At 29.7% G+C, this 72,089-nt stretch overlaps 3 protein-coding genes and 1 long non-coding RNA gene across 4 annotated transcripts; all 4 read right to left on the bottom strand.

Annotated features, from left to right (window-relative positions):
* Positions 1-29,068: 29,068 nt before the first annotated feature.
* LOC123263975 lies at positions 29,069-30,772 on the bottom strand. Its single transcript, XM_044727020.1, has one exon. The coding sequence runs from the start codon at positions 30,770-30,772 to the stop codon at positions 29,069-29,071; it is 1,704 nt and encodes a 567-aa protein (XP_044582955.1).
* A 1,833-nt stretch (positions 30,773-32,605) lies between these two features.
* On the bottom strand, positions 32,606-36,397 carry LOC123263974. Its single transcript, XM_044727019.1, has one exon. The coding sequence runs from the start codon at positions 36,395-36,397 to the stop codon at positions 32,606-32,608; it is 3,792 nt and encodes a 1,263-aa protein (XP_044582954.1).
* A 24,932-nt stretch (positions 36,398-61,329) lies between these two features.
* On the bottom strand, positions 61,330-62,310 carry LOC123263773. Its single transcript, XR_006509224.1, has 3 exons — positions 62,054-62,310; positions 61,666-61,985; positions 61,330-61,596 (listed from the first exon to the last, which is right to left on the bottom strand). It is a non-coding gene; the product is annotated as an uncharacterized LOC123263773 (long non-coding RNA).
* A 39-nt stretch (positions 62,311-62,349) lies between these two features.
* LOC123263973 (myosin heavy chain kinase C-like) lies at positions 62,350-62,892 on the bottom strand. The gene is made up of 2 exons (XM_044727018.1): positions 62,580-62,892; positions 62,350-62,504 (listed from the first exon to the last, which is right to left on the bottom strand). Exons 1-2 carry the CDS (start codon positions 62,890-62,892, stop codon positions 62,350-62,352), a joined length of 468 nt encoding a protein of 155 aa, XP_044582953.1.
* Between the last annotated feature and the right edge of the window lie 9,197 nt (positions 62,893-72,089).

The raw sequence follows: 72,089 nt of genomic DNA, 5'->3' as shown, positions 1-72,089 counted from the left end.
ATTCATAAAAATAGAATTGATGAATATTAAAAAAAATATACATGCATTGATTGAAAATTGTTTCTATATTTTTTAAGAGATTAAAAATAAAATGGATATTTATTAGTTATTCATTTATTTATTTAATAATATTGATATTGGCTGACGTCTAACAATTTTTTTTTCAATTATTTAAAATGATTAAAAAGTGATTTCTAAAAATTACAATTGTAGATTTTTTAATTTTTTTCATGTGAAATGTGCTTGTCTCTATAATTTTCAAAAGACCGCGCTAAAAGTCTAAACGTAAAGTTGACGCATGCGCAGTGCGAATATTTAGAGTACAAATGTTCAACTAATTGAAAATGTTAATTAAAGAACAAATAAACAATGTGAAGTAGGAACAAATCTTTTATATACATGAACAATCAAAAACAGAGGTTTAATGACCCATATTGCTACCAAAATATTAAAAAATGCGATAGGGGGGCTAACTTAAAGGTACATTATTAATAAATTTTCTTTAATATAAATAAATGGAGAACTAACAAATATTGATAGTGAACAATAAAGAACAAACGACGAGCTAACGACGTGATAAAAAAAAAAAATCAAAAATTAAAAAGACCATTCGGCAGCCGAAATGGAAGTAGATTTCATGATGAATAAAAAAAAATTTCTAATCAAGGTTGCATTGAGTATGAAAACAAAAATCAAAGAAAAAAAAAAGAATGAATCAACTAGCTGTTTTAATGTATTGTTAAACTGTATATAAATGCTGACACATGAAATCATTTCCGAAACGAATGCAAAAGTAAAATTTCATTTTTGGGAGGGTCATTCTTAACGCAAAAAATCAATAGATATATAAATCAAAGCTTATTTAATAAGCTTTCAGATGCATTAAACATAAATTTATTAGGATATTGTGTTCAATAGTATTTACATGGAAAAACAGTAAAAAAATGGGAATTTTTGACATTTTTCAAAAATTTCAAATTGCTCTCATTTCTAAAATAACCGGCCGATTTAGCTCATCTTAGAACTTAACCTTAGAAACCGGTCAAAAAATAAGTATGTTAAATTTTATTGAGATCCGATTAGAATTGCGGAAGTTAGAGTAGAGACATAGCCCGTTATATCATATATATATATATATATATATATATATATATATATATATATATATATATATATATATATATATATATACATATATATACATACATATATAAACTTTTGAACCATATGTATTTTCTGAATCAGTTCGACGAGCTGAGTGAGTAAATAGCAAAATTTTCCAAAAGTTGCGTCATGAGAACCAATACAATATTTAGATTTCTATGAAATCTACTAAAAAAAAAACTCTGGGGTGCTAACTTTAGTGAGCTATCCCTGATTAAACAACTGAATTCGATCGAATTAAACAGAATTAAATTTTTAATTCTTTTGAATTCAGTTAAATTCTGTTAATTCGGTACCTAACTTTAAAATGAATTCTGTTTAATTCGGCAGGTGAGCCAGAATTTAGCCGAATTAAAACAAATTCAAAATTATTAATTTGGTTCAATTCTGTTGAATTCGGAAATAATCCTCGAATTTCTGGCTCTGACTCCGAATTAGACCGAATTAAAAAAAAATTCAAAATTATTAATTCAGTTAAATTCTGTTAAATTCGAAAATAATCCTCGAATTTCTCGCTCTGACTCCGAATTAGATCGAATTAAAAAAAAATTCAAAATTATTAATTCGGTTCAATTCTGTCAAATTCGGAAATAATCCTCGAATTTCTCGCTCGGACTCCGAATTAAACCGAATTAAAACAAATTCAAAATTTTCAATTCAGTTCAATTCAGTTAAATTTGGAAATAATCCTTGAATTTCTGGCTCTGACTCTGAATTAGACCGAATTCAATCAAATTCAAAATTTTCAATTCGGTTCAATTCTGTTAAATTAGGAGATAATCCTCAAATTTCTCGCTCTGACTCCGAATTAGACTGAATTAAAACAAATTCAAAATCTTTAAGTCAGTCCTATTCTGTAGAATTCTGCAATAATTCTGGAATCTCTGGTTTTGACTCCGAGTTAGACTAAATTAAAACAAATTTAAAATTCTCAATTTGATTCAATTCTTTCGAATTCGGAAATGATCCGCGAATTTCTGACTCCGACTCCGACTGTGACTGAATTAAAAAAAATTTTAAATGTTCAATTTCGTTGAATTCTATTTAATTCGGAAATAATCCTCGGATTTTCGGCTCTGACTCGGAATTTAACTAAATTAAAACAAATTAAAAATTTTGTTGAAATTTGAATATTTTTGTATTAATTAAGGAAGTTCAAGCGTAACTAATGAGTCAAAATAATGTTAAAATTTTTTTTTAATTTTAGTCTTCCCAATATTCGTCAAAATTCGTTATTTTAATTTAAAATAATTTAAACAATTTAATAATTGATGATTTTTACTTATTAAATGAAGTAAAGTAATAAAATGACTTTCGTATTTATTACTTGCCGGAATAAATAAACAAATTTGGCAATAGCGCGCTTGATTATACTCATAACAGAGACGTGGATGAGTGTGTGAGTTAAACATCTCTGTAACTATACTTCTATCCTTTTCTTTTTTTTCAGCTGTTGACGCGATGTTGTCAAATCTTTATTCGAATAAATAGCTGACGGTAAACGAATTACAAACATAAAATTTGACTTTAAATATTTCAGAAATTATATCGGTAATGTATTATTATTAAATTGTTTTTATATTTTGCAATAATCCAAGTTTCTTGTGTATAGTTTTTTATCCGTTAAAATTGGGAGGTTAATATTGAAAAAAATAATTAAAGTCTCGACAAAAGTTTGTCCGCCATAAAAGCTCGTGTATAAGGAGATAAAATATGTGATTTTTAAAATTTAATATCTAAGTCACTAAGCGGTGAATCATTTTAAACTTTTGGGATTAGATGAATGACGTATTTATTTATACGTATACTTAATTTCAAAGCTCAAAGTTGGAAATTATTTTTTATGTTAGATTCGCTTGAACTTCCTTAACAGCCGAGACCAGTGATTGCAGTTTCAATCGGCTTAGCGAAGCAAATGGAAATTTTGAAAAAACGTTTTTAGAGATAATAGATAATTTAATAAACTATTTTACCACAAAGCGTTTTTTTCAAAAATTTTATTCGTTTCGTGAAACCAATCGAAACTGCAATTGCTCTGCTGTTGGGAGTGCAACAGAGATAGTTCCGTTGAACTCCGTGAGAGCAAACCGAGAAAAAGATGGTCTCGCCTGTTAAGTAAATAGTACTCTGAAATAAATAAAACTGTTTACTTAAATTATAAAATAAAATTTTCTACAGTAAGTAATTATAATTTCGTACGAAGAATAAATATTCATTAACGAAAGAATTTTTTTTCTCAATTCAAAATTTTCATATCCGAGAAATTTTTCTACTTGGCTCTAGAATAATTTGAACTCCCTTCCCGGCCATAATAGTATATTACACACTTAGAGAAGTAAAGTAAGAAATGTCTTACATCACATTTAAAATTGTTGGCCGAGGCGAAGCCGAGGTTAACAAACATGTAATCTAAGGCTTTCTTATTTACTTCTCGAGGGGAATATCCTATTTTTTTTGCTCGACAGCAAGATATTTATAATCACTAGAATTTATTCATTAAAACAAGACTTTGGTAAGAAAAAATCAAAAATTGATAACAATATTTCTCATTTGGATGAAAAATCCTTTCATAGATATTATTTTAATCATAGTTTTAGGATTTAATAACAATAAAATTGCGACAGTAAAAGATTTAAGACGATTCAAAATATAAAAAATTAAATTTCAAAGAACTCAGTAGTATTTAATTTACATTATGTTACAATTTTCAGATTTATTTTCCATACTTGAACAGAATTGAAAATTTCAATGTTTTCTTTAATTTTCACTCTGCCAAATTCCGTAGAATTGAACAGAATTAAAATTTTTAATTGTTTTGAATTCTGTCTTACCGAATTTAACAACATATAACAGAATTAAAATTTTTAATTCGGTCGAATTCAGTTGTTTAATCAGGGATCCCGTTTGATCTACAGTTTATGTAGAAATAATTCCAGCACACTCTGGTGGCCGTAGAAGCAAGCTGTGAATTAACTATTTTTAGTGTAGTTGCGTTTCTATAGGAGGATCACTACACATTCTTATTTTATCTAGTCTGTGGCGGTAACTTTTCTCCATGAAAAAAAAAGTCAGAATCGAAAATTCTGGGCTTACTATAGTTTGTGCTGATAAAATTTAATAATTTTAAGTGAATTAAGTGTTATCATTGATTATAATTAATTAATATCGGTAAAATAAAGTATGAATTACTTTTATAATACAGTAAACACAGTCGGTAGTCTGGCTTGATTGAACAGAACTTGGCGCCAGATTCTACCGAATCTGTGGATAAATTTTTATGTTTAATTGAATTAACTAAAGTAATTTCAATAAAAAACTTCATTATCAGGGTTAGTTACAGGCACTGGGTAGCTATGAAGGAATTTTTATTTTCATGAAGAACGATTACAGTAATTTTTAATTCGAAAATCAGTAGTAATAGTAAGTTAGGAGCGCTAAGCAGTCATGAATGAATTTTTATTTTCATTTAAATGAATTAAAATAATTTTAAAATAACAAGAAAGCAACAATGGAAAGTCAGGGGCTCTAGGCGGCTGTGACTGAGTTTTCGATTTTAATTTAGAATAATTGAGACAATTTTGAACTAACAATTCAGTAGTGAGGATCAGTTAGAGGGACTGAGCGGCAATGGATAAATTGTTATTTTCATTTAAAACAATTGAAGTTATTTTTAATTCAAAAATCAGTAGTTATAATAAGTTAGAGGCACTAAGCCTCTAATGGTAGAGTAGCCGACATGTCTTCGGAAGGTTCTAGGTTCGAATCCCAGTCCGAGCTATCTAATAATTTTTTCTCGCATATTCTATAAACTCATATTAAGATTATCCTCTCCACATTCCTTTCTCAATCCTTTCCTACCAATATCCTGTTACGTGAATGTGGAACGCTTCACGTAATAATTACCGTAACTCCTATTCTTTCCCGCTTCACAGCATTATTTATATTTGTAAAAATGCTTGCCGTAAGATGGACGGTGTGGCTTAATGTATATAGAATAAGCGAATGGAAATTTAGTATAGACCGGATAGCTCAAATGGTAGAGTAGCCGACATGTCTTCGGAAGGTTCTAGGTTCGAATCCCAGTCCGAGCTATCTAATAATTTTTTCTCGCATATTCTATAAACTCATATTAAGATTATCCTCTCCACATTCCTTTCTCAATCCTTACCTACCAATATCCTGTTACGTGAATGTGGAACGCTTCACGTAATAATTACCGTAACTCCTATTCTTTCCCGCTTCACAGCATTATTTATAAGCACCCATAAGTGAAATTTTAATTTTATTTAAATGAATTAAAATAATTTTTAAATAAAAAATAAGGATTGACGGTCAGTCAGGGGCACCAGGCGGCTATGACCGAGTTTTTGATTTTTATTTTGAATAATTGAGGCAATTTCAAATCAAAAAATTGTTAGCGAGGATTAGTTAGAAGTACTGGGTGGCCATAAATAAATTTTCAGTTTTATTTAAATTGATCGAAGTGATTATTGACAAAAAAAAATATGTTGCGATGGTTAGGTAGAATAACTGGGCGGCTACGAATGAAATTTTTTTCATTCAGACTAATTAAATTAGATCCAATTGAAAAATTAGTGATCAGGGTCGGTTACAGGTACTGGGCGGTTATAAATAGATTTTTTTTTTTATTCAAAATAATTGAAGTAATTTAAAAATAAAAAATAAGTAGCAACGATAAGTCAAAAGCACTGGATAGCTATAAATAAATTTTTATTTTCATTTAGAACAATTAAATTAATTTTAATCACATAAATCAGTGATCAAAGTCATTTACAGGCACTTCAAAGCTGTAAATGAATTTTTATTTTCATTTAGAATAATTAAAGTAATTTGTCAATTCATAATACAATAGTAGTTGTAAGGTAGAGGCAATAAGCAACCATGAGTGAAATTTTATTTCTATTTAAATGAATTAAAATAATTTGAAAATAAAAAATAAGCAACGACGGGAAGTCAGCGGCTCTAGACGGCTGTAACTGAGTTTTCGATTTTAATTTGGAATAATTGAGACAATTTTTAACTAACAATTCAGTAGTGAGAATCAGTTAGAGAGACTGGGCGGCAATGAATAAATTTTTATTTTTATTTAGATTAATGAAAGTGATTTCAATAAACAACTTCGTTAACAGGGTCAGTTACAGGCACTGGGTAGCTATGAATAGATTATTATTTTCATTTAGAAGAATTACAGTTATTTTTAAATCAAAAATCAGTAGTCATCATATGTTAGAGGCACTGAGCAGCCATGAGTGAAATTTTAATTTTATTTAAATGAATTAAAATAATTTTTGAATATAAAATTAGAATTGAAGGTCAGTCAGGGGCACCAGGTGGCTATGACTGAGTTTTTGATTTTTATTTTAAATAATTGAGGCAATTATGAATTAAAAAATAGCTAGCGGAGATAAGTTAGAAGTACTGGGGTGGCCATAAATAAATTTTCAGTTTTATTTAAAATAATTGAAGTGATTATTGACAAAAAAAAAAAAATATGTTGCGAGGGTTATGTAGAATAACTGGGCGGCTACGAATGGAATTATTTTCATTTAGAATAATTAAATTAGATCCAATTGAAAAATTTATGATCAGAGTCGGTTACAGGTACTGGGCGGCTATAAATAGATTTTTATTTTCATTCAAAATAATTGAAGTAATTTAAAAATAAAAAATAAGTAGCAACGGTAAGTGAAAGGCACTGGGTAGCTATGAATAAATTTGTATTTTCATTCAGAACAATTAAATTAATTTTAATAAAAAAAATCAGTGATCAAGGTCATTTACAGGCACTACGAAGCTGTGAATAAATTATTATTTTCATTTAGAACAATTAAAGTAATTTTTTAATCAAAAATACAATAGTAGTTGTAAGGTAGAGGCAATAAAAAACCATGAGTGGAATTTTATTTCTATTTAAATGAATTAAAATAATTTTAAAATAAAAAATAAGCAACTACGGGAAGTCAGCAGCTCTAGATGGCTGTGACTGAGTTTTCGTTTTTTATTTCGAATAATTGAGACAATTTTAAACTAACAATTCAGTAGCGAGGATCAGTTAGAGGGACTGGGCAGCCATAAATGGATTTTAATTTTTAGTTAGATAAATTGAAGTAATTTCGAAAAAAAACCTTTGTTATCAGGGTCAGTATCAGGAACTGGGTAGCTATCAATAAATTTTTATTATCATTTAGAACAATTAAAGGAATTTTAAGTCAAAAAATCATTAGTCATAATAAGTTAGAGGCACTCAGTAAATATGAATGAATTTTTATTTTTATTTGGATAAATTAAAGTAATTTCAATAAAAAACTTTCTTATCAGGGTCAGTTACAGGCACTGGGTAGCTATGAAGAAATTTATATTTTCATGAAGAACGATTGAAGTAATTTTTAATTCAAAAATCAGTAGTGATAGTAAGTTCGAAGCGCTAAGCACTCATGAATGAGTTTGTATTTTCATTTAAATGAATTAAAATAATTTGAAAATAAAAAATAAGCAACAATGGGAAGTCAGGGGCTCTAGGCGGCTGTGACTGAGTTTTCGATTTTAATTTCGGATGATTGAGACAATTTTGAACTAACAATTCAAAAGTGAGGATCAGTTAGAGGGACTGGGAGGCAATGGATAAATTCTTATTTTTATTTAGATTAATTAAAGTGATTTCAATAAAAAACTTTGTTATCAGGGTCAGTTACAGGCCTTGGTAGCTATAAATGAATTTTTATTTTCATTTAGAAGAATTGAAGTTATTTTTAAATAAAAAATCAGTAGTCATAATATGTTAGAGGCACTAAGCAGCCATGAGTGAAATTTTAATTTTATTTAAATAATTTAAAATAATTTTTAAATAAAAAATTAGGATTGACAGTCAGTCAGGGGCAACAGGCGGCTATTACTGAGTTTTTGATTTTCATTTTTAATAATTGAGGCAATTTTGAATTAAAAAATTGCAAGCGAGGATTAGTTAGAAGTACTGGGTGGCCATAAATAAATTTTCAGTTTTATTTAAAATAATTGAAGTGATTATTGACAAAAAAAACATACGTGGCGAGGTTTAGGTAGAATAACTGGGCGGCTACGAATGAAATTTTTTTTATTCAGACTAATCACATTAGATCCAATTGAAAAATTAGTGATCAGGGTCGGTTACAGATACTGAGCGGTTATAAATAGATTTTTTTTTTTCATTCAAAATAATTGAAAAAATTTGAAAATAAAAAATAAGTAGCAACGGTAAGTCAAAAGCACTAAATAGCTATGAATAAATTTTTATTTTCATTTAGAACAATTAAATTAATTTTAATGTGAAAAATCAGTGATCAAGGATATTTACAGGCTGTACATAGCTGTGAATAAATTTTTATTTTTATTTAGAACAATTAAAGTAATTTTTTAATCAAAAAAAAAAAATAGTAGTTGTAAGGTAAAGGCAATAAGTAACCATGAGTAAAATTTTATTTCTATTTAAATGAATTAGAATAATTTTAAAATAAAGAATAAGACACTACGGAAAGTCAGCGGCTCTAGACGGCTGTGACTGAGTTTTCGATTTTTATTTGGAATAATTAAGACAATTTTCAACTAACAATTCAGTAGTGAGAATCAGTTAGAGGGACTGCGCGGCAATGGATAAATTATTATTTTCATTTAGAGCAATTAAATTAATTTTTAAATTAAAAATACAATAGTAGTTGTAAGGTAAAGGCAATAAGTAACCATGAGTAAAATTTTATTTCTATTTAAATGAATTAGAATAATTTTAAAATAAAGAATAAGACACTACGGAAAGTCAGCGGCTCTAGACGGCTGTGACTGAGTTTTCGATTTTTATTTGGAATAATTAAGACAATTTCAAACTAACAATACAGTAGCGAGGATCATTTAGAGGGACTGGGCAGCAGTAAATGAATTTTTATATTTAGTTAGATTAATTGAAGTAATTTCAATAAAAACCTTTGTTATCAGGGTCAGTAACAGGTACTGGGTAGCTATAAATATATTTTTATTTTCATTTAAACAATTAAAGTAATTTTTAGTCAAAAAATCATGAGTCATAATAAGTTAGAGGCACTAAGTAAACATGAATGGATTTTCATTTTTATTTAGATTAATCAAAGTAATTTCAATAAAAAACTTCGTTGTCAGGGTCAGTTACAGGCACTGGGTAGCTATAAAGAAATTTTTATTTTCATGAAGAACGATTGCAGTAATTTTTAATTCCAAAATCGGTAGTGATAGTAAGTTAGAAGCGCTAAGCAGTCATGAATGAGTTATTATTTTCATTTAAATAAATTGAAATTATTTGAAAATAAAAAATAAGCAACAATGGAAAGTTAGGGGCTCTAGGCGGCTGTGATTGAGTTTTCGATTTTAATTTGGAATAGTTGAGAAAATTTTGAACTAACAATTCAGTAGTGAGGATTAGTTAGAGGGACTGGGCGGCAGTGGATAAATTTGTATTTTCATTGAGAACAATTGAAGTTATTATTAATTTAAAAATCAGTCGTTATAATAAGTTAGAGGCACTAGGCACCCATGAGTGAAATTTTAATTTTATTTAAATGAATTGATATAATTTAAAAAAAAAAAATAAGGATTGACGGTCAGTCAGGGGCACCAGGCGGCTATGACTGAGTTTTTTATTTTTATTTTGAATAATTGAGGCAATTTTAAATTAAAAAATTGCTAGCGAAGATTAGTTAGAAGTACTAGATGGCCATAAATAAATTTTCAGTTTTATTTAAAATGATTGAAGTGATTATTGACAAAAAAAAATATGTTGCGATGGTTAGGTAAAATAACTGGGCGGCTACGAATAAAATTTTTTTTATTCAGACTAATTAAATTAGATACAATTGAAAAATTAGTGATCAGGTTCGGTTACAGGTATTGGGCGGTTATGAATAGATTTATTTTAATTCAAAATAATTGAAGTAATTTGAATATAAAAAATAAGTAGCAACGATATGTCAAAGGCACTGGATAGCTATGAGTAATTTTTTATTTTCATTTAGAACAATTCAATTAATTTTAATCACATAAATCAGTGATCAAAGTCATTTACAGGCACTTCAAAGCTGTAAATAAATTTTTATTTCCATTTAGAACAATTAGAGAAATTTTTTAACTAATAATACAATAGTAGTTGTAAGGTAGAAGCAATAAGCAACCATGTGTGAAATTTTATTTCTATTTAAATGAATTAAAATAATTTGAAAATAAAAAATAAGCAATTACGGGAAGTCAGCGGCTCTAGACGGCTGTAACTGAGTTTCCGATTTTAATTGGGAATAATTGAGACAATTTTTAACTAACAATTCAGTAGTGAGAATCAGTTAGAGGGACTGGGCGGCAATGGATAAATTTTTATTTTTATTTAGATTAATGAAAGTGATTTCAATCAAAAACTTTGTTATCAGTGTCAGTTACAGGCACTTGGTACCTATGAATGGATAATTATTTTCATTTAGAAGAATTGAAGTTATTTTTAAATCAAAAATCAGTAGTCATAATATGTTAGAGGCACTAAGCAGCCATGAGTGAAATTTTAATTTTATTTAAATGAATTAAAATAATTTTTAAATATAAAATTAGGATTGAAGGTCAGTCAGGGGCACCAGGTCGCTATGACTGAGTTTTTGATTTTTATTCTGAATAATTGAGGCAATTTTGAATTAAAAAATTGCTAGCGACGATTAGTTAGCGAAGGTAAAGTAGAATAACTAGGCGGCTATGAATGAAATTTTTTTCATTCAGAATAATTAAATTAGATCCAATCGAAAAATTTATGATCAGGGTCGGTTACCGGTACTGGGCGGCTATAAATAGATTTTTATTTTCATTCAAAATAATTGAAGAAATTTGAAAATAAAAAATAAGTATCAACGGTAAGTCAAAGGCACTGGGTAGGTATAAATAAAATTTTATTTTTATTTAGAACAATTAAATTAATTTTAATTTAAAAAAATCTGTGATCAAAGTCATTTACAGGAACTACAAAGCTGTGAATAAATTTTTATTTTCATTTAGAACAATTAAAGTAATTTTTGAATTAAAAATGTTTTATAATGTTAATCTATTTTCGTCATTTTCATTTTTTATAACAATTTTTGTATTAGTATAAATTTTCAGTCTCCAATGTTGTGAGATTTATGATACCCTCATATCTAGCATACTTTTTGTTTAGTTTATCTTTTTTAGCTTGCTGTAACTTATGTATTTTGCTTTATTACCTTCTAAACTTAGTTTTGTACAATTGTAAATTTAAGCGGTAATGAGATTCGGCTTCGTTTCATTTACAACTTTATCCTCTGCTCTAAGGTCTTCTAATCCTTCTATTGTGAAATATTTTTTCCCAAAACACATCTGTTTTTAAGTGTTTTACTACTTTGGTTTTTACCTCGGTTTGGAGTATTAGTTATTTGTACATCGGTGCGTCATATTGGCATTTAGTTGTCTAAGTCCTTTCTCTCTCTAGTTATGAGATCTCTCTCTAACTTACTCTCGATGTTTTCCTTTTTGCTCGAGTACTTACCTGTACACCCACTTTTCCTAAATTACCAATCAAGGGTCTCGTAGCTCTTTTACTCCACCCATTACCCTTAGAAGATCTTAGCAGTACGAAAAATTTGGAACTTGTCACCAAGTTCAACTTCTGATTAGAAAATCAGTTCCTCTTAGCAGAGCACCGTAATAGCATCTAGCATTTTCTTGTTCAAGACGTACCGTCTTATTACCGTTTGAATTACTTTATAATTTTGTTAATTTGTCTCTCATTTAATATTTTTATAAGTAAATTCCTACTACATTCTTGTATAAATTCATACAAAATAAATTATTAGTAGAACGTTAATTTGGTCTACTAACTTTATCAAATAATGTAACCTGGAGCTTACAACTCCGAATTCCCAATTTTAGTTATACATTTTTGATAAAATTACAAAAAATACAATAGTAGTTGTAAGGTAGAGGCAATAAGCAACCATGAGTGAAATTTTATTTCTATTTAAATGAATTTTAAAATAAAAAATGAGCTACTGGGTAGCTATCAATGAATTTTTATCATCATTTAGAACAATTAAAGTAATTTTTAGTCAAAAAATCATTAGTCATAATAAGTTAGAGGCACTAAGTAAACATGAATGAATTTTTATTTTTATTTGTATTAATAAAAGTAATTTTAATAAAAAACTTTCTTATCAGGGTCAGTTCCCATACAAAGTTGCCGATGGTCAACTATTCTCCGATGATCGGCCAAAGTACGGCTACTTACGCTCGGCCAAGCATTGGCATTTTTCAACGGCCTATGACTGGCTTATCATCGTCCGCCGTATTATACACACTATAAATAATTTGCGATCCTCAGCCGATCCTTGGCCGATGCTATGACGTTTTTTTTGACTGCGCATGCGTATTGAAAATTACATCAGCTGTTCGGTAATAAGCAGTTATTGAGGAACTAGAAACTATATGTGGATATACTGATGTGGATATTTCTAATGTTAAAATATTTTTTTGATAAATAAATAAAAATTTTTTTCAACATGTCTGATCGCGTCAAAAAATTTCGTGCTATAAAAAAAATAATTAACAATAAAAAATTAAAAAGTAGAATTTTATCTCATATGAGAATTGTAAATAACATGAGTCATGGTGACAGTAATAATAGTGTAAATAATAAAAAAACAGTTGATACTTTTCTGAACAGTGAAAATAATTATTGTATAGTTCATAATGATGTTACTGATGAAAATAGTTCATCAAGTGATATTTTTGTTGAGAACGATGTCGAATCTGAAAATGCTTGGAAAGTGAGGTTATAGTGACTGGTGAAATGGAAACAACTGATGACTCTAGTGAAAATGAAAATGTGACTCTGGAAAAGGTTGAAAATTCAGACAGACTGCAAGAAAGACTTCGCGAATGGGCTTTGAATAATAGAGCTAGTCTTCAATCAAATACCATTTCAGAATTACTTGTTTTATTGAGGGAAGAAGGTCATCCTTCCCTCCCTAAAACGGCACAAACATTATTAAAAACAAAATCTCAACAAGTCATAGAGTCTATACCATCCTTAAAAGAAACAGACAGTGATTATAAATATCTCGGCGTAGCTGAAGGACTGCAAAAGATGATTGTACCAAAAATATTTCTTGAGGATACTATTGAAGTTCTGATACATATTGACGGAATGCAAGTTTATAAAAATTTACAAATACAATTGTGGCCCATCTCTGTTAAAGTTTTTAATCCTAATTACACAACGCATCCATTTGTTGCTGCAATTTATGGTGGTGATTCTAAACCCGCCAATGTTAAACAATATCTGTCAGATTTTGTGAAAGAGTGTAAGACATTAATTAAGCATGGAATCACAATTGATAATAAAAAATATGCTTTCAAAATTATCGCTATAGTTGCTGATTCGCAAGCTAGATCATTCATTAAACGTTGTAAAGCTGCAGGTACTTTTTATGCATGTGAAAGGTGTACAATTAAAGGAAAATCTGTAGGAAAGAAAAGACATAAAAAAAGAGTTTATCCAGAAATGGATTGTGAACTTCGTACCCGCGAAAGTTTTAACAATCGTACTCAAAAAGAGCATCACAAGGAGGGAAAAAAATCCCTTTTACGGAAGCTGCCTGATTTTGATCCTGTGGGTTCAGTTGTTTTAGATTCAATGCATTTATTGCACCAAGGAGTTATGAAGACTATACTGGAATCTTTGATCTTGAGAACGAGTGTTGCGCGATTAAAAATAAAGAAAGTTATCAAACTCCGAGAAAAATTTTTAAACGTAACTAGTTCTGTACCTTGTGAATTCCAAAGAAAAAAATTTGATACAAATGACTTAGCAAGATGGAAGGCAACTCAGTTTCGTTTTGTGTTATTGTATTGTGGACCAATAGTGCTGAAAGAAATCTTAGATAAAGAAATATACCAATACTTTTTGCTCCTGTTTGTCGCTGTTCGGATTTTACACTCAAAAGAACTCATGATAAATTTTAATAGTTACGCTAGAAATTTGTTACGGAAATTTTTTTATTTATTACCGTCATTCTACGGTGAACAGTCTCAAACATTAAATATGCATAATTTAATACATGTACCCGATGATGTATTAAATTTAAATTTATCTCTAAGTGAATCAGCGGCGTTTTGGGGTGAAAATTATATTGGCAAAATGAAAAGACTAATAAAATCGCCATACAAACCTCTGACTCAAGTACTCAATAGATTATCTGAGCTGGAAAATGAGGCGGTAATTAAAATAAAGAAAAAAAATAATGTTGAAAAGTGTTTGATAGATAGTTCATTTTCTTTTAACTTTGAAGGAATAACGTATTTCAGTGTTTCAAGTGTGATTATTAATCAAAATCATTTATGTGGCAAACATCCAAACAACATTATTTTATTAAAAAACAATCATGTGATTTTAATTGATAAAATATTGACAACAAAAACGAAATTACCTAAAAAAAGTGAGAGTTACATTCTTGGTCATAAAATGTTGAACACGACTGATTTTTTTAATTACCCTACTGCTTCATCAGACGTCGGAATTTTCATGGGAGAAGAATTTTCAGAATCTTGTGAGTTATACTCGACAGACTCAATAAAAAATAAATGCATACTGTTTGATTGTGATTACATGAAGTGTGCTGTGTCTTTATTACACGAATAATCAAGTAAAATTACTAAATGGATAAATATAAAAGTATAAATAATGTTCAGTGTAAAATAAACGTAGTTTGTGATGACACTGAAGTTGTCAGACATTAAAAATTTTTTTAGAATTTTATAATGATTGAATTATAATAAAAAAAAATTTAATTAAAAAATTCCACATGTCAAAATTAATAAAAATTAAAAGTGAAAATTTTTCGAAGCATTTCCTTATTGTAATTAATTTGTCATTAAAATTTTTAAATTTGACAGCTGACGACTAACTTCAGTATTATAGTTTGTGTATTAAAAATAAAAATATTTTACAGAAAACAAATAAAGTTTAAAACTCAAGTGTCGACATCTGTATACATGCGGTGTATATGTCACGATAAATATATTTATGTATTTAAATTAATAATATTAAAAATATTGTTGTGTATAACCTGTAAACATTTACGTGAACAGTGTAAAAAAAGTTTATATACTCATAATTATATGTATAATTAAAATATACTGAGTCTTTTAACTAAAATAAAGTAGCAGTGTACGTACTACGAGTGTAGGTAAATAACAACCACACGAACATAAATATACACGTATCGATAAACTATAGATGAAACAAAACAGTGTGTATAAAGAGATGTCAGTATGTAGGTGTGTGCGGTGGTAAAAACTCAGTAAATGTATAGTAGTTGTGTGTAAATACGTGAAACTAAGTAGCTATCGAGACGTGCTTTCCCTCGCATTTGTTAAAGCTTTGAGACATTCAACGTACATTTTCGCGGGTGAACCGTTTTGCCTCGTGATTTATAACCTAAAATTCTATTATTATTTTCATATAAAAACATACATTTTATTGATAAAAATTAAATTTTTGGAATAATATTGTTAATTAAAATTATCGTCTGTAATCTAATTTATATTTTTGATATTTAGTTTAGTTTGAACATTAAAACGGATATAATTTACAATGTAAGTACTTTTATGATTTATGATTGATTTCGAATTAATTAATTTTAGTATTAAATTTTCTTTTTTAGGAAATATTATTAATATTGTCAAAATTATTTTATTGTGTAGAATATTTCAATAATATTTAAATTAAAAAAAAAAATTTTTTTAATTTAATATTTAAATTTTTCTATTATTTTAATTATTTTGAGTGTTAAAATAATTATTTCACCCTTTTTTAATTATTATTCATGAGAAAAAGATTTTTTTATGATAATTATTAATAAAATATCATTCATTGTTATCAATTTTTCGTTATTTAATTTACGCTCACTTTTTTTTTATTTCTTTTATTATTTTATTATAAAACTTTTATGAATTTTACTTTGACTAAAATTATAATTATCAAAATTGATTTTTTTTTTTTAGATGACCGGAGTTGTTGATGATAATGAACTTGATGATATAGAGCAAGCTACTCTATACGCAGTTATTTGTTTTTTACCAAAAAAAGACGATGGTCTTTAGAGATTGATTTGGTTCCGTATTCATGGCTTGATCATGATGGTGATAAACTCTTATGCGCATACCCTAATACAAAAAAAGATCTTAAAAAACGGGATGAATACTTGAAGAATTTATCACCACCAAAAGACAAATGGCCACGGTGTAAAATTGAAATTATTGCCTGCTCTGGTAAGTAGCAAATTTATTTTTGTTCTCTTTTTTAGCCATCGAAGATTGACGATGCATCAATGCGTTTATTGATAGACATTTACAATATTTTATTTTAACTTAAATTTTTGAATTAAACAATTGTTTACTACATATTATTTTATTATAAATATTTTTGAGAAAATTATCATATTTAGAAAATGAATGATGTGATTTTAGATACCTTAGAGAGAGGGCAACGACGTTTAAAACGAGCAGAAACTACCCGTAAGGTTGAGACAGAAACCGCCAGTGATTCAAGTGCTAAAAATCGACAAGATTCCAATCTCAGCAACATTGTTATGCTTGAAAGAGACAATATTATAAATGAATTGGAACAGGTGGAATCTATGGGTTCTGTTACTTATCAGAGCACAGGTTCACGCTCGAAAAAAAAAAAACTTCACAAATCATTGAAGATAAAAAGTATGTTTATAATTATTATTGCTAAACCATTGTATATTAATTGAAGTTGAATAACTATATAATTTCTTTTTTCGATTTTTTTCGTTATAGACGTTAATTCTCCTATTCAGGACCAGCTAAAAAATCAGCAAGCCATTGTAACTGATATCAATTATGATGATATACTGTTTGGTAAGTGTTTATGGTTTTTATTTAAAGAACAATAAATTGAATACTTGTTGATTATTTTCTTTGAAATATTGATTTCTCGTATCTTTCGGAAAAAAAAAAAATTTATTTTCATTGATTATTATTTACTATTCCAACTTTTTACATGAATTAATTTTTACGGACTTAATTGAACCAATTATTCTCTAATTACGATGTGAAAACAACTAATAAATATTTTATTTGTATTTGCATATGCATCGAATTTGCTTACTTTATTTCCAAGTTTTTTTGTTGTAAAAAATATTGATTATTTTATATGTACAAGTCTTGATTTTTCTAGCTAATTTTCTTCTTAATAAATTTTATAATTTTTATTATTAATTACTCAAAATATTTTTATATGTTTTACTATTTACTGTTGTTTTAGATCGTATAAAGGCTTATGTTGATGGAAAATTTGAAGAATTGTATGAAAAATTGGATGCCTTCAAAATAAGCACTGAGTATGTCGTCAAAAATGAAGCGAAGAAAGTTAAAACTCAAGTTTTAATGAAAAATGGTGAAAACGTCCCTAAAATGACCAAAGTAACTGCTATGGAGCCTTTTAAAAATATGTTTCCCATCAATGACAAGGAGCAATTTTTGATTTTTGATAAGAACCTGGAAAAAGATGATGAAAAAAATAAATTAAAGAACTTATTTAGAGTCATAATGTACGGTGAATCAGATATTACAGTCATTATAAGAAAAACTTTATCCGAGATAATTACACCTACGGTGCAATTAAGTTATTCTGGCACTGGGAGAAAAGTACATAACATTGGCAAAGAAAATTTTAGTGCTACTCATACTTACAATTGTTTAAAAGGTATGATGTATATGTTTAAAATCTACATTTGAATAAATTTATGTTTCAACTAAAAATATTTTTAATTTCAGAGGTTGTTGAAGAAAAGTTTGGGGACTCTGATCAGTCTAAATCATTAAGAGTGAAGCTCGGCAGTTTTCTTGCCAATGCAGGGGACAGAGATGGAGGTCGCCGTCAACGAGCTATTAACAGCGATAACAATATTCAAAATAATAATAATAATAATAACAAAAACAATAATAACAGCCAATAATTAATTACTATTTTAAAATTACTTATTTTCGTTTTTAAAAACTTAATTACTTTTGCATTATTTAAACTTATTATTGCGGTGCAATATTCTTTTAAAATATTTAAAATAAAAATAATTTAATATTATAAATTAATATATTTATCAAATAAATATAAATGTTTCTAAATAAAAAATTTTTTTATTACTAAATTAAAAATAATTAATAATAATAATAATATGTTCGGCAGAGGTTTGTATGCAATGCTTGGCCGACATTCTAATGTTACGCTCGGCCGCTGCTTGAATCCTATGCTGGGCCACTGCTTGGATCCTATGCTCGGCCGATCACAGGATCCGATATCGGGATGGCGTTACAACCCGATACTCGCCCAGTCTTCGGCCGACGACATATTCGGATACTTGGCCGATACTTTTAAATCGGCTGCCTGGCTTGGCCCATTAATGGGCCGATCCTCATTTTTTGTATGGGTTACAGGCACTGGGTAGATATGAAAATATTTTTATTTTCATGAAGAACGATTGAAGTAATTTTAAATTAAAAAATCAGTAGTGATAGTAAGTTAGATGCGCTAAGCAGTGATGAATGAGTTTTTATTTTCATTAAAATAAATTAAAATAATTTGAACATAAAAAATAAGCAACAATGGGGAGTCAGGTGCTCTAGGCGGCTGTGACTGAGTTTTCGATTCTAATTTGGAATAATTGAGACAATTTTGAACTAACAATTCAGTACTGAGGATCAGTTAGAGGGACTGAGCGGCAATGGATGAATTTTTATTTCCATTTAGAACAATTGAAGTTATTTTTAATTCAAAAATCAGTAGTTTTGATAAGTTAGAGGCACTAAGCAGCCATGAGTGGAATTTTAATTTTATTCAAATGGATTAAAATAATTTTTAGCTAAAAAATAAGGATTGACGGTCAGTCAGGAGCACCAGGCAGCTATGACTGAGTTATTGATTTTTATTTTGAATAATTGAGGCAATTTTAAATTAAAAAATAGCTAGCGGGGATAAGTTAGAAGTACTAGGTGGCCATAAATAAATTTTCAGTTTTATTTAAAATAATCGAAGTGATTAATAACAAAAAAAAAATATGTTGCGAGGGTTAGGTAGAATAACTAGGCAGCTACGAATGGAATTTTTTCCATTCAGAATAATTAAATTAGATCCAATTGAAAAATTAGTGATCAGGGTCGGTTAGACGTACTAGGTGGCTATAGATAGATTTTTAATTTTATTCGAAATAGTTGAAGTAATTTGAAAATAAAAAATAAGTAGCAACGGTAAGTCAAAGGCACTGGGTAGCTATGAATGAATTTTTACTTTCATTTAAAACAATTAAATTAATTTTAATTAAAAAAATCGGTGATCAAGGTCATTTACAGGCACTACAAAGCTGTGAATGAATTTTTATTTACATTTAGAACAATTAAAGTAATTTTTCAATCAAAAATACAATAGTAGTTGTAAGGTAGAGGCAATTAGCAACCATGAGTAAAATTTTAATTCGATTTAAATGAATCGAAATAATTTTAAAATAAAAAATAAGACACTACGGGAAGTCAGCGGCTCTAGACGACTGTGACTGAGTTTCCGATTTTTATTGGAAATAATTGAGACAATTTCAAACTAACAATTCAGTAGCGAGGATCAGTTAGTGGGACTGGGCAGCAGTAAATGAATTTATATATTTACTTAGATTAATTGAAGTAATTTCAATAAAAACCTTTGTTATCAGGGTCACTAACAGGTACTGGGTAGCTATAAATGAATTTTTATTTTCATTTAAACAATTGAAGTAATTTTTAGTCAAAAAATCATTAGTCATAATAAGTTAGAGGCACTAAGTAAACTTGAATGAATTTTCATTTTTTATTGAGATTAATCAAAGTAGTTTCAATAAAAAACTTCGTTATCAGGGTCAGTTACAGGCACTGGGTAGCTATAAAAAAATTTTTATTTTCATGAAGAACGATTGAAGTGATTTTTAATTCAGAAATCAGTAGTGATAGTAAGTTAGAAGCGCTAAGCAGTCATGAATGAGTTATTATTTTCATTTCAATGAATTAAAATAATTTGAAAATAAAAAATAAGCAACAATGGAAAGTCAGGGGCTCTAGATGGCTGTGACTGAGTTTCCGATTTTAATTTGGAATAATTGAGACAATTTTGAACTAACAATTCAGTAGTGAGGATCAGTTAGAGGGACTGGGTGGCAATGGATGAACTTTTATTTTCATTTAGAAAAATTAAAGATATTTTTAATTCAAAAATCAGTAGTTACAATGAGTTAGAGGCACTAAGCACCCATAAGTTGAATTTTAATTTTATTTAAATGAATTAAAATAATTTTTAAATAAAAAATAAGGATTGACGGTCAGTCAGGGGCACTAGGCAGCTATGACTGAGTTATTGATTTTTATTTTGAATAATTGAGGCAATTTTAAATTAAAAAATAGCTAGCGGGGATAAGTTAGAAGTACTGGGTGGCCATATATAAATTTTCAGTTTTATTTAAAATAATCGAAGTGATTATTATCAAAAAAAAAATATGTTGCGAGGGTTAGGTAGAATAACTAGGCAGCTACGAATAGAATTTTTTCCATTCAGAATAATTAAATTAGATCCAATTGAAAAATTAGTGATCAGGGTCGGTTATAGGTACTGGGTGGCTATAGATAGATTTTTAATTTTATTCAAAATAATTGAAGTAATTTGAAAATAAAAAACAAGTAGCAACAGTAAGTCAAAGGCACTGGGTAGCTATGAATGAATTTTTACTTTCATTTAGAACAATTAAATTAATTTTAATTAAAAAAATTGGTGATCAAGTTTATTTACAGGCACTACAAAGCTGTTGATGAATTTTTCTTTACATTTAGAACAATTAAAGTAATTTTTTAATTAAAAATACAATAGTAGTTGTAAGGTAGAGGTAATAAGCAACCATGAGTGAAATTTTATTTCTATTAAAATGAATTAAAATAATTTTGAAATAAAAAATAAGCAACTACCGGAAGTCAGCGGCTCTAGACGGCTGTGACTGAGTTTTCGATTTCAATTTGGAATAATTGAGACAATTTTGAACTAACAATTCAGTAGTGAGAATCAGTTAGAGGGAATGGGCGGCAATGGATAAATTTTTTTTTTTTATTTAGATTAATGAAAGTGATTTCAATAAAATACTCTGTTATTAGCGTCAGTTACAGGCACTGGGTAGCTATGAATGAATTTTTATTTTCATTTAGGAGAATTGAAGTTATTTTTGAATCAAAAATCAGTAGTCATAATATGTTAGAGGCACTAAGCAGCCATGAGTGAAATTTTTATCTTATTTAAATGAATTAGAATAATGTTTTAATTATTTTTAGAAATTTTTGAATAAAAAATTAGGATTGAAGGTCAGTCAGGGGCACCGGGCGGCTATGACTGAGTTTTTGATTTTTATTTTGAATAATTGAGTCAATTTAAAATTAAAAAATTGCAAGCGAGGATTAGTTAGAAGTACTGAGTGACCATTAATAAATTTTCAGTTTTATTTAAAATAATTGAAGTGAATATTGACGAAAAAAAAATATGTTGCGACGGTTAGGTAGAATAACTAGGCGGCTACGAATAAAATTTTTTTCATTCAAAATAATTGAATTAGATCCAATTGAAAAATTAGTGATCAGGTCCAGTTACAGGTACTAGGCGGTTATGAATAGATTTATTTTTATTCAAAATAATTGAAGTAATTTGAATATAAAAAATAAGTAGCAACGATAAGTTAAAGGCACTGGATTGCTATGAATAAATTTTAATTTTCATTTAGAACAATTAAATTAAATTTAATTACATAAATCAGTAATCAAAGTCATTGACAGGCACTACAAAGCTGTAAATAAATTTTTATTTCCATTTAGAACTATTAAAGTAATTTTTTAAATTAATAATACAATAGTAGTTTTAAGGTAGAGGCAATAAGCAACCATGAGTGAAATTTTATTTCTATTTAAATGAATTAGAATAATTTTAAAATAAAAAATAAGCAACTACGGGAAGTCAGCGACTCTAGAAGGCTGTGACTGAGTTTTCGATTTTAATTTGGAATAATTAAAACAATTTTTAACTAACAATTCAGTAGTGAGAATCAGTTAGAGGGACTGCGCGGCAATGGATAAATTTTTGTTTTTATTTAGAACAATTAAATTAATTTTTAAATTAAAAATACAATAGTAGTTGTAAGGTAAAGGCAATAAGCATCCATGAGTGAAATTTTAATTCGATTTAAATGAATCGAAATAATTTTAAAATAAAAAATAAGACACTACGGGAAGTCAGCGGCTCTGGACGGCTGTGGCTGAGTTTTCGATTTTTATTTGGAATAATTGAGACAATTTCGAACTAACAATACAGTAGCGAGGATCAGTTAGTGGGACTGGGCAGCAGTAAATGAATTTTTATATTTAGTTTGATTAATTGAAGTAATTTCAATAAAAACCTTCGTTATCGGGGTCAGCAACAGGTACTGGGTAGCTCTAAATGAATTTTGATTTTCATTTAAACAATTAAAGTAATTTTTAGTCAAAAAATCATTAGTCATAATAAGTTAGAGGCACTAAGTAATCATGAATGAATTTTTATTTTTATTTAGATTAATCAAAGTAATTTCAATAAAAAACTTCGTTATCAAGGTCAGTTACAGGCACTGGGTAGCTATGAAGAAATTTTTATTTTCATGAAGAACGATTGCAGTAATTTTTAATTCTAAAATCAGTAGTGATAGTAAGTTAAAAGCGCTATGCAGTCATGAATGAGTTATTATTTTCATTTAAATGAATTAAAATAATTTAAAAATAAAAAATAAGCAACAATGGAAAGTCAGGGGCTCTAGGCGGCTGTGACTGAGTTTTCGATTTTAATTTGGAATAATTGAGAAAATTTTGAACTAACAATTCAGTAGTGAGGATCAGTTAGAGGGACTGGGCGAAAATGGATAAATTTTTATTTTCATTGAGAACAATTGAAGTTATTTTTAATTCAAAAATCAGTCGTAATAATAATTTAGAGGCACTAAGCACCCATGAGTGAAATTTTAATTTTATTTAAATGAATTAAAATAATTTATAAATAAAAAATAAGGAATGACGGTCAGTCAGAGGCACCAGGCGGCTATGACTGAGTTTTTGATTTTTATTTTGAATAATTGAGGCAATTTTAAATTAAAAAATTGCTAGCGAGGATTAGTTAGAAGTACTGGGTGGCCATAAATAAATTTTCAGTTTCATTTAAAATGATTGAAGTGATTATTGACAAAAAAAAATATGTTGCGATGGTTAGGTAAATTAACTGGGCGGCTACGAATGAAATTTTTTTTATTCAGACTAATTAAATTAGATCCAATTGAAAAATTAGTGATCAAGTTCGGTTACAGGTACTGGGCGGTTATAAATAGATTTTTTTTTCATTCAAAATAATTGAAGTGATTAGAATATAAAAAATAAGTAGCAACGATATGTCAAAGGCACTGGATAGCTATGAATAAATTTTTATTTTCATTTAGAACAATTAAATTAATTTTATTTAAATAAATCAGTGATCAAAGTCATTTACAGGCACTACAAAGCTGGAAATAAATTTTTATTTTTATTTAGAACAATTAGAGTAATTTATTAATTAATAATACAATAGTAGTTGTACGGTAGAGGCAATAAGCAACCATGAGTGTAATTTTATTTCTATTTGAATGAATTAAAATAATTTGAAAATAAAAAATAAGCAACCACGAGAAGTCAGCGGCTCTAGACGGCTGTAACTAAGTTTTGGATTTTAATTGGGAATAATTGAGACAATTTTTAACTAACAATTCAGTAGTGAAAATCAGTTAGAGGGACTGGGCGGCAATGGATAAATTTTTATTTTTATTTAGATTAATCAAAGTGATTTCAATAAAAAACTTTGTTATCAGGGTCAGTTACAGGCACTAAGCAGCCATGAGTGAAATTTTAATTTTATTTGAATGAATTAAAATCATTTTTAAAATGTGAAATTAGGATTAAAGGTCAGTCAGGGGCACCAGGTGGCTATGACTGAGTTTTTGATTTTTATTCTGAATAATTGAGGCAATTTTGAATTAAAAAATTGCTAGCGACGAATAGTTAGAAGTTCTGGGTGGCCATGAATAAATTTTCAGTTTTATTTAAAATAATTTGAGTGATTATTGACAAAAAAAAATATGTTGCGAGGGTTAAGTAGAATAACTCGGCGGCTATGAATGAAATTTTTTTCATTCAGAATAATTAAATTAGATCCAATCGAAAAATTTACGATCAGGGTCGGTTACAGGTACTGGGTGGCTATAAATAGATTTTTATTTTTATTCAAAATAATTGAAGAAATTTGAAAATAAGAAATAAGTAGCAACGGTAAGTCAAAGGCACCGGGTAGATATAAATAAAATTTTATTTTTATTTAGAACAATTAAATTAATTTTAATTGAAAAAATCAGTGATCAACGTTATTTACAGGCACTACAAAGCTGTAATAAAGTTATTATTTTCATTAAGATCTATTAAAGTAATTTTTTAATTGAAAATACAATAGTAGTTGTAAGGTAGAGGCAATAAGCAACTATGAGTGAAATTTTATTTCTATTTAAATGAATCAAAATAATTTTAAAATGAAAAATAAGCAACTACGGAAAGTCAGCGGCTCTAGACGGCTGTGACTGAGTTTTCGATTTTCATTTGGAATAATTGAGACAATTTTAAACTAACAATTCAGTAGCGAGGATCAGTTAGAGGGACTGGGCAGCCATAAATGAATTTTTATATTTAGTTAGATTAATTAACGTAATTTCAATAAAAACCTTTTCTATCGGGGTCAGCAACAGGTACTGGCTAGCTATAAATGAATTTTTATTTTCATTTAGAACAATTGAAGTAATATTCAGTCAAAAAATCATTAGTCATAATATGTTAGAGGCACTAAGAAAACATGAATGAATTTTCATTCGTATGTAGATTAATTAAGGTAATTTCAATAAAAAACTTTGTTATTAGGGTCAGTTACAGGCACTGGGTAGCTATGAAGGAATTTTTATTTTCATGAAGAACGATTGGAGTAATTTTTAATTCAAAAATCAATGGTGATAGTAAGTTAGAAGCGCTAAGCAGTCATGTATGAGTTTTTATTTTCATTTAAATGAATTAAAATAATTCGAAAATAAAAAATAAGCATCAATGGGAAGTCAGGGGCTCTAGGCAGCTGTGACTGAGTTTTCGATTTCAATTTCGAATAATTGAGACAATTTTAAACTAACAATTCAGTAGTGAGGATCAGTTAGAGAGACTGGGCGGCAATGGATGAATTTTTATTTTTATTTAGATTAATCAAAGTGATTTCAATAAAAAACTTTGTTATCAGGGTCAGTTACAGGCACTAAGCAGCCATGAGTGAAATTTTAATTTTATTTGAATGAATTAAAATTATTTTTAAATATGAAATTAGGATTGAAGGTCAGTCAGGGGCACCAAGTGGCTATGACTGAGTTTTTGATTTTTATTCTGAATAATTGAGGCAATTTTGAATTAAAAAATTGCTAGCGACGAATAGTTAGAAGTTCTGGGTGGCCATGAATAAATTTTCAGTTTTATTTAAAATAATTGAAGTGATTATTGACAATAAATAAATATGTTGTAAGGGTTAGGTAGAATAACTGGGCGGCTACGAATTAAATTTTTTTCATTCAGAATAATTAAATTGGATCCAATTGGAAAATTAATGATCAGGGTCGGTTACAGGTACTGGGCAGCTATAAATAGATTTTTATTTTTATTCAAAATAATCGAAGTAATTTGAAAATAAAAAATAAGTAGCAACGATACGTCAAAGGCACTCGGTAGCTATGAATGAATTTTTGCTTTTATTTAGAACAATTAAATCAATTTTAATTAAAAAAATCCGTGATCAAGGTCATTTACAGGCAATACAAATCTGTGATTAAATTTTTATTTTTATTTATAACAATTAAATTAATTTTTTAATTAAAATTACAATAGTAGTTGTAAGGAAGAGGCAATAAGCAACAATGAGTGAAATTTTATTCCTACACGCATAAAAATGATTTTGTTAAAATAACAAAAGACGGGATAACTGAAAAATATGTTGTGGTAACAAATGAATATAGTTACAGAAACAAATCTATTAGTTGCATTAACAAAATGTTTTAAGTTATCCTAACAAACCAGTTTGTTAAATCACTAAATCAATTTGTTGCTCTAACAAAATCATTTTGTTACTGCAACCAAGTGATTTTGTTGCAATAACAAAGCTAATTTGTTGCCAAAATATTTTCCGAATCCTCAAAAGCTTATCACGAAAATGATTGTGTATAATAAAAATCAATGGGTTATTTGTGAGAACCACTAAGGGTCAGTTTTTCAAACCCGGGTTTAAGTATTTTATCATTGTGAATATTTATATCTATATATAATAGATATATAGATATATTCACAATGATAAAATACTTAAACCCGGGGTTGAAAAACTGGCTCTTACGCTCAAAAATTAAATACAATAAACATGTAAAAAAATAGTTTCAATATTATGCAAATGCTTTTCAAGTTGGAAATGAATTCTAATCAGTCTAAAATGTAATGAATTTTTCTCAAAATTTTTTTAATATTCTAGAAAATTACAAAATTTATTTCATTGCATTAAATTAGTTAAAAATAATAAGAATCAGTCTAGAATGCACTGGTTAAGTTTAAAAATGTTTACCCATACAGCACCGGGTACATTGCAGCTAGTTTTTTCAACTTCCCACTTTGAAATAAATGATTAAAAAAAATCAAAAATTTATTGTTTTGACCACAGTTTGTAAAAATCGAGTTCTCATTAAATTTGCACATTTTGAAGTCTTAAGACGCTGTTTTGACTATTCCTATGAGAATGTCTTCGTATGTATGTATTTATGTGTCTGCGTAAGTATGCACATGCTTGCATGTGTGCACGCGCACGTATTTGCGCGTAAACCTTATATATAAACCTTTGAATAGGGTTTGAATAGCTTAACCAATTGAAACGCGATTGGCAGTATTTGAAAGATTTTCTTTACCAATAGATTTCATGTGAATTTTAATCAATTTTGTTCAGTAGATTTTGAGAAATCTCACCAATAAAATTTTCAAAAAAGTGTTTTTTCGAGATAACTTGTTTAAACATTAGTATAAACTAATGTACATCTAGATTCAAAAATCAAATCAGCTCTTAATCTCAAAATACAACATCAATTGCCGCAAATCACATTGGAATCAGTTCATTGCTTTGAAATAAATCGTTGATGAAAAATTTGGAAAAAAATGTTTTTTTTCTTTACGTAATTTTGACATTTCTCTTTATATCATTTTTAACGTAATAAAATATAAATTTGAAATAAAAATTAATTGATTCGTTTGTGAGATATTTAATTTCCAAAAATTATAGGATAGGAATTGTGTTTTTGAGGTCGAAAAGCTCCAAATTTGGGAATTTCTATATCTTTTCGAGCTCGTATATAGCGGAAAGTTCCAGAGATGGCCTGTAGGGTCAACCGTTTTTCGATTTCTTTTTTAATTTCAGAAATCTATTTTTACTCTTAATTCTTTGATATTTTTTCAATTATTTGTTCAATTTTGATCTTTTTACAGCTTCAAGGGGAATAGCTGATGTGAAATTTGTACATTTAAAATAAAAATATTCTTATTTTGAGATGGACATTTTTTTATAATAATTAATTTTTTTTTTCAATTTTCATACTTTTAAAAATTAATTTTATTTTAATTTACAAGCATGTATGGATAACATTTCATGTTTGTAAAGGTGGGCTATCTAAGGAACTCCGCTGTCCATCTTACGGCATTAAATGTAAGCTTTAATTTATTGTTCAACTGTACGTAAATAAGATAACAAAAGTAGTAAATTAAGTAGATTATTAAGTAGTAAATAAGATAAGAATAAGATTGGTAAAGTCCTATTCAAATTAATTTTAAATGGACAATTTTTCAACATGTCATTTTAGGACTAAAGTAAGAGCACCGATATCGGCCTACTACTTGATTGCAACTAAGCAAAGCTTTACAATAAAGTTTTTTTTTAATATTTAAAAAAGTATTAATATGAACATTCGAGAATAATTTATTTTGTACTCCACTACCGGCTTACGAAAACTCAGGAGAAATAACAGTAGATTATTCTATTAGCCTACTACCCGAAAACACAAAACTAATTATAAAATATTATGACAAATTAAGATATTATTTTATTATTCATCAAAAATATCATAAAAATCTAAACACTTAACATTTTTAATAACTTTCTCTGTCCTTTGGCCGAAAGAGGCAACTTTTGGACCCTTTTGATTAAAAAAAAGTATTGAGACAAAGAGAAAAATATTGAAAAGAATTGGTTTTGTAGTCAATCCAATATTTTTCAATACTTTTTTCTTTGTCTCAATACTTTTTTTTATTCAGGGACCACTGGGCTAAACGAAGTTGCCATTGTCCAGCTTCGTCGAGCAGAAAAATAGTGCACACACATCGGCTAGGAAATATGAAAATCTCAAATCTTATCTTTGTCCGCCACGGCTTTGCTTCGACCATCACTTGATCTGAGACGTTTTTTATTTTACTAGCCGGAGTATGTAATATTTGTATTTTATGAAAATTTAATAAATAAGTTAATCAGCTGAATTAATTAGTAAATCTTCTTAATAAAATTAGTAAAAAAAAATTTCCTGAGACTTCGAAATGTTGAGATGTCATGAGATTTGAAATTTGAATCTGGAAGAAAAAAATTAAACGACACATTTTGTTCGTAAAATAACTGTATTTCTTAACATTTAGTATAATTTAAGATAACATAAAGTTCGTCGTCTAAGGATGTATGTACAAATAAGGGAAAAATATTACGTAAATCTTCAATATTAATCCAAACAACTGAATTTGAACGCATAACTTCATAACCTACAACGTGTTCATGATATCCAAGAACTATTAAATAATTACAAATTAAATATACATTATTTACATTATCATTTACAATAGCAATGGCATCTATTTCCGCAAAAATAGGCATCAAATTTTCATATCTTACTAATACAACCATTTTTGGAGTATACTTTATGTTTTTGAATTCGACCCATTTAGTGACTGATATATTTCTATCTCGTAAAACATTAGGTAAATTACAGTAATCAAAATGATTCGGTTCTAAGGGACTTATAGGACCGAATATGATAGTCGGCATTAAACATTTGTCAGAGATTGTTAGAAAATTCACCATTAATTGATGTTTCTTTGCAAGCGACAACGGTATATTCATTCTACATCTATTTACCGAAGCCGATCCTGTAAAGTGAGTATGTTTTGACTCAGAACGGATAGAAGATACATGAGAGATTGGACCACTCTGCTCACATACTTCTGGAAAGTGCAACAAGAAATGATGTTTTGGTTTTAAATTCTTACCAGTTAGTTCAATGTATAATAGATGGTGACGACGAATTACTGATTCAAAACCTAAAATTTGTTCTTTCGTTACTTTTTTCGCTAAAGTGAAATCGAATATTTCCTGCAGTAAAACATATAAATTCCAACAAGGATTACTTTTATCAACTAAATCTTTGATGAGAATACCAAATAATTTTACAAATGTGGTTAATTCTGACGCAGTCATTTTTAGTTTTGACTCATTTTTAATATCTTCTTCTCTGATCAAAGGAGGCTTATTTGAGCAATCAATTGGTCCATAGTCAAACATTGTTAATCGATCATTTAATTCACATAAAAGGAATGAATAACAATCACTGTTTTCAAAAGTTAATTTCCGGAGAATCGCAACTAAATCGTCATGAGCAATCCCTTCTCGTACATCGTGCATTTCATCAACAGAATAGTTTTTAGTGCAATGAAATGATTCTATTTCGTTAAACACACATTTTTCTTTTATACCTGTAATTGAAATATTGTTTGCTAAACAATCTTGCTCATAGTTTACATTATTTCGCTTCAATTCGCAAGGAATAATAAGTGCATTCTTACAATCATTCTTTTTCATCTTACAGAACCTACAATAGTGTGTAGCTACAAACGATTCTGTAAATCCTAACAATCCATGCAACCCTAGATTATCTCCCTGTATAAGACCCAAAACGAAATAAACTTTTTTTTTACCCGTAGATGTACTTATTTCAATGCCGTTTTTTTCCAAATATTTGATTCCTTGTATAAGCGGTCGGTTAATATCGTAAGTGCGGTTTTTTTTATTGTTATCACGTATCCATGAATTGTAAATAAGAACTAGTAAAATGTTTGTCAGTTGAGACCTACACTCAGGCGGTAAGCATGGAAATGACGCGTAAATAGGCATAACTTTGCTTGAATGAGAACTTAGAGGGTAATTAACTTCTACATCATCACCGGCTAAAAAATAAGGGATGACAATATCATTATCAGAATATTTAGAACGTTTTTCAGCCCATAGTTTACCTTGAATGAAATTTTCTATAACCGTTGTATCGCTCTCTAAACTTGACATATAATTTAAAACTATATCTAATGTATTGTTTGTTTCAAAAAACGTTTTAAATGAAAGAGTGAGTGGAATATATTGACCACTTATGTCAGCATATTTACCGATAGTTCCATCTTTGTTTTTTGTTACCACAAATGTTCGATCGATTACGTACGAAACTGGTTCTATATATTTGTTATAAGTACTAAAAAATTCTAAGCGTCGATGTTCTGTATTCAAGTGAGCAAATGAATTTTTCAAGTCACTAAACATACTTTTGATTTTGTTGTGATCATCAGACGGGCAGTTTAATTTTGAAAGAGTAGTGTCTACCGATGACTCTAATAGTCTTAAGAATTTATCACCTATAAAAATATGTGTATCTTCTACAATCGTTTGAACAATATTACGTGGCAAACGTGGGTTAGCATATAGTTTTGCAACAAATCTTTCGGCTGCTTTATCTAGTTCACACTTAAAATTTACCGTATTTATATCACAAGATTCAAAATTTTCGCATGTTTCATTGCAACTTATGTTATTTGTCCCGGTTTCTGATTCATTTTCAATTCTATTAGACAAATTAGTCTGATTTTGAGTAAGTGTAGAATGATGTATATTATTAGTCGATGGAGGCTGTGATGGAAATTTATGGGGAACTCGTAAATGCTTGTGATAAGAATTAAGGATATCAAACCTTGAATTACAGCCTCTTTCACCACAGTCATACTTATTTAACTCATCACTGTGATTCACAGATATGTGAGTTATTAAAGCTTTAATTGACGTTAAATGTTTTGTCGAAAACTATCCACTTAGGATAGTTTCCGTAATTGTTTTAAAAATTATAGTTAATTTGGGATTAGGATATTAAATAAATTGTGCGTCGATTTGTAGGGGAATAAAATGAAGATTTATTTATCCCCAGAGGAGGAAAACTCAGTTGCACTGAGAAAAAACCTCCTCGAATGAAAAAATGTACAAGTAAGAACGCAAAGCGTGTAGTGCGAATAAGACTATGTATAAATTGCCGTCGCAATCAACACGAGGTGAGCTCAACCTTCTTAGAAACGCAAAATGTATTAATTCAGATTTCGTGAATTGACGCTAACTTTTAAGTTAACTAGAGTCGATTGATAGTGCAATACTAATTAGTCGACGTAGTTCGTCAGTGTAAATACTGATAGATTATAAATATTAGTGTAGGAACTAATTAGATAATTTGACGTCAGAATTGAATAATTGATGAAATTTGATTTGATAGAATGATGGTTAAATGTCGAACGACGAATTTAATGTATTTTATTATAAGTATTGCGTATTAACTATGGATTGACTAAAGCCGCGTGGCTGATGCAATCCTTTCTCAAAATGGCGCGCAATAACCACGTGGCGTCACTTATTAATTTTGATTTATTTAACTCACTGAATAATTACTAATGAAATTTAATGATTCGAGAATTTAATTGGTAATTGAAATTAATGAAACTAATAATATTTAATGAAAATTTTAAGTGTTAAAGTAAATGCGTATTATACGTGATAAATCAGAAAATGATTGACACAGAGTAGTCGTACTAGTACAAGCGTCCAAGCACAACTACTTTCCGCCCGCCACGCGAGCCGGCTTCTCTCCCGCTAACCAGGGCGCGCATGAGCGGCAGCCATGGTGTGACACGAATTTACACGAGTTGGAGCGATCAAGCCCGAAGGCGCAACTCCTCATATAAATTTCTATTGAATGTTTTTTCTATCGGTTAAACATACTCCCCCCGTTGCGAAGGCTGAGCAAGATGGTATGAATAGTGTTTACAATTAGTTACATTACATGATTACAATGTTTTGATTTTATAAAATTCAAGAATTGATTGGTAAAGGACATAGTAGAGTGATATTTCGTTTGTATATCCCTTGAGCCGTTCGGATTGAAGCTACTCTTGTCACATCATCATCTCCTGGATGAATGTCGACCACCACTCCCAGCTGCCACCGCATACATGGTTGGTTTTTATCCATCAATAAGACGACTTGATTGATTGAAATTTCTCCTTGAGAGGAATGCCATTTTTGCCGAATTTGAAGTTCATGGAGGTATTCCAAATACCAACGTCTCCAAAAGTCTTGTCTAGCCTTGATAATGAATTGCCAAACATTGAGTCTGTTATCTGGAACATCAGAAAAATCATTTTCAGGCAGCATTGTGAGAGGACGTCCTATTAAAATATGAGCAGGCGTCAAGGCAATAGGATCATTAGGATCACTAGATAGAGAACAGAGAGGACGAGAATTTAGTATAGATTCTATTTGGATGGCTAGAGAATTCAATTCTTCGAAAGTGAGAAGTTGGTCTTTTACCACTCGTTTAAAGTGGTGTTTGAAGGATTTTACAGCTGCTTCCCAAATACCACCAAAATGAGGAGATAGTGGAGGATTGAACGTCCCGATAATGTTTTTGCGTACAGCATATTCGTTAATGGAATTTTGATGGGATTTTGAATTAAATAACACATACAATTCTCTCAATTGATTATTTGCGCCTACAAAATTAGTACCATTGTCCGAATAGACGTGAGTTGGAACTCCTCGTCGACCAATGAAACGACCAAATGCCCCGAGAAAACCTTCTGTTGTTAAATCGCTAGTAATTTCTAAATGTATAGCTTTAGTAGCCATGCAAACAAAGACGCATCCATAGACTTTAATTTTTGTTCTGTTTCTGAATTTACGTTCTTTAATAAAGAGCGGTCCAAAGTAGTCTACACCCACGTGGGAAAATGCCGCTGATTCGGTGACTCGAGATCTAGGCAAATTAGCCATCTTACCTTGCAGTATTACAGGCTGATGTCGAATGCATGTGACACAATTTTTTACAATTTTACGGATCTGGTTTTTACCGTCTAGTAGCCAAAATTTGTGTCTAAGATTTGAAAGCGTACTCTGTATACCTGAATGGTATAATTTTTCATGTGTTTCTCTAATAATTAAATCGGTAACATAATGACGTGAAGGTAATAAAATAGGATGTTTCTTTGAAAAAGATATAGGAGCATGTTTCAAACGACCTCCTACTCTCAGTAGTCCATCTGAATCGATAAATGGATTGAGACATCGCAATCGTAAGTTCTTAGTCTCTCCGGTTTCCTTAATTTGTTCGATTTCATAATGATATTGTTCGTTTTGAATCATAGTCAAGATTTTTATTTCAGTTGATAATTTTTCTTCTACGCTTAAAGATTTGTATTTGAAGGCATTATTTTTTAACATTCGTAAACAATAAGAAAGGGAAATTATAAGTTTGGAATATGATGAAAATCGTTTAAACAAATTCTCAGTAGTGGCTAATAAACAGGTAATTTTTCGAGTACCTGGAAGTTCGGAAGGAACAGCAGGCTTTAAGTTAGGCCAATTAAGAGAGTCCTGTGAGAGCCATGTGGGACCTTCTAACCACATTTTGTTATTTAAGAATTCAGAAGGAAGTTGACCTCTAGATAAACAATCTGCCGGATTGTCTTTGGTTCTAACATGTCGCCATTCGACTTTACTGCAAAGAGTTTGAATTTTTGTTACGCGATTTGCTTCAAAGACCTTCAGAGAGTCAGGAGACCGTTTGAGCCATTGAAGTACAATAGTTGAATCAGACCAAAACGTAACTTTAGAAATATCAAAGTCAAAGGAGGGAATTGTGTCTTTATATAATTTAGCAAGTAATAATGCTCCGCATAATTCTAATTTTGGAATTGTAACATCTTTGATGGGAGCAACTCGAGATTTAGAACAAACTAATTTTGTGAGTACGTTTCCGCGTTTATTTACTGATCTTATATAAATACAAGCACCATAGCCCACTTTACTAGCGTCACAAAATCCGTGCAATTGTATGTCAGTCGGATTGGGAAGTAAAATATTGCGCTCAATAGAAAAATCTTTAATCAGAGGTAATTGTTCAGCAAATTTACACCAGTGTAAATGTAGCTCTTGTGGGACCGCTTCATCCCAGTGGACCTTTAATTTCCAACATTCTTGAATGATAGTTTTTGCCGCTAATACTATAGGACCCAGAATTCCGATAGGGTCGAAAATTTTTGCAATATCAGATAGGATGGTTCGCTTAGTTATTTTTCGCGACGAGTCAATTGGTTTGACTGTGTAAATAAATTCGTCCGTTAGAGAATTCCATGCAATGCCTAAAGTTTTAGAAATTGGATCATCATTGATAGCACAATCTAAATCTAAAGTTCTTTGATCGAAATTATCCAGTGCATGTCGATGATTTGAAGCCCATTGTCTGAGTTCAAATCCACCTTTTCGCACCAGTTGAATGATTTCATCACGCAATTTTAAAATTTCGGTCAAAGAATTAGATCCAGTTAATAGATTATCGACATAAAGATCTCGTTTTAATATTTTTGAAGCTACAGGAAAATTATGAGATTCGTCATCAGCTAGTTGGTTTACGGTGCGTATAGCTAAAAATGGGGCTGCAGAAACCCCGAACGTAACTCGTTTAAGTTCAAAAGTGCTAATATTGTTATTATGATAGTAAAGAATTCGTTGAAATTTGTGATGATCCGGATGAATACAGATTTGCCGATACATTTGAGCGATGTCAGAAGTCATAGCATAAACAAAGGTGCGGAAACGCAAAATAATAGTGAAGAGATTGTCTTGTATAGTAGGTCCAGTTAGTAGAACTTCATTCAATGAGATACCTTTATCGGTTTTAGCTGAAGCATCAAATACAACGCGTACCTTGGTGGTAGTACTAGATGTTTTAATTATCGGATGATGGGGCATATAATACCCAGGTCCACTATCATCCGGTACGTGTACCATGTGGCCAAGATCGATATATTCGTTCATGACTTTAATGTATTCAGCCTTTAATGAGGAATCTGAATTTAGTCTCCTCTGTAAGGATAGAAATCTTTTATAAGCTAGTTGTTTAGAATTTCCGAAATCGACATCGTCTACGCGAAAGGGTAATTTTACTACGTATCTACCGTCAGTATCGCGAGTAGTGTTATTTTGATAATAGGTCTCACACGTAGAATCATCAAAGGTTCGAGAGTCATTAGAACCTAGGTCTTCAATATTCCAAAATTTGGTTAATTGACTCGATAGATCAGTTAATTGACAAGTTACAGGAAATACATCTTTATCATTATTGACTCCCCCCGCTACGACCCAGCCCAGTTGTGTTTTTTGTAGTATTAAATCACAATCATTTTGTGAGCGATTAATCTGTCCGACAGATAGAAGAGAAAGTGTGGTACCTGAACCGATAAGGACATCTACAGGTCTTGGTATGTGAAATTGTGGATCAGCGAGTATTATGTTTTTAGGTATGCATATTTTATTACGTGGAAACATTTCATTCGGACTTAATTCTGCAATTTCATCAACGGTTAAAAATGACAATGTTCTTTGAAATTTATCGTTTAAAGATTTACAATTTATTTGTACGACATGTTTTGAAAGGGTTTGCATTCCATTAACAGCCCTGATTGGAATAGAACAATTTTGCATAGGAAGTTTTAATTTATTAGTCAAATTTTCAGTAATAAAATTAGCTGTTGCACAGGTATCAAGTAAAGCGCGAGCTTGTATGAATTTACCTGCTGAATCACGCATCTGGATGAGAGCACTCATCATCAATTGAAAACGCGGTGTTCTAAGTATGGTTGTATAATTATGAACGACTAGTCAAGCTGTAGATCCCTTATCAGTTGTTACAGTAGCGGGTGATTCGATTTTGGCAGAATCATGTTTTGATACGTTAGCATTATTTGTTTGTTGAGTTGCATTTTGATTAATGTGCAATGCAGTATGATGGAATTTCTTACAGACTCGACATCTGCTAGAAGTGCAGTTTCCCTGGTGTACGCGAAGACAATTATTGCAGAGTTTACTAGATTTTACGAATTTTATGCGTTCTCCTACAGTTAATGCATTGAATGTGTGACATTTATAGAGTGGATGTAAATGTTTGCAACATGGGCAGGCAGAAGAGGAGGTTGTCACTAAAGCTCGAACTGGCGTGTCAGTTTTTTGTTTCTTCAAATTATTATTCGAGTGTTCATTACGTCTTCGTTTGGAAGAATGATTGGAATCGCGATGTTTATCGGGTCTCTGTGTATTAAGTCTGAAGGCAAAGTTTGAGATAAATTCACAAAATGATTCGAATGTTGGGAGAGTGTCGTTGTCAGTGAACGTTTCTTGCCATTTGTTTTTAATTTCTGATGGTAACTTATTTTCTCATATTCGTACAAGTAAGGATTCGGTAATATTAATTTGAAATGACTGTAAATTATTTATATGTTGCCGAGCATCATCTATCAACTTGTTTAAATTATCTGTTGTTGGGATCGAAATTGTATTAAGATTAAGTATCGAGTCATAATGTTTACAAATTAATGCTCTTTTCTTCTGATATGTTTTAGTTAAAAAATCCCAAGCTTTAATATAATTCTCTGCACTCGCATCAAAAAGCGCTAGCTTGTTAGTTGCTGAGCCAATTAAACATCCGCGGAGGTATAAAAATTTGTTTAGATCATCAAGATCATTACGTTTGTCAATAAGTGTTTTAAATGTGTTTTTGAAAGATAGCCAATTTTCAAAATTACCATCGAATTTAGGTAAATCAGTAGTAGGGAGTTTAGCAAGTCGTTGAGTCTCAACAAAGGTAGTATTTCCCGCTGTAGTATTATTCGTACTAATGTTTGCATTATGTGAATTATTATGGTTAGTTCTATTCAATTGAGTTAACTTTTCAAATTGATCCATAAGATCGTAAAATAATGTACGAACGTCTTCCGCGAGATTTACTTCATTATCCTCTGGTGTAGTTAATTCGAGTTTCTCAATAAGTTTTTCATATTGTTCAAATAATTCCTTTACTTTTGTAAAGCGATAGTTAATGGACTTAGTTTTAACACCTTCAGCTGTTAGTTCATCCTGAAGTTTAGTAATTTTCGAAGCTATCATTACGCGTTTTTGTTCTAAAGAAACCCTTGGGTTATCCATTTTGTGATAAATTTATAAAAATAACAGTAATAATAATCGTGATAAATGTTATTTGATAATTAATTGTCTTATTTCTATAATAAATAGATTACTTGTGGTGATCAATTTATCTAAGAAACGACTTAAACACTTAATTATAATTAATAATAAATAATTTGAGAATTAATAATGAAGATAGAGATTAACTAATAATTAATTATTCTGTCGAACAATAACTAGCCACCATACAATGACCAATTAATTGTCGATTATTAAATAATTAATTAAATTAAATTATACGTAAATAATAAGAATAATAACGTACGTAAATATTTAAATGATAACCAATTGCACTATTCGATTGATAAATTGATTGCCTAGTGACAACCAATCCGTCAGTCAAACTTAGACAATTAATTAAAATTACAATGAATAAGTTGAATATATTGTCAAGTGATAAAATGATATGATAGTTAGTATTGAATAAATTTTAATAATTCAAAAACTTATCTCATATGTGTTGAAGTCCAACGATGCTGGCAGCAGCTGGGTGGTGTAGTGATTGGATCCTTGGATCGTCTTGCTCGTCTTCGCAAATCAGGGTTCGTGTGCACTTCAAACCTCACAGGAGGCACCAAATGTTTTGTCGAAAACTATCCACTTAGGATAGTTTCCGTAATTGTTTTAAAAATTATAGTTAATTTGGGATTAGGATATTAAATAAATTGTGCGTCGATTTGTAGGGGAATAAAATGAAGATTTATTTATCCCCAGAGGAGGAAAACTCAGTTGCACTGAGAAAAAACCTCCTCGAATGAAAAAATGTACAAGTAAGAACGCAAAGCGTGTAGTGCGAATAAGACTATGTGTAAATTGCCGTCGCAATCAACACGAGGTGAGCTCAACCTTCTTAGAAACGCAAAATGTATTAATTCAGAATTCGTGAATTGACGCTAACTTTTAAGTTAACTAGAGTCGATTGATAGTGCAATACTAATTAGTCGACGTAGTTCGTCAGTGTAAATACTGATAGATTATAAATATTAGTGTAGGAACTAATTAGATAATTTGACGTCAGAATTGAATAATTGATGAAATTTGATTTGATAGAATGATGGTTAAATGTCGAACGACGAATTTAATGTATTTTATTATAAGTATTGCGTATTAACTATGGATTGACTAAAGCCGCGTGGCTGATGCAATCCTTTCTCAAAATGGCGCGCAATAACCACGTGGCGTCACTTATTAATTTTGATTTATTTAACTCACTGAATAATTACTAATGAAATTTAATGATTCGAGAATTTAATTGGTAATTGAAATTAATGAAACTAATAATATTTAATGAAAATTTTAAGTGTTAAAGTAAATGCGTATTATACGTGATAAATCAGAAAATGATTGACACAGAGTAGTCGTACTAGTACAAGCGTCCAAGCACAACTACTTTCCGTCCGCCACGCGAGCCGGCTTCTCTCCCGCTAACCAGGGCGCGCATGAGCGGCAGCCATGGTGTGACACGAATTTACACGAGTTGGAGCGATCAAGCCCGAAGGCGCAACTCCTCATATAAATTTCTATTGAATGTTTTTTCTATCGGTTAAACATTAAATCTAACGAACAAGTACTACACCTCGGCATTGTTAAGTATTCCTTAGATAAAACACCAAATTATTGAAATAAATATTCACGTTATTTCTAATAATGTTAAAGTAACAATTACATCAATGATAGTTTTTTTAAATAATTAAATCAGTCAATCATATAAGTTATACAATCGTTACAATTTTAAATTAATTGTTAATAGTATATTCAAAATTTTATCAAGCAATACTATTACCCCGAGTAACTTGATCAACGGAAGTACTAATTATGTATTAGTATAATTTAAATAATACGCTTGTTAAATTTTGTATCTCTGAAATTGTTTCAGAAGAGTCTCAACATTGTTGTAACTTTGTTCTTTTTTTGGATTGAAGGGTAAATCCCATAATGCTCGATGAATAAATCGCCAAACTTGCAAAATTTCAGGGGGGTACACAGCATGAAGAGCCGTGATACATTTAAATACACTTATGAAAGCGTCAAACGGCGACGCTACAGAATATTTATAATCCTTGAACACGTATACAAATGACTGAGACACATCGTAGATTGTTGGTCCTACAATCACTGCGAATGGCTGCAGAGTATAATTGTGTTGAGATAATTTTTCTACTCGTTTGGACACGTTGGCATCAATATTTGCAATTGTCTGTTGACAAAAGAAAAAATCACAGTTAGTAAGGTATCAAATTATTTAGTTTCAATAATTATCAATATTATTTTTCTAAATTGTTGTGTTGGAGAAGATATACAAAATAATAAAAAAAAATTGTAGTTTGTAATTTCTGAAACGGAAAAAAGTGCATAGAGTCCTGAAAAAAATTGAAGTAGCTCGTGACTGTTGGACTAGAAAAACTCTGCTCAAGAGATCCAGCGTTTCAACACAGACGTTGATTAAACTCTGATCTGGATCGCCGGGAAAGACGTAATTTGTTTAAAAAAAGAATTAAGATGTGATCTGATAGCTTTGGACTGGAATATACTGGGTGGATTATTCCCAGCAGATCTAAGCCAAGCACGCATGAATTTTCTACCGATTGGTAGCTTGTTGTTCAATTTGGAAAAGCGTGACAGCTAAAGCTACAGAACATCGTTCAAAATTAGACGATAACTACTATCTTCATTGCTTTCTCCGTGAAAAATGAATGTAATATGACTATGTATGTAAATTAACCGTATATTGACATATCTGGCTTTATATAGTCATATCAGGGTTGATATAGAAAATTTTCTAATAAATGATCAGTATAATTAATCATTGTCATTCAACTCCGGCCATAAATTAAACGACATTCGTTCTTTTTTATTAATTTAAGGACGAAAAAAAAAAAATTACAAAAAATTTTCGTAAGATTATAACAATTTCAGCGGCCACGTTTCTACGAAGTAACTACCCAGAATGGCTGCTTAACTTCAGAAATCCCAGAGCGTTTTTACGGCGCCTAAAAACCGTGAAGGCTTTGTAAATAATTTAAATCCAAAATTGACGTAATTACGTTTTAACGTACTAAGAAAAAGCTTTTTTTAATTTTACTCTTTTTATATTATAAAAAAAATTTTTTTTTATATGTAATCGATGTAACTGTAATTTCAAACAATTATACTGCAAATAAATTTTAAGTTTAGAAAAATTTTTTTATAAGAACGGAAAAAGTTAAACTTGCAAAAAATTTTTATAGTACGGAAAAAAATTCAATATTTACAAAATTTTCAATTTCTCACGGAGAAAGTTGAAAATTTTCAAACATTGGGAAGTCATTGCTTTCACAGTTTCTCGAAAATCGTGTTTTCATCAGATCTCGACGTATTGTAGTCCTAGGAAGCTTCCCCGACAATTTTTATGATGGTGTGTGTGTGTGTGTGTAAATCTCTTATATAACTTATATAACTTTTGAACGGCTCAACAGATCGGATTGAGGTAGGTGGTGATTCAAAGAGTATCGAAATTTTCAAAAAATGATTCTTTTGGAATAACTTCTGAACAGCTCAATCGATCGATTCCAAAAACTTATCAACTCTCAACCTTAAAAAATGACATTGATAACCGCAAATTCAGTAAAAATCGGTTAATTCGTTCGTAAGATATCGTTGTCGAAAAAAATTGAAAATAATGTTTATTTCATAATTTCTATAAAATTTTTAGTCTTACCAGTTCTCGCTCTGAGACTTCTAAAATAACTCAAAAAACTGAGTTGAATGCCGTAAACCGCGAGAAAATCGGTTGATTTATTCAAAAGATATAGCAGTTTGAAAACTCAAAAAATAGTTCTACGGAATTTCTATCACATTTTTGAGCTCGAAAAGTTCAAAAACATAGAACAGATATCTCTTTGATCTCAAAAAAACACAAAAATTATATGTTTGAGCTCGAGAGCTCAAAAATGAAATAAGTGAAATATTGAGCACTTAGATATGGTGTTAGCGAGAAGTTGCAGGGATTGCAGGGAAGAGACCGCTACACGCGCTGGTAAGCAAGTGAAGAATTCGTTCGTAAATTAACTTCACTCAGAGAAAAAAAATCATCACTGCAAATTATTTAGAAAAAGGATTTTGTATGAGCACAGCTTGGTCTTACAATTGTACCATTGTAACACCGATAAAACTGAAGCTTAATTAACCAAGTAAGAAGTTATTTGTAGGACTGAAGATTTAAAAACGAAGACTCGATAGGCAGAGTTAAAATTCTGATCAAAAAGCCCTAAGACTTTGCTAAATTCTTAGAAGCGCAAATTATAAAACTAACAATTGAGGTTACTCTATAAATTTTCATCATTTAGACTATTTTGAATTGCGCATAATACTTACTTTAACATGTAACATAAAAGCACTTTGCATTTCTTTTCCGGATGGTTTGAAAGATTTCGACTCCTTTTTTTGTTTAATTGTTTGAACTGGTGTAAACAATTTTGTTAGATTCATAAGCACAATTGTCGACTTTTCATCTGAAAATCAATTAATTAATTAATAATTAAATTTTAAATTAACTGGGCAGTTCATATAGTTGAAATATTCGAAGAAAAAATCATTTGGCAGTGAAAATGGAAGTATAGATTTTTAAAGCTGCTTAAAAACCTACAAAATTATGTAAGCAAAAATAATATTAAAGTAAAATTATTCGTAAAGCAACTGAATTTCTAGTTTAAAATCAGATGATATCTACTTTACAAAGATCTAAGACACTTTAGCGTAATAAAAATTAATTATTCGAAAAAATGGTGTAATCAACTTCACAGTATTTTTGTAATTTGATCGTTATATGTTACAATATATATTCAACCGATAAAAGAAATACGTAGCATATAAGTCAATATTTCAGCAATAACCGTCAATCAAAAATTCAACTATAAGAATTCGTAATAATAATATAAATAGTAAATAATTTAGCAACACTCACCATCGGTGTATTCTTCTGGATCGTCATCGGGTCTTCTTAATTTTGAAACCAAAAAACTTCTCAATTTTGGCCATCTTTCCAAAGCCTTTTCATGTTTTTCAGGGTATAAAGAGTCAAAGTCTTGATCTAGCTAAAAAAATTTATAAAATCCGTGGAAAAATCGTTTTCATATACGTAAGTCTGATTTCATTATTTATAAAATCTATAAAACTGCTGAAAACAAATTTCATTTATTGAAATAATACTAATAATTTTTATACATTAACTTCAACTTGAATGATTTGTGTACATTCATGGAATAACAAATTTACTCATAAAGAAATTTATTTTATAAAAATGGAAATTATTTGAAAAAATTTCAATTGGACTTAAATAGTTGTTAACCGAAGCATTGATATGAATGAATCAATATTATTAATTTTAGAATTTTCTTGCTTCATTAAAGACTATAGAATTTCTTGTAATGATTTGCTTTTGATAGAATTAAATGAAATTTGAATTCAGTGGTTCTAAATAGATCTGAGAAATAATCAAATATGAATAACATATGTGAAAACGATTTTTCCACGGATATGTTAAATAACTAAAATAGATACGTATAAATACTAAGAAAACAACTTTTTAACAATTGAAGGTTTCGTCATTTTCAATCTTAAAATAATTGATTGCGTAAATTCTGATACACGGTGAGAAATTTCTGTAGAAATTTACTATGCATACATAATAAGACTGAACCTTAATGACTCAATTCAAAATATTACCATAAAAATTTAAGAATATCATATTGTACCAATCAATATTTACTAGGGACCATAGTAAATTTGACCATGCAACTGTTACGTAAACATATATGAAAAATTTTCGTAAACTGACAGAACAAAAACTGTTAGTGTGCTTAAAACTTTTCATTATAGTTCCATAGTGAAATTTCTGTTGCTCAGTCGACAATAAAAATTTATAAAAAAGTTTGACATTTAGTCACGTGTACTCGGTTTAAAATTAAAATTGTAACTGTGAAATTTTCAAATGTCCCATAGTAAACGTATGCGCGTCAGTCGCGACGCGCGCTCTCATTTTTTCGTGCTGCTTTGTTTTGTCAACATAAGTGTACAGATGCTATCAGTAGTGGCTAACGGTGTTATTAAAATTGCAATAAACATTAAGTTTTAAATGAATATTAATTTATAAATCCATCAACATATGAATAGTTAATAAAAATTTGTAAGATTCCTAAATAATAAAATATTTAATAATTTACCGTGAAAAATTAAAATGAAAACAAACATTTGATAGTTAACCTGCAACCGACACTTTTCTAATAATAATAAAAAATAATTTAAAAGTTATACATTGTGTTTATAATTATTTATAATAAAATTAACTGCCAAAATAAATCCTACGTTCCAATAAAAAAAAACAGAAAACAAATAAAAAAAACTATATTTCAAAAAAATATTTTTAAAAATTATAACAAACAAAAAAAATCTTGTTTGGTTTGATATTTTTTTTGATTGCTAAAAATATTTTTTACTATAAAATTTTTTATTTTTTAGAAACGTTTTCTTCTTTTTTTTGCTATTGTACATTCGGAAATTTAAATTATTGCCTATTTCAGTTTACTATGGTACATTTCAATTTCTACCATTTGCTATGTCTGATTTCATTTGTTTCGGAAATTACTATGGGCCATTGTAAAATTTTATTCTGAGTTAATAAGGTTTACTAGTAATATGCACCATTGTAGAATCTAATATCCATGCAGAATAAAAAAGAATGGAAATTTCTCACCGTGTACTTTGTAAGCTACACGGAGAAAAAAATTTAGCTACTGGAACTCTATAGTAGATAGTTAGTTGTAAAAAGTTCCAGTACACGGAAAGAACAAAAAAACACTAGATATCCTGTTATATTATACTCACAGATATCTGTGTTGAAAAAAAATTTCAGATAATGTCAAATATACTCCAGATTATACAAAATTATTTTTGTAATATACTCAGTATAATCTCCGATTTAGCCAAGTAATTTTCCTGGTTATGCCGCGTAATATTATACTGGATATAATCTGAAAAATTATGCCGTATAATTTAAATTAGACTCGGTAGAAATTTTGATTATATCCACGATGTCCCGTAAAAATAAAACTTAAAAGATGAAATAATAGCAACATAAAACTCAAGCGTGACTATGAACAGGTTAGATCTTATTGTCACAAGAATTAACGTAAAAACATACGTCTCGTAAACTATTTTTACATGCCTGGTAATTAGAACAATTATCACGGAAAAAAAAATTTTTACATAGAAAAAAAAATATAAATGGTCACTCAATAAAATAATTCACTTATTTATAGTTTATTAATGTTCAATATACTGATTGACTATAACCCACAAATTTTAAACAGCACTTCACGCGCAGGCGCTAGAAAAAAAAATAGCGGAGGTATCGTGGATATAATCAAAATTTCTACCGAGTTTAATTAAAATTATACGGCATAATTTTTCAGATTATATCCAGTATAATATTACGCGGCATAACCAGAAATAGTATATTACATACCTAGGCCAGTAAAATAAAAAAAGTCTCAGATCACATGTAATTGTTGGCCGAGGTGAAGCCGAGGTCGACAAACATGTGATCTGAAACTTTTCTTATTTTACTGGCCTAGGTATGTAATATACTATTTTTCTGCTCGACGTAGCCGGAATGCGGCAACTTCGTTAAGCGCAGCGGCCAGAAAGTTGCCACATTCCGGCCGGAGGGCAGAAAAATTATTTGGCCAAATCGGAGATTATACTGAATATATTACAAAAATAATTTTGTATAATCTGGAGTATATTTGACATTATCTGAAATTTTTTTTCACTACAGATATCTGTGAGTATAATATGACAGGATATCTAGTGTTTTTTTGTTCTTTCCGTGTAGGTTAACGTATTCTTATGGCAACAATACCGTTTGGCTTCTATAACTCTATGTCGTTGAGCTCTGAGAGCTAAACATTATTTTTACCTCTCACAACTGTACAGAATCGTTCTGAGACTATAAAAAATTTTAACAAATCTATAACGATTAAGTATTAATAATTTAATAAATAAATGCAGCGGAACAAATTTATATTGCCAATAATAATTGTATATAACAAATAAGAATATTATTGTAATAAAAATAAAATAATAATGGAACTTATGTTACAAATAAAAATTATCACAATCACAATATATATCACAATATATTAAACTAAGATATTAAATTAACAGTCACTGTAAATTAACCTTAAAAAACCATAAATACAAAACCGTTCTAATGAAATTCAATTTGACAAAAAAAATACCTATTTCCTTGAATGAATAAACTGGAGACTTAATAATTGTCCTCATATATTTTTGATAACTATACCGTTTGTCTCTCAGAACAATCCCGTTGAGCTCTGAGAGCTCAACAACATTTAGTTATCAGAACTAAATAAAATTTTGTTACTGTAACTCTACAACAAACAGTAAACTGTGTATAGTTATGGTAACTGTACAATTCGATTCCCAGAACAAAATGTTTTTTTCCGAGTATGAAAAACCCAAAAATGTACGCCTCATAACACATATTTCGTATCGAATGCAAAATAAATCCTATTGCTCGATTTTTTAACAAAAGATACCAAAACAATGATTGCTGGTAAATCATAATTACATAAAAATTCAGAAAGTAAATGTGCCTGTACATATAAAAGAAAAATATCACGTAAATCTTCAATATTAATCTAAACACCCGGATAAAAAAATTTATATATAATTATAAATACTTATATGTTATTATATAATTATATATTACTTATATATAATTATATGTGATTATATTTAATTGTCTATAATTACATATAATTATATATGATTATATATAATAATATAAAATTAGATATAATCATATATAATTTTATACAATTCTACAGAATTGTACAAAAATTACAATTATTATTATTATATACAATTATATGAAATTATATATGATTATATAAAATTACATATAATGATATGTAAACTGATAAAAGGATTTATTAACTATTAAAAATTTAATTTGTTTGAAGACAATTAATTAATTTATTAAATTTTAATAAATATTTTTTAACATTCAATTAATTATTATTTGGGAGGAAAGCACATTTATTAATAGTTAATAAATATTTCGTTAAGGGAATTTGTTCCACTTGCAATGTCATATGACATGAAGATTGCTTATAAACAAAAATCATCTTTATAAATTATTTACATTGATTATATTATATTATAAGTAATAACATTTATTGTAATATACCGAATTCTATCACACCTCATAATTATCTTTTATATTTTTAAATATTAAAAACGTTAATTTATTTAGTGATTTGAATTATTATCATGTATTCCAGCTATAGAGTTATAAAAAATGTTAAGAGAAAACTGCTATTTTTTCTTTCAATTTTAAATAAATATTTGTTAACTGTTATCAAATATTCATTAACATTTAATAAATCGTATTTAATAAATAATTAATTAACTGGTGATAAATATTAATTAAATCTCATGATGTTAAAAAATCACTTATTAACAGTTAATAAAGCTCATTGACTATAAAAACAAATCCTTCTATCAGTGCAACTATGCGGAAATCATATATAATTATATATGAATCATATACAATTGTATATAATTTTTTTTTATCTCAGAGTCTGCTATTCCAATAATTAATAATCTATTAATCTATAGTATTTTTTGTGGATGAAATAATAGGAACTGCATTAATTAAGTTAACTATAAAAATTGATTATGTATACGATTTGCATTACTTGTAGTTATTTAAAACTCTGCTTTACAAGTAAGTCTCATATGTAAACGGGTAGCTAGTCAGTCTTTCAAGAGTCGAGTCCCCGGTTCGATCCCCGCGCACACCGAATTCTTTTTTATTTTTATAGAAATAATTATATAAAGTTCTATATGATTATATCTAATTCTATATAATTATATAGGGCCATTTTTCATGTATAAATTATGTATAACTATATATAATCTTTTTTATCCGGGCAACTGAATTTGAACGTATAACTTCATAACCTACAACATCTTTATGATATCCAAGAACTATTAAATGATTACAAATTAAATATACATTATTTACATTATCATTTACGGTAACAATGGCACCTACACTACCGGCAGAAAGTTTCCGGACAAGATGAAAATTTATTTACACGATTTATTAAAAATTTATCAAAACTTTATAAAATAAAATAGAATTTTATTTGTAGATCAAGTTAATTTGTTTATGTGTCATATTTAAATCAAAAAGTAAACAAGAAGGTTGTCCGAAAAATTTCCGTCGGTACTGTATTTCCGCAAAAACCGGCATCAAATTTTCATATCTCACTTATACTACCATTTTTCGAATATACTTGATGTTTTTGAATTCAACCCATTTAATGACTGATATATTTCTATCTCGTAAAACATTAGGTAAATTACAGTAATCGAAATGATTCAGTTCTAAAGCAATTATAGGACCGAATATGGTAGTCGGCATTAATGTTGGCAATAATTATGATAAGAGAAGGATGCATACTATAATGGGATGGTATTAGTAATAAGTAATATTATAAAGTCAGTTATAAGTAATACACTCAAGAGAGTAGACGTGCCTTGTACGATTAAAGATAAAGCGCTTTATTATATATATTATCCAGTCCATAAACTCAATAATTATAGATTGTTATAAAATTTATCATTAATTGATGTTTCTTTGCAAGCGACAATAGTATGTTAATTCTACATCTATTTACCGAAGCCGATTTTGTTAAGTGAGTATGTTTTGACTTAGAATGGATAGAAGATACATGAGAGATTGGACCACCTGCTCATATACTTCTGGATAATGAAACAAAAAATGATGTTTTGGTTTTAAATTCTAACCAGTGAGTTCAATGTATAATAGATGGTGACGACGAATTACTAATTCAAAACCTAAAATTTGTTCTTTTGTTACTTTCTTCGCTAAAATTAAATCAAATATTTCCCGCAGTAAAACATAAATTCCAATAAGGATTACTTTTATCAACTAAATCTCTTATGAGAATAGGGTAAATGACCTTATTAATGGAGGGTGAGGGGGGGGGCATTACTGAGACTTTCTTTGATTTTGGTACTTATTCAATTAACAAAATCATTAACTTCAATAACGAATATATTATTTCTAATCTTAAAGACCTTTAGATCAAAAAAATTTTCAATTTTTATTCCAAGTAATTGACAAATAATTTTACAAATGTGGTTAATTCTGACGCAGTCATTTGTAATTTTGACTCATTTTCAATATCTTCTTCTCCGATCAAAGGATATTTGAGCAATCAATTGGTCCATAGTCAAACATTGTTAATCAATCATCTAATTCAGATAAAGGAAATAAATAAAAATCACTGTTTTCTAAAGTTAAGGGGACCCGGTGGTCTAGCGGCCTAAAATTTATGGTATTTCAAAAATTTTATTATTATATGAAAGTAATGAATAATGCGTTTAAATTTTTTGAACACTTATTCTATTTCTTATAAACTACACAAAATGAAAGATTAAAACATAAAAAATATTTTTTTTTAATTAGAAAAATGGCGCTGTAGTTCCCCTCCTCAAAAAAATGGATCTAACTGGTGGGTGTCAACTGATATTTCCCTCTGATCTGAAATAAAAAAAATGGCGGATTTTCAATTTGTATAAGTATAATTACCGTCGGAAGTAGAATGGAAAAAAAAAAATATTTGACAAAATGATCCGTTCTTTTAACTACGCGCTATTTGTTCAAATATTTTTTTTTCCATTTTAGTTCCGACGATAACGATACTTTTACTTATTAAAAATCCGTCAATTTTTTTATATGAAATTAGAGGGAAAGATCTGTCGACACCCACTAGTCAGATCTTTTTTTTTTCAAGAGAACTTCAGCGCCAATATTCTAATTAAAATAAAATATTTTTTATGTTTTAATCTTTACTTTGTGTAGGGTAGAAGTACCGTTTTTGGTCAGTTAACATTTGAATTAATTTATAAAAAATTATAATATTATAACCATATTTTTGTTGAGTTTTAAAAAATTTACATTAAAAGAAATTGAGTTTGTAATGGTTAATTAATATAAATTCATTTCTATCGTTTATTTGAACAATAATTGGCCATAAACAGGACAGTGGCCACAAGCAGTACTTCTACCCTAGTTGATAAGTAATATAATAGGTGTACAAAAAAATTTCAAGTATTCGTCATTAGGTCATTACCTTCATACAGAAACAAAATTTTTTAAAATAGTTTAAATTTTAGGCCGCTAGACCACCGGATCCCTTTAATTTTCGGAGATTCGTAATTAAATCATCATGAGCAATACCTTCTCGTACATCATGCATTCCATTAACAGAATAGTTTTTAGTGCAATGAAATGATTCTATTTCATTAAACACACATTTTTCTTTTATATCTGTACACGGAAAGAAAATTGTACGAAAAATTACTATGAAAACATCGTAATTTTTAGTATAGGACATTTTAGTGCTGGACCAGAACTCAAACATCATAATTTATACGACGCAACATCGTAAATTTCTATCACTCAAATTAAAAAGAAGTTTACGTCAGCGAAAACATTATTCTGCTTTCCAATAATTCAAATTATATTCTGTAAACGGCAACATCGTAAAAATCAAGATACTGAAAATCTAGTCCTGGATTACGATGTTACTTTTATAATTTTTCATAGAATTTTTCTTCCATGTATTTGAAATATTGCTGCTATACTATCTTGCTCATAGTTTACATTATTTTGCTTCAATTCACAAGGAATAATAAGTGCATTTTTACAATCATTCTTTTTTGCCCTGCGGGCGGAAAGTGACAACTTTCATTCCCCTGCGCTAAGCAAAGTTGCCGTGTTCCGCCTTCGTCGGACAAAAAAGTAGTATACAGCCCTTAGAAAGTAAAAAAGAAAACCTCAGATCACATGTTCGTTGACCTCGGCTTCACCTCGGCCAACAATTATATGTGATCTGAGGCTTTTCTTATTTTCTTTCTCAAGGGGTGTAATATACTATTTCATCTTACAGAACCTACAATAGTGTGTAGCTACAAACGATTCTGTGAATCCTAACAATCCATGCCACCCTAAATTGTCTCCCTGTATTAGATCCAGAACGAAATAAACTTTTTCACCAGTAGATAAACTAGTTTCAATGCTGTTTTTTTTCCAAACGTTTAATTCGTTGTATAAGCGGACGGTAAATATCATAAGTGCGATTTCTAACTTCCCGCTAAGAGAATCGAAAATTTTCAAAAATCGGAAAGGTATTGGTCTTACCCCGTTTATCGAAAATCGAGTTTTCAACGGATATTGACGTTTTGAGGTCCTAGGAAACCTCCCCGAATGTTTTTGCGATGATGTCCGTACGTACGTCGTGTGTGTGTGTGTGTGGGTGTGTGTGTGTGTGTGTGTGTGTGTGTGTGTGTGTGTGTGTGTGTGTGTGTGTGTATTTTTTTTTTTTTTTTTTTGTAGGGGGGGGAATCCTTTTTACGGATTCTAGGCATAGCTGTTTGGCCTGGATATGTGGCGACTCGACGCAGCGTCATACTAACTCGACACTAACGCCCCTACCCACTAAACCCTAAACCCCTTTTCCTTCTTTCCTCTAATCCCTCATGGAAACCACCGTCAGGCATTACTTCGTGAAGGGAGGATCTAGCTACTGCTCTTCCTTCTGGTGGCTAAAGTGTTAACTATCTTCCTTCTATCTTCTGCTATTTGCTCTTTTTCTTTCGGTGGAACGCAAGTCTTTAAGGACTTCTGTTGCAAACGTGTTGGTAGCGTTCCAGGCAGCTTCTGATGACAACATTGCTTCTACTAGTGAATCTGGTTGCATTCTCTGGTTCAGGATCCTCTCCAGTTCTTCACGCTGTGGATCGAAACGAGGACATACAAAGAAGACGTGCACATCCAGTCTCTATCGGATCACTATCGAGGGCTGTTAGCAATACTTCTGGGTCAAGAGATTTCACCTTCCAACCGACGGTGTTAAATTGCTTGATAGGCCCCCGGAGGTTCTGGTCGTTTGACGTTTCCCAGAGTATCGCATGATGGTCACTGGCAGTGTAGATGTCCAGTACCTTCCAGTTAGTGTTACCTTTAGCAAGGCTGGTACTGACAAAAGTGACGTCTACAATCGAGCTTGCGTCACCTTTGGTGTAGGTCGGCGTGTCACCACTGTTGAGCAAGACTACGTCTAGTGTAGAAAGAGCTTCTAGCAGCTCTCTTCCTCGTGCATTAGTCTGCTTACTGCCCCAGTCCACTGCCCAGGCGTTAAAGTCCCCGGCTATCGCCACTGGATGATGTTGCTTCGCGTTCTCGGTCAGTCGATCCAAGAAGTCAGTAAACTCAGCAATTGAGAGGCTAGGTGGTGCGTAGCAGCTGTAAAAACGGATGCCATCTACTGATGCTGCTACAAAGCCAGCGCTGCCATTGGTAGCTACACTCTGGAAATGGAGCTGACCACAAGCCCAGATCACAGCTTTCGTGGTGATATCCGTCTCCCAAGGTTGTCCAGCTAAATGTTTATATGGCTCCGATAAAAGCACAACGTCGAGCTTTAATTCCCGTACTGTCTGCATAAGCAGGTCATGCGCAGCTTCGCAGTGATTGATGTTAAGCTGCAGTATCCTCATGTTCGTTTATTTGTCAACTTCTGGAGTGCTTCTTGGAAGACTGGACATCGGCCAGAACCAGACCGGTGAGCAGTGTCCTGAGAGCCAGGTTTTTCCGCACATAACGCACATTTCACTTTATTTTGGCATTGAGCAGCTTGATGACCTGTTTGCCCACATTTGATGCAAAGCCCAGATCGGTCGACTTCGCTTTTACATTGGGCAGTAGTGTGCCCAAAGTGCCAGCACTTATAGCATCGTAATGGTGTCTTAATTGCTCTGACACGGCAATTTACCCAGCCAATCCTTATTTTGCCTGTCTTTCCAAGTATCTTCTGCACTATTGCTGCTGGCAATCGTACCGAAGCAGTTTGAGTACCTCTGTAGGCCGGACGAATTTTAATGACATCTTCAGGTATTTCATAGTCATTTCCAGCTGCCTCTTGTAAGGCCTTCCGGACATCGTCTTTAGTTGTTTCGTCGTCAATGTCCCGGATTTCAAGCTGTTCCTCTGGGCCTTTACAGATGACTTGCGCTTCTTCTTTGAGGATGCTCTTGATGGTCTTCAGCAAAGCTTGTCCTTTGTCTGCGGTCTTTCTGGAAAGCGTAATGAGCATATTCCCATCATTCGTCTTTTGAACCTTGTCAACGACGTCACGGGTCTGATCTGGTAGGACATCTTTTTTAATCCGACGCAGTATCTCGGCATATTTTGCCTTCTCAACGGGTCGAATAATTAAGGCATCTGGTTTGGTGAATTTTCGCGGTTTTTCCCGCTTAGGCTCCGGCCGAGATTTGTTCACCGGTTGTTTTGGTAACCGCTCTCTCGCTTGCTCCTTCTTCTCTTTCTTGGATTGGACCTTCTGCCATTCAGTCACCTCTTTTTTTCCGGCGTTCTGTGTGTGTGTGTGTGTGTGTGTGTGTGTGTGTGTGTGTGTGTGTGTGTGTGTGTGTGTGTGTGTGTGTGTGTGTGTGTGTGTGTGTGTGCGTGTGTGTGTGTGTGAGTATGTAAACCTCCTATAACTTTTAAACGGTTCAACCGATTTCATCGCGGTTGGCGCCATTTAAAAGGGCTTGTCCAAACTTACATTTGGAATATAATTTGAACCGATTGATTTCGAAAAATCGAAAAAAAACTGTGAAATAAATTTTTTTTTAAAGTGGTTTTCTTGGAATAACTTTCAAGCGACTATATCGATCAACTTCAAAACTAATCAGCTCTAAACCTCGAAAAACCACGTCGATCGCCGCTAATCCGGCCAAAATCGATTGGTTCGTTCGAGAGATATCATGCAGGAAAGAAAACCCAAAAAAGTGTTTTTTCGGAATTTCTCTGAAATTTCTAGTTTGATCAATTTAAACTAAGATTCTTTATGCGGCTTAAAAACTGCGTCGAATGCTGCCAACCGCGTGAAAATCAGTTTATTCATTCAAAAGTTATTGCGATTTGAAAACTTAAAAAATAGTGTTTTATCAAACTTCTATCAGACTTTCGAGCTCAAAGAGCTAAAAAGTATAGAAAAGTTGTCTCTTTGAGCTCGGAGAGCTCAAAACAACATATAAATTGTATTTTTGAGCTGAAAGAGCTCAAAAACGTCATACATGCAATTTGAAGCGCCCAGGTATAGAATTAGCGGGAAGTTGCAGGGATGGCCTTCAGGGTCAACTGTTTTCCTCATTTTTTTGTTTGAATTATTGTATGCTTTGCAATATTGTAATAAAAAAAAAGGCCATTCGGCAGCCGAAATGGAAGTAGATTTCATAACAATAAAAAAAAACTGCTAGGATATACAAAAAAAAAAATCTTATATATATATATAAACTTTTAAACCATGTGGATTTTTTGAATCAGTTTAAAGAACTGATTTCTATAGAATCGACTAATAACCAGTGCAACAGCAAATTTCATAATTGGTATAGCACAATAGGGCATAATTTTAAGACTACATATATGATATGGTACTCAAATTGAAGCTTATTTAAAGAGCTTTCGGATGCAATTTACAGAGATTCAATAAGTTATCCCATTCCAAAGTTATTCGGGTTAATAAGTGAAAAAATATGAATTTTTATAATTTTGAAAATTTCTAAATCCAGGCATTTCTAAAAAATTTTACGACTACACATATGATATGGTACTTAAATTAAAGCTTATTTGAAGAGCTTTCAGATGCATTTTACAGAATTTTAATAAGTTATCCCATTCAAAAGTTATTCGAGTAAGAAAGTGAAGAAATATGAATTTTTATGATTTCCGAAATTTTGAAATCCCGGTATTTCTAAGAAATTTTACGACTACACATATGATATGGTACTGAAATTGAAGCTCATTTAAAGAGCTTTCAGATGCATTTCACAGAATTTCAATGTTATCCCATTCAAAAGTTATTCGAGTAAAAAAGTGAGAAAATATGAATTTTTATGATTTTCAAAATTTTGAATCCTCGTATTTCTAAAATACTTGACCGATTAAGCTCATCTTTGAACTTGACTTTGGTATTTATCGGTAGAATAAGTATGTTGAGTTTGGTAGAGATCCGTGGTAAATTCGCGACGCTATCGTCCTGACAAGCCGCGTTATATCCCATATATATATAAATATATATATATATATATATATATATATATATATATATATATATATATGTATATATATATATATATATATTGTGACATGAGAAAATTTTCTAAAATTTGAAATTCCGAGTTTTAAAATTATTAGGTTGGCTAAGCTGAGGAAAAGCAGAGATTCGACGCGCCTGTGTCGCCCCAAGCAGCCTCCCGATCAGAATGACAAGCTCGAGGTAAAATTAGTAAAAGAAAACGCGCCGAATTTAAATTAAAAATTCAAATAAAAAGAATACCGGAATGAGTGTGAACTATTGTTGAATGCATGAGTGAGTGAGACAAGACTATAGCGATCAGACGACCCGCGAATTTCTACGAGCCATCGACGATCAACGTGACATCTGGCCGCGAGGATAGAACGACGAGAAAATTTGAACGGACCAATGACGACGGAGAGCGACCAACAACAAGTATGCAAGGCGCCATCTGAACACGAGGCTGATCACTAATCGAAGTATCGACCAATCATCGATCGCAACGGAATACTGGATGCATCCCGGAATACAACGGCCGGCTAGAAGAAGCTGTGAGCTGATTGGATGCGAGTTTTTGGAACGAACCGAAAAAAAAAGAGCTTGGGTTGCCGAGGAGGCAGCCAGATTAGCAAGGAATTCTGATCTGGACGCCGTGACTGTGGCATCGTGCCGTTCTATTTTGATTATTTTTGCTGTTGAGTTTTTTTATAAATTTGTCGCTGACGTGAGTACGATTGTGTACATTATTGTGAAATATTTCGCTGAATTGTTTTGGACACTACGACCCCGGACACGCCATCGCCGAGATATCGACGCTCTTCCGTCAGTTTTGCCGCCAACTTCGTCTACTTGGTCAGCATCGCCCGAGACGTCTACGATAGCTGCAGGGTAAGTCTGGTCGCTGTCTTTATTAGCCCCAGGGTGTCATCACCGCGAATTTCGTCGTGTTAAAATAATTTGTTTATAATTCGAGTTGCACGGAATTAAAGAAATTCCGTGCGGTATTTTTGAAGCTTAGTGACGACACTCTGCGGCACGGTACCGTTGAGTCACGTGTTTGTGTGTGTGGAATTTTTGGTCGGGATTATAAGTACTGTTTACCTACCTCGAGCTTCAAATACCCGACAAAGCGGCTTAGTAAAGTGCTTTGTAAAATAAGTTGACGAATTCGAATACTTCGCATAATTTGTTTTTTTTCTTGTCATTGTTGAACCATTTGACGATTTGAATTATTTTGGATAATTTTGAGATCTTTATTAGGTTTTTGCGATTGAAATTATTGGTTGAATTTTGCGATTGAAATTATTATATTTTTTTTTAATAAAAAAAAAAAAAGAGAAGACTTCGTAGATAAATTTTGCTGTTGCGATTTTTGATAAAGATTTGCGATTGAGATTTTGTTATTAGATTTGGCAATTGAAATTTTTGATAAAATTTTGCGATTGAAATTTTTAATAAAATTTTGCGATTGGAATAATTATTTCCTTTTAAAAATTTTTTGAATAAATTTGGCGAGTTGAATTAATTATTTGTTTTGAAATTTTGAATAAATGTTGCGAATTGAATTAATTATTTGTTTTGAAATTTTGAATAAATTTTGCGAATTGAATTAAGTATTTGTTTTGACAATTCGAATAAATTCTGCGAATTGAATTAATTATTTGTTTTGAAATTTTGAATAAATTTTGCGAGTTGAATTATTTATTCGTTTCGAAATTTGTTGAAGCATTTTGGCGAACCGACATTTTATTTATTTTGTTTGAAAGAAAGGGCTTTGTAATTTTTATTTTTGGTTACTCGAATTTCTTTCTAGAATTTGGTTTATTTTGAAATGTCGAATCATTGCGTTAGCACTAGTCTTGCGTTAGAATTATTTTTGCGTTAAATAATTTTTGTTATTAATGCGACATTGCCGACAGTATATATTTGTTGTTGAATAAACCGTTGTTGGATTAGAATTGCACGCCTCAATTATTTTTTTTAATTGTTGTTGCTCTGATTAACCGATCCTATCGTCCCATTTCGATTTCTTTGTTCGTCGATTGCCGTGATTCGATTTTTGAATCTCTTCAACACCGACCCGCCGCCCACGAAGATCCACCGCCAGATCGACCCGTGGAACATTGAGTTCCTGGCGCCCAACCAAATATACGAACCAGGTAAGCCAATTTTTTTTTGGGTGACCTGATCCGGCCCTGTCGACGCCAGTGCCGGAAAAGGCATCACAATATATATATATATATATATAAATATATATATAAATACATACATATATAATCTTTTGAACCATATGCATTTTCTGAATTCACTTGACGAGCTGAGTCGAAATTTAGCAAAATTTTTCAAAAGTTCCGTCATGAGGACCAATGCAATAGTTAGATTTCTATGAAATCTACTAAAAAGACGTCAAATTTAATACAGCCGATCAAAAAAATTGGATCCACCTATTATTTTTTAGTCTTTCATTAACAAAATCGAATCTTAAACCCTGTAGAAATCAAGCAGTAATTACATTTTAGTTCAAATTGAGCAAATTTTAATGATAGTTTGCATTAAAAATCGAATAACTCACAATTCTAAAAAATATAAAAACTTCATAAGAGATTATTTGTAAGAAATTGAATGAACTAAAAATAATTTTAAATAAAATTTAAAAAAAAAATTAGAAAAACAGTTGACCCTGAAAGCTATCCCTGCAACTTCCCGCTAATTCCATACCTAAACGCTTAAAATTGCACTTATGATGTTTTTAAGCTCTTCGAGCTCAAAGAAATAGCTTTTGTATGATTTTGAGCACTGCGAGCTCACTTTTCTCGGTTTTCTTTCGTCAACGATAACTCAAGAACGAATGAACCGGTATTGAGCGGACTGGTAGCAATTGACGTGGTTTTTTGATGTTAAGAGCTGATTATTTTTTAGAGTTGATCGAAAAAACCGTTTAAAATGTATTAGGGAAAGGACGGGGGGCAAAATGGGATACCCAGAGCATTTAGTCAAGAAATATTTTTTCTTAAAAAGCTTTTAAAACATTTTATGAATGATTTAACCACCATTTTGAACTCAAAAATTTTGAAGCGAAATATGTTTCAAACATATAACGCTCGAATATAATTCTTCCAAGTGAATTGAGAACTCATACTTATTTTGGAGCAATGAATTATCTTCAATAAAAACTAAATCGTTGCTAAAAACTGTTTTCAATTTCTAATAAGATAATCACGAAAATGTTATGCAGTTATAATTTACAGATATTTTTTACATACAAGTTTTTATTTAGTCGAAAAAACACTTTTATTCTTATTTTTCTACGAAATCACTTTAATTGATCGACCGAATGTAATCTTTGTCTTGAACGGAACCAAAAATCACATAATTCGAACTCACGATACTTATACTAACAAACAAGTAGAAGAAGACAAGAATAGGGTAAATTTTTTTAAATCAAGTAAATATTAAGGAAATCTAAAAATTTTTTGAATGAAGTAAAAATTTTTTAAACGAAATTAAATTATCTTAAACCAAGAAAATTTTTTCTTGCTCCAGAATAACTAGGAGTTTCTCCATAATTTCCTCAGTTTACTGTGTATTAATTTTTTTCTAGAAAAACTTATAAATTTACAAAGAACTATTTCTAAGAAATTTATAAGAACTATTCCAAATTTACAATAGAATGAAAAGTTCAAGAAGCCTATGAAATGCTAATAGCTAGTTTCTGATTGATCGAACTTTTTTATAGTTTTTGGAGATCAATATTAAAGATAATCAAATTTGAATATTATTATTTTAAAAATCACAATTTACTTTTAAAATTATCGATGTTTGAATCTTTCTTAACATGTACGATTAATTACAAACAAATACTAATAATCATTATGACTTTCAATAAAACCAGCATCAAGGCCGCATAAACGAAGTTAAGGTCCAACTTGGTTGATTTCCATTGAATTGATAATGGTAAAAGACCCCATTAGTGGTACCTTTAACCCCTATTCGTGGAACTTTTTCTTTCAATGAAAAAATGTTCTACTTTGAATAAAAATTTAAAATTTTTTTTATCTAAAAATCTTAAAGATCTTGAGGGCACCCCATTTTGCCCGCAATAAATTTTTTGTTGTGATGCTTTTAAGGTAGTTCGGCCCTTTAAGCAAAAATTCAAGAAATCTCCCAAACTCCGTATAGAAGTAGTTAAATACATAATACACACGCTGTTAAAATTTAGAGACGATTGACCACGTCTAACCGAAGATAATTGCAATTGAAAATGACATTTTTACACAGGCGGTATGGGAAAAGAGAGAGAAAACCGCGAGTTTTATTATTTTTGTATTAAAGAAATTTTAAGAATTTCACGTGAGCAATAGCCCGTAAGAGAGGCAACACTAGCGCGTGACGAAGACAGCAGTAACATAAACTATAGGTTGGGAAAGAACTACCTTAAATCTGACCTTTACTTTAGATAAAAGAAAATTTCCATAGTTAAGGAAGTACGAGCACCAAGACAACTTTTGATAAAAGGCTTGATTTTTTTTTAATATGAAGTTTAAATATGTCTTAACAAATTCTGAAAATTTGAAGGAGATTGCCCGATTATTTAAATAAATAATTAACTTTAAAGTTGAGCAATTTAACATTGGTCTTATGGGGTAACCTCCAAACATTGATACATTTCTGTATTTTTCTCGTAAAACTGTCGGTGAATATTTTTAAAAAATTTATGGATGAAAGTAAATATATTAGTGATAAATTTAATTCAAAAAAATTAACACTTGCCCGACTAATTAAAGTGTATTAATTAAAAGAAAAATAAATCCCGCCATTAGCCAATGTTAAATGTATATCTATGGGGTATTCCATGCCAAATCGACCACTTTTGACCCCGACCCTTTTCGATTTGGCCGAAAGTTTTCCATCCTTTTCTACCCTATAAAAAACGGTTCTCAGAATTTTTTTGAATTTTTTTACCTAACTCCAAAAAAGTTATGAATTTTTCAAAAAAATGGCTTTTTTATTTTCAAATAGCCATAACTTTGTCAAAACTAAACATTTAGGTACCTTTTTTTAAAATTTTGTTTTTAGATGTACTTTCCGATAAAAAATATTAAAAATTTTTGTAAGGCAATACATATGGTATTTCTCACTTTTTTGACAAATATCAATGCTTTTTCGCAGTTCGACATTTTTTTTTATTGATTCTGTTTTTGTAAAATAAACTTTAATCGATTGCACAGATGCTCCCGTAGATCGCAGATTGGGCCGATTTCTCTTTCTATTTTTTTATTCAATTGAAAAAAAAAATTGTTAAATTTTCAAAAATGGAAAAAAAATTTTTTTTCATAAATTTTATTTATATAATGAGATAAATACAATTCAACGATTTTACGGCATTACATTCACAATTTAGAGGCTTCATCGATGACTGTAATTAGTAAGATCAATAATTGATGCAGCTAAAATTAATTACTTTTCTCTCTGTCGTTTAAATATTTTACAAATTCTGTGTTCATTCGAATTCGAAAAGTTTTTAACTAGTAAACAACCATTTTTGTCCGGAATTATACAATGTAGTTGTTGAGTTCCTGTAATCGGTTTCGTTTTCAAAAATCGATCATTTAAATCATTTACTGCTGTGTCATAATCTTCTTCTGGGGAAAACTTCACTATAATATTCGGCAAGTTATCCGGTGCAGAAGCCCATTCAAAAAGTTCTTCTGGTGTCGTTATTTGTTTGTCTACCGCGAGTTGGAGACTTGCTCTCGCTGCAAGTCGTTTGAGAATACCACCGATTCCATCACACGGACCTTTCCCATGGGCAGTCGCAAAAAAATGCCATTCAGCAGGAATATCAAAATCATCTTCGTGGTAATATAAATTTACAAAGTTTTTAAAGTTTTTAAATTGTTGAGGAGCTCTATCAGAAAAATAATAAATCTTGTTACAACGTTCAGGAAGACTTTTCACGTAATCAGTTATTATTTCGATGAAAACATGAACAGCAACGGCATCATGTTTGTTAGAATCTGAGATAATTACTAAACTTTTGTGTTCAAGTTTGTTATTTACTTTATAATAAATAACGACTGGAAAAACTGTTGCCTGATTATTATTCCAGTGAAAACCAGCTGCCGCATTTTGTACTACGAAGGCATAATTTTCTGCAAAATCACAAATAATAACGTATTCGTTTGGTTTCAATGTTTCTTTCAATGTCTTCAAGAATTGGGCTTGCTCCTTAGCAATGAACGAATGAGGTAGAAGAATTTCTAACTCACTACAAAAATTTTTCCACAAATTCTTCTGTAGGCTTAATAATAGTTTCTAAACTACTTCTCGGTTTTGATATCCAATATTTATATGTAATATTCTCGATTTCCCGGTCCTCAAAACATTTTAGTAAAATTTTACTCAACTCATCGACCCCAGGACAGTTTTTACATCCACCTAAATAACACTGAAAAGACGGATTTTCACATATAATCATGCTCAAGTAATCGCTGTAGTGTTTAATGGGCTTTTCTGTGTTCCTTGTCAAAGAATAAATATTTGCACCTAAAATAACAGTAATTTAGTAAACTTAAAATTCACGCATTTATAATTATTAATTAATTTGATAATTACCAAGCATCATTAACTTCACGTTTTGATGAATCGTACACACGCAGATGGTATGTGTTCCACTTGCCCCTGCTAACACACAATGTTTTGGTCGCAAAGAAGCGAATTTTGAAAATCCAATTCTCTCAGCAGGATTTATTTCACAGAAACATTGGTATAATTCTTTTAAGTTAGACAGGATAAGTCTTTTTGGACGTGTATCCGATTACCATCATCACTTCGAATTGATACAAAGTCTTTCATACCGGGCATTTGAGCACTATACTCATCATCGTTGTAAAAATTTTCAACTTTTAATTTTACCTGATCAGTAATTGTCCTCCCTATACAAAAATGTTGAGTAATTTAGTTTTCAAGTGTATTTAAAACATCGATTTTACGCTACCCATACCTAATTTCGATTCAGGTGTAGAAAGTAAACCCGTTTCTTCAACCAAATTTTTGCTACTCTTGACAAATGTCTTGATGTATTCATAGTTTCACAAATACGTCTCTCACTCCATTTTACAGGTAATAATGTTAAAATTTGTATTTTCAAAGACTTATCAGTTTCTTTATCGTTGAATTTATCATACAACATTTTAATTAGAGAGCGAAAATTTTCACCATCGTCATCAATCGATTCTTCATCTGAAGAAGAAAGCAAAACTTTTTACAAGATGTCGGATATCCGATTTATTTTATTGTTCAAAATTGATTATCATTCAATTTCTTCGATGGAATCGGTGATTGATTTAACAATTCTAATGCATGGTTTATTACGGGTAATTGAGTTGCAGCGCTAACTTGGGATCCTGAGCTTGATTGTGATGCTTTGGGTTCGCTATCAAATGACATGGAACCTTAAAAAATAATAGTGAAACATATAGCTACTAGAAATGTATTCAAGTAACGTATAAATAATTAAAAAAACTTACGGAATGATAAGGATAATGGGAGATCCGTGGCAGTTGTATTACTATCATTATCAGCCTGATCATTGTTGTCATTATTGTCACTATAGTTGTCTTCACGGTCACTTACATCAGCACTAGGATCATTACGAGCATTTGTTTGTTGCTTCACTAACTCTGAAGCTTTTTTTCGACATGAACTGCACAATAAATAATTATCATCTAATCCTAACGTTACTTTCATAATATCAGTCGCCGGACGTAAACCAATTTTTTTAAAATGAGATTCCAACTCAAAAGGATTACAACACCGATCAAATACTTTTTTTGACGCCATAAAGACAAATTAAAAAAGCGCTTATAAACTAGAGAAATTATTTATTTATACAACAAATGTAATGACAATCTTTTATAAAACACTAGATTGCACAAAAGATTTATAGGTTATGTTTTAGATCTCAAAATGAAAAAGCCGCACTTTTAATCAAAACATACTAGCTTATAGCATCTAGTTTACTGGCTATAGGTAAGTCGATAGTTGTTATCCCTAGTTTATCGATCTAATTGATATATTAAAATTTGAATCTTACTAATTACAGTCATCGATGAAGCCTCTAAATTGTGAATATAATGCCGTGAAATCGTTGAATTGTATTTATCTCATTATATAAATAAAATTTATGAAAAAAAATTTTTTTTCCATTTTTGAAAATTTAACAATTTTTTTTCAATTGAATAAAAAAAATAGAAAGAGAAATCGGCCCAATCTGGGTTCTACAGGAATAACTGTGGAATTGATTAAAGTTTATTTTAGAAAAAAAAAATTAAAAAAAAAAAATGTCGAACTTCGAAAAATCATTGATTTTTGTCAAAAAACTGAAAAATTCCATATGTATTGACTTACAAAAATTTTTTAATATTTTTTATCGGAAAGTACATCTAAAAACAAAAATTTTAAAAAAAAAAAAAGGTACCTAAATGTTTAGTTTTGAAAAAGTTATGGCTATTTGAAAATAAAAAAGCCATTTTTTTGAAAAATTCATAACTTTTTTGGAGTTAGGTAAAAAAATTCAAAAAAATTCTGAGAACCGTTTTTTATAGGGTAGAAAAGGATGGAAAACTTTCGGCCAAATCGAAAAGGGTCGGGGTCAAAAGTGGTCGATTTGGCATGGAATACCCCCTATATATTGAGAAAAATCATATGGTTACTGCTTTCCCCTTACCACGCTAGAGTGGATACCTATCCCCACCCCGCCTACCGCTCGTACTTCCTTAAGTCGCTAAATACTAAGTATATTCTCAAATGCCTCCTTTGCCCCCCCCCCCCCTCTTACCGGTTCCCTGATAAAATATAAAAAATAGATAGATAGATAATAAACTTTATTGACCCTAGAGCCTTAGCTCCCTCAGGACCATCATAATTATACATTATAATCAGTGTATAAAATACTAAATTATTACAACTTACATCTTATTTGCATCGTCTTGCAACTCATCTTCTATTATGATTTTAACTAATGAATTTCTCTGAGTTTCCGTTAGTCCAAAAAAATTTTTATCGTTGCAATGTTTTTTATAATATGTTAAAATTTTTTTTCCCTCTATTTTTTTTTTAAATTGCTTCCAGAGTCTGTCATGGATAAAAAATCAAACGAATTTTGAATATTTTTAATGAAATGCCATTGCTTAAGGTAGTACTGACGATAAATGATTTATTAATTAAAATGTTTGCAAATTCAGCATAATAAAAATAAATAGCCACATAATAATTATAAAGAGCTACAGTGACTCAGTTAAAAATTATTTGATTTTTTACAAAATTATTACGTTTGAAAATGTCTCATGAGAAGTGTCGTTTTTTGTTTTATTTTACAAAAAGTGCCATTCACATTTAGATCAAAATTTCAATCGTGAGAGAAAATAACAGAATGAATATTTTGCATAGTTCAAAGCACATACTCAGAGCATGTGATAGTAATAAATTAAGAAAAATCTATCAAAAATTATCATTCTCCTTTTTTCTAATTAATATTTGTATAGGTAAATTTAATGTAAATGAAATGAGAATTATTATTGATATTCGACACTTTCTGCATCATCAGTACTACTTTAATTACTATTGAAATATTTAAAAAAATAGTATGTTACACATCGAGGGAAGTAAAGTAAGAAATGTCTCAGATGACATGTAATTGTTGGTCGAGGCGAAGCCAAGGTCAACAAACATGTGATCTGAGGCTTTCTTATTTACTTCCCGAGGAGTGTATGCTATTTTTTTGCTCGACGAAGGCAGAAAGTGGCAATTTCGTTTAGCGCAGCGGGCCGAAATTTGACGCTTTCTGCCCGTCGAGCAAAAAAAATTAATAATAAGCCACAAATTAATAAATATAATTATTTGGATTGCTGCGAAGGCATTTTTTTCAATAGGTAGTAATTGAGAATAAGTAAATTATTGAACCATAAAATAAATACCGAAGAGTTGGAAAAAATTTTTGGAGTCGGAGGAGCTGGGCAACAGGTGTTATCTAGTTGTGGTGTTTCTAAATAAGGGAAATATATTTCTGATGAATGATCAAAATTTGATGAAAAAGTTTGTCAAATCTTGAATAACACGCCTCATAACGCTTTTTGTAGTGATCAGTAAAAGTAGATTTAAATAATTTTTCTTGTATAAAAAAGAAAGTAGTACGGTTCTAATTTTAACTAATTTAGTTTAGGATTCAAGTTTCATGATCAATGCTTTTTATGGTTACATCTAAGACTATAAATAGAATTAAAAAAAAAAATCACATTCGAACGAGATTAAGTGTCGCCATCATTTTCATGTAAGATAAATGAAAAATGTAATATTATTTTTGAGCATGTGTATCATAGTTAATTTTAATTTACAATCATTTACTCAAATAACTACAAACACTAAACTTGTAATATAAAATCCGAAACTAGTTTCTAAAATTTTAATAAAAAAAAAACCCGGTCGATACGTTAATCTTTCTTGAGTTGTACTGAGCACATACATAAAAAGGATAAAGATGCCCACGTATAATTGTCTTTCAAGTAGCAATATCAAATTTTCAGTTAATATACGATGGATTTATAAAAGTGTTTTCTTCAAATTAATCTAATCATATTATTGTATAAGTGCAATATAGTTGTAATGAAGAAATTGTAGGACCTCTAAATTACTTCTCCTTAACATGTTAAGAGTAAAGCAGAAACCTTAAACGCTTCTCGTTATGAGGCGTGCGATAAACTAATTTATATGTAGGAGACTAATTTTTAACCATTACCATGCTCTAAATTCACTGATGAGTTTGAATCATTTCGAAGATTTCGGGAACTTGATGGAGATGTCTTAATGTAAAAACAAAAATTAAAAACGATATTACTTTTTAAGCTTAGAAGCTTTAAAAAATTGATGTATCAAAAATGAATATAAAAGAACCTGGATAACTCAAACTCCACGGGAGATGATAAAAATTTTGAGTCACCGAATTTTGAACTTAGTTACTATTTTTAAATGTTAAAGTTGTGACGAGTAAAATTTTAACGTTTTGTTCTATATTTTATTTTTAAAATATTTAAAACTATTCAAATAGAAAAAAAATTTCACCGAAATAGACTTATTACATTGAGATCAGGTAAACAGCAACGCATGCGCTTTAAAGATGTAAATAGGTAGTATCAATTGGTGTTTCCAAATGATTAACTATGTAGGTATAATTTAACTATCACATTAAAGAAACTATTTTTAAAAAACATGAATTTCATTAGCAAAAATAGTAATTAGTATAATATAAAAAAAAAAAAAAATAAATTCAATAATTTTTATTTTAAATATATTAAAAAATTGATATTCTAGCCATGTCTTCCATAGTGTCAATAATTGGTGCTTCTACTTTATTTTATAAAGATTTAATATATGTATTTTTTGAGTTACGGAGTCAAGATTATCCGAACAAAAACAGTTTCACTGTAAAAAAAATCGCGCCAAGTCCACGTTCATAAAACTATTAAGAAAAAAAATTAGTTTTTTTCTCTACAAAAAGATATTAAATAAACAAATTAAAAAATCCAAGTAACCGATGATTGTTTATGATTTTTGGAAATTAAAATAAATTTTGTTGTAAATTTAAAAATTAAAAAAACAATTTTGGAACTTATTTAGTGTGCGCGGTTGCGAAATATTTTATTTTTAATTAAAGTCGTAAAATCTATTTACTAGGACTTTAAAAAAATTGAAATACACAATATGACGCACACCAAGTACGTTCCAGAATTGTTTTTTTAATTTTTAAATTTACAACAAAATTTTTTTTAATTTCCAAAAATCATAAACAATCATCGGTTACTTGGATTTATTAATTTGTTTATTTTATATCTTTTTGTAGAGAAAAAAACTAATTTTTTTTCTTAATAGTCTTATGAACGTGGACTTGGCGCGATTTTTTTACAGTGAAACTGTTTTTGTTCGGATTTTAGTATTTTTTGTAATTATAATAAAAATTTACAATTGGTACCAACTTAAATCTCGCGTTGGCTGCATTTTTCATAGCAAACTATCCCCTTGAAGCTACAGTTTATGTAAAAATAATTCCAGCGCACTCTGGCGGGTTTAGATGCAAGTTGTGAAATATCTTTTTTTAACTGTAGTTTCCCATCTAATGAAGGATTACTATGCATTCTCGAATTATTTAGTCTGTGGCAGATCACTTTGCCCATCGAAAAAAAGTCAGGATCGAAATTTTTGCGTTGCTATAGTTTGTGCTGATTAAATTTAGTAATTTCAAGTAGATTAATTGTTATAAGAGAGTATAATTAATTAATAACAGTAAAATAAAGTATGAATTACTGTTATAATATACAATTTAGGAAAAAAAAGTACCGTAGAATTAAATAAAATTTTGCAACTTCAAAACACCGTTCTGCTTACAGTAAACACAGTCGGTAGTCTGGCGCTCCGTTGACAACGGATTTGAACGGAACTTGGCGCCAGATTTTACCGAATCTGTGGATTCGAGATTTCGCGTATTAAAGACTTTAACAGAAGTGAAACGTTTCATCTTTGGTGACTTAGGATAACGAATTGACGAGTTTTGAGTTATCTAGGTGTTACTGCAGCATATTTGATTTACCACTAACTACTGAAATTCAAAAAAAAAATTGTTAGTAGAAATTGAAAATCATCAACAACAAAATTGATAAATTGATAAGAAGTTATTTTGTATCTAATAATTAACGTATTTTAATGAAAACAAATGCAATAAAAGTATTATAATATATAAATTAAATATGATACTTCACAAATTATGAAAAGGAAAATGAATTGTACCTTTTTTAAGCCAAAAGAAAAAAATAATTCCAATATTTTTGAAAACTCGTGTAAAGTAGATTACGTTACTACAATTATTATAATTATTTGCGTTTTAGACAGTAAATTCTTTATTTAGAATAATCCAATTAATAATCGTAGCTTGTAAAATATCACACCTGATGTTCATGACTGATAGTTTGAGAAGATTCAGGGTCACTCAACTTCACCAGGCTTTGTTTAAATTTTAATTTATCACCAAGTAGAATTTCCAATTGAGTCAAAATTCCATCATCGATGCTGGGAAATATATCTAGAGTAATTTTTTGTTCTATAAAAAAAGGAATAAGTTATAGTATGATCAGAATTTTTTTTTAAGATTAAGGCAGTTTGGGTGCCAAATGACTTTAACTTGACCCCATATTTTTTTAAATTTATTCGAAAGATTATGATTTAATACACCTATGGAAAAAAATCAGATTTTTTTACCACACCGTTTAAGAGATATAATTAATTAAAATTTTGCAAAAATTCACGATCTTTTATAAATGTCCTTGTTCAATAACTCCGGAAATAGAGGATTTATGAAAAATCGGCCAACTTGACTCCGTAAAAAAAACTTTCCTATAGATAAAACAATGAGTGTGTTCAGCCGAACTAAGTCCTGAGTAAACTTAGTAAGATATGTATAGTGTAGTAGATAAATATATGTATAGCAGGGAATGGTTTGACTATACTTAGGCTAACTAAGTTTACTCAGGACTTAGTTCGGCTGAACACGCTCAATGTTTCATATGTATTCTATCAAAATTTGATAACAATTTACCACATAGTTTTAATTTAATGAATTTTTTAATATCAAAAATTGGTTTCTGTTGTTTGTCGGAGACATTTCTTCTCCATATTTATCAGGGGAAAAATGGCGACTTTTCAATGCGCGGCAAATTTTAAATTGAAATATAATAATTTTATATTTCATACTATTTTTCGAGTGATCACTGGCAAAAAAAAATCCATTAATTTGACTTCGGATTGCGACGACCAAATTACCTTAATTACAAAAAAAAAAAAAAAATAAAAGTATTTCAGAAAAACCAGTCTTTTAAGTTTTGCTCAGTTAACATATGTAGAATTTGTTTTTTCATGTTTTTAATGATGTCATTTTCTACAATTTTGAATAACTACACTAATGAAAAAGTTAGCTTGATTCAAGAAAAAAAATCTGAAATCGAGAAAATAATTTCGGAGAAGTTGATTATCTTCAATCAAGAAGAAACATTCTTAAACTAATAATAATTTACTCACACTAAGAAAAATTTCTTAGTTTGAGATTTTTTTTTCTTAATCAAAACAATTAATTTCTCCAAAATTATTTTCTTTAAAGAGTTAGGTTAATTTATTACAGTTTGTGCGCATAATTTTAGAAGCAAATTTATCAATTCTAAATTTTATCGATGAAGAAATGAAAAAATGGTTAAACGTCGATATAATCTAATAATTACGTTATCTTCTGGATTCAACTGTAAAAATTTTTTTTTCTAAATTAAATTCATTTAATCAATCATAAGAATTGAAAAAAAAAGTAAGGAAATACGAGCAAATTGGTGAGAGAAGATAAACGAGGGTTGATGCGCGGGAAAAGGAAAGCAGCTGTCACGTGGTTTTCTGCCATATATATATATATATATATATATATATATATATATATATATATATATATATATATATATATATATATATATATATATATATATATATATATATATATATATATATAAAATTAGCTGATGGCGGCATTTATTTCTTATTTAACAATAACACTTATAAATAGGGAAAGTATTATTTTTTTGTTTTTAATCATTTTTAATGTATTTACTTTCAACATCTAATTTTTTAGAATTGTTCATAGATAATTTTATAGTAAAAATATAAAAATGTATTCCTGTTTCTGGGATACCTTATAAGACCAATGTTAAAATTATCAAATTCAATTACTTGGTTAAATAGACGATGAATTTACTATCTTAAAATATATTTGTATGAATTTATAAAATCTTAATTATTAAAAATATATTAATATTTTAATTCTTAAAATATATTTGTATGTATTTAAAATACGTTTAAAAGAAAAATCAAGTAATTTTCTTAACGCAATCTTAACGATAACGATAACGTAACGTTAACGATACATGGGAAAACGAACAATTAAAAAAAAAAAGTAGACAGTCATAATTTAAAAAAATTTTTTAAAAATTGTGATAATCAATTTTTTTTTAAATGGTTCGTTTTTGTATGAAATCTTAAAAAATAATATTTCGAAAAAAAATACAATAGAAATTTTGTCCAAGAGCATGAGAGTCAATATTTTTTCGAACTTTGAAAGACAAAAAAAGTCAGCGACATATTTATTTTTTATTTTCACGATATGTTTTTATTATAAATACGCCGTGAAAACGAGCAGAATAAGAAAAAAAATTAAAAAATTTCAATTTTTCACCTAGTTTTGGTCCAAAATAAAGTTGGCCCCACTTATAAATAATTATCAAAATATTTTTGAAGTGAAAAAAAAAATGAATCACTTTATGAAAATTAAGTTAGCTGGCACTCAAAAATTTTTGATTTTTTTTATTAATTAAAAATTAGAACTAAAAAACTATTTTTAAAAACTTCCACGAATAACTTTTGTCCAAGTGAAAAGTTATGACACGGAAATTGAAAGACATCCAACAATTTTTAAATATTTTTACCAAATTAATTTATCACAAAACAATTATTTAAAAAATATCATATTTCAGACTTTTTAAAAATTATAAATGAAATTTTTTTAAATAATTTTCTACTCCTTGTTTATTTTCAAGAAAAATAAAAAAATCGTCAAATGTCTGCTAATTTCAGTGTCATGAAAATTTTGTTTTGATTTTTAGAATTTTTTTTTTCAATAAAATAAATTATAAAAATTTTTAAATGTTGGCTAATTTAATTTTTATAATCACTTTTTAAATAAAGCGACTTAAAAATTAAAATTAAATTGATGTCGGTCCTTGAAAAAATTTGATACATCACGTACGAATTAAAAAAAACTCATAAATGTTAATTACAATGAATGATAATTAAAAATTGTCATGAGATTCGAAATGATGAGTAAATAAATAACATAATTATGCATATTTATTTGAAGGATGAAAATGATGAGGGACGACATTTCATTTTAATGTACAGAGAAGTAAAAAAAAAAAATTCTTACTTACCGATAAATTTTGCAATAGAGCCAGCATCAAGGCCCCATGAACGAAGTAGAGGGCCAACTTGATCAATATCCATTTAATTTATATTAATTAATGATCAATTTGCTGAATAATATTTAATGTTACAAAATCAAATAATTATGATGATCACCACAGCATAAAATATTTATACAATCAACAATAGACTGTCGGCGTCACCTCACTCAATCTAACTACACTTTTGTTTTTTTATTTTTTTTATTTTCACTTTTTAACTATCGTTCATCTTAATTAATATAAAAAATAATTAAATATATTTTCTTTAATTATTATAATTAAATATATCAATTACTTAAATGTACGTTAGTGTGCAGTTATTTTTAATAAATTACAGAAAAAACTAAAAGTAGCGTTGCAACTTACAATTGCGTTTTAACAAAATGTCACGACGCTATCAAATGGACTCCACTGCCGAACTTAAGCTCTATTTACAAAGTATTGAGTTTTTAAAATCCGACGCTAGATGGTGCTAGTAGTTAAAGTCAAATAGTACCCATCATTATCGACAGTAACTAGCAAGCGCGCGTGAATTAAAAGAACCTGAATGTAGTTACAATTATGATATAAAATTTAAAAAGACACTGAAATTAGCCGACATCCAACAATTTTAGATTTTTTTTTATCAATTAAATTAGAACAAAAAAAATATTTTTACAAAACTGCACGTATAATTTTTAAAACTTTCTGCATGTGAAATTTTTTAAATTAATTTTTTTTAAATAATTTTGGCAATAAATAAAATTCTAAAAATTTTTAGATGTCAGATAACTTTATTATCATAAGTTTAAATAGTAATGTTAAGACATAAAGTGTGATCCAACGAATAATTATATTGTTACAATTATTTTTTTCTGACGAATCAAAGAAATTAAAAGACTAAGAAAAAAATCTGAAGAACGATTGGCCCTGTTGGTCATTCCTGAAACTTCTCGTTATGTA

Source organism: Cotesia glomerata, linkage group LG4, assembly GCF_020080835.1.
Source record: "Cotesia glomerata isolate CgM1 linkage group LG4, MPM_Cglom_v2.3, whole genome shotgun sequence".
Taxonomy (NCBI): domain Eukaryota; kingdom Metazoa; phylum Arthropoda; class Insecta; order Hymenoptera; family Braconidae; genus Cotesia; species Cotesia glomerata.
This window is presented reverse-complemented; position numbering and strand designations above follow the sequence as displayed.

Coding starts and splice junctions, on each gene's coding strand:
- LOC123263973 (XM_044727018.1), bottom strand. CDS start 62,892: ATGGCGTCAAAAAAAGTATTTGATCGGTGTTGTAATCCTTTTGAGTTG. Junction 62,505..62,579: donor CCCATTATCCTTATCATTCC/GTAAGTTTTTTT, acceptor TTATTTTTTAAG/GTTCCATGTCATTTGATAGC.
- LOC123263974 (XM_044727019.1), bottom strand. CDS start 36,397: ATGAGTGCTCTCATCCAGATGCGTGATTCAGCAGGTAAATTCATACAA.
- LOC123263975 (XM_044727020.1), bottom strand. CDS start 30,772: ATGTCAAGTTTAGAGAGCGATACAACGGTTATAGAAAATTTCATTCAA.